The sequence below is a fragment of the Hoplias malabaricus genome, chromosome 17 (assembly GCF_029633855.1).
Source record: "Hoplias malabaricus isolate fHopMal1 chromosome 17, fHopMal1.hap1, whole genome shotgun sequence".
NCBI classification, from domain to species: Eukaryota; Metazoa; Chordata; class Actinopteri; order Characiformes; family Erythrinidae; genus Hoplias; species Hoplias malabaricus.
The window spans coordinates 6,657,767-6,729,855 of NC_089816.1; the positions used below are offsets into that span (position 1 = coordinate 6,657,767).

The 72,089-nt window shown below is 40.4% G+C and overlaps 1 protein-coding gene across 1 annotated transcript; it reads left to right on the plus strand.

The window, feature by feature from the left end:
* Nucleotides 1–9,700: 9,700 nt before the first annotated feature.
* mtnr1ab (melatonin receptor 1A b) lies at nucleotides 9,701–30,106 on the plus strand. Its single transcript, XM_066648809.1, has 2 exons — nucleotides 9,701–10,251; nucleotides 27,329–30,106. Exons 1-2 carry the CDS (start codon nucleotides 10,062–10,064, stop codon nucleotides 28,195–28,197), a joined length of 1,059 nt encoding a protein of 352 aa, XP_066504906.1. The 5' UTR covers nucleotides 9,701–10,061; the 3' UTR covers nucleotides 28,198–30,106.
* Nucleotides 30,107–72,089: the final 41,983 nt, after the last annotated feature.

Genomic DNA, 72,089 nt, shown 5'->3' on the forward strand with positions numbered 1-72,089 from the left:
TTCATCCACCATTTGGAAAGTGTCACCTTGAACGCCTCATAATCAAAAGTCTGTCAGAGCTGACATGGTGGCGCTGCACTGCAACTCATATGGACATATCCAACACAGAGTACAATTAAACATGTTAATGAAGAGACCAGGTGGTAACGGCACTGTTTAGCACGACTAATTGTCCAGAGCAGTCTCCTCACACCTGTCCTCTGCAGAGGGTGATAAAGCAATAAAATGCAGCTCAAGTCCTCGCTTGAACTCTGCCGGAAGTTCTTCAGCAGCCTCCAGTTACTTAAATAATTCCGGAGAGGCAAAATAATACTCTTCTGTGTGATCACATGCCATAGAGAGAAATTTAACTGAATAAATAAATAAATAAATAAGTCTCCAGCTGTGAATGGCCATTGTGTGCTCACCATTCAACTGTGTCCAATGTTATTTACCACCCAGAATAAATACGGCAAACAAGGCATTCACACTTCACGTCAGCACTGCAATTTGGCACTGTTTACAACAGGAAGGGCACAATGGCCCTGCCAACACGTGTGTCCCTCTCTCAACGTCACTCAAAAATGATTATTTATGGGCAACAGTGCAGAGACTGCAAAATAATGATCAAGTCTAATCAGTAATCATGTTAAAGTAAATAGAAAACATCACAGGGCTTCACAATGGAACATTTTCAACATTGTGCATAAACATAGGCCAGGATGGGTCTGTGTTCTTAAAACCATTTTGGTTTTCATGATGACATAGTGGAAGCCTTGCAATGGAAGTGTGATTTTCTCATCTAATCCATTGAGCAGGCGGAATATAAGCATAGAGTATAGAAGCAGGTTGTGCCTTCGTGGCATTGGTTTTAGAAGAAGCCGGATGTTGTATATTACTTGTATACAACTCATTGTATATGCACACAGCCTTTCTTAATCATAAGTGAGTTGTGGAGTAACAGTGAGACCCAGGGACTATGCAGGCCCAGTAAAATCCCACAGACAGACAGTGACTAAATGCATCTACACATGGTGGATGGTCACTTCATTAAAATGACTAATTAGGATAAATGGGGCAATATAGATTTTAGCATAACTGTGGCTAACCTGCTTCTACTCCCTCCATCCTCTCTCTCTCTCTCCTCCTGCTAGACCAGCCCCATCTATCTTTCCAAATGACTCCCTCCTCTTTCATTAGCTGTCCCCACATTCCGTGACGACCCTCACTCTCCTCTGCTCCTCCAGTCTAGTGTCCAGGGACCAAAAAAGCACATCTGGTCCACTCTACTTGCTTTTTACCATCTACTTTCTCTTTTACTCTCTGTCTTACTCTCTCTTTCACCCTCTCTCTCTGTATGCAGCTGACCTCTGTCTGGCTCCACCATGTCCTCAAATCCAGGCCACTCTCCACAACTGATGCAGATCAGCTAGGATAGCAGTGTCATTGTGACTTTAGCCACAACTCAACAGTCTTCTTGGTGGCTTCTGGGGCAATATAGTTCTGTGGCTCTGTGCAGGACATGGCATTCCCATTTCTATGCTCTCTTTCAGGACACACTGGCAAAGAATGACAGTTCACAGCACCATTATGACCCAGAGCAGCACACACTCCCAAATAACCACCACACACTCCGCTCCATGTCATAATGAATCAGGAGGGTAATTAAGTTGAATTGGCCGTCTGCTCCTATATGGATTTATTATTGCCCCTTCTTCCTCCCGAAATTGATTTCATGGCTGAAAGTGGGTAGCTCATATATACTCACATTCATCCAGCACTGAGACTGAATTAAGTTTTTGTTCCTGTCATTTTGGCTTCACCTCAGTGTGTGTGTGTGTGTGTGTGTGTGTGTGTGTGTGTGTGTGTTTCAATCTACTAAAAAATACTATTCAATGAATTCTTGTTATATTGCTATAACAAAATCTCTTTTGCACGACTGCTCTAAAAACTGGGAAATTTAACGAGGACCAGAGCAAAAAACTGTCTAAATTTAGTAGGCAAATTAATAATAATAAAAAAAATAATATTAATAATAATATATGTGGGCGGCACAGTGGTGCAGCAGGTAGTGTCGCAGTCACACAGCTCTAGGGACCTGGAGGTTGTGGGTTAGATTCCCGCTCCGGGTGACTGTCTGTGAGGAGTTGGTGTGTTCTCCCCGTGTCCGCGTGGGTTTCCTCCGGGTGCTCTGGTTTCCTCCCACAGTCCAAAAACACACGTTGGTAGGTGGATTGGCGACTCAAATGTGTCCGTAAGTGTGTGTGTGTGTTGCCCTGTGAAGGACTGGCGCCCCCTCCAGGGTGTATTCCCGTCTTGTGCCCAGTGATTCCAGGTAGGCTCTGGACCCACCGCGACCCTGAATTTGATAAGCACTTACAGCTAATGAATGAATATATATATATTAAACAACTATTCCCTATTACTCACTCAAATATAATGATATAAATATGTATAGACCACACTCTTACACATGGTAAATTTTTCAAATATTTTCAAATATGAAGCATATAAATTAAAAAGATCTTTATTTTCAGTTTTCAACATTAGGCCTCCAGACTCCCTAGTTTATTTGTTTTTATATACAGTTTAGCTTTCATCAAATCCCCCAAAAATCTCTGCCAATCACACAAAATGCTGCCAACCAGAGAGAGAGAGCGCATGCTTCCTCTGAGACCTGGGAGTCCAGCTACTGCTGCTAACACAATGCCACTGGAGAGCTAAAAGCACTTGGAGGACTGCCTAGATCTTCTGTGCCACCTAACAGGCATCTGGCCAAAATGTGGAACATCTGATACACTGAGATGGGATTTGAGAACCAAAAATGCTTTCTCTGTGGAACAGCACAACATTAATTTTTGGCTAATTTATTTTTAGTCTAAGAATTCACAACTGAGAAACCCCATAGTTCAATTTTCAATATTTCCTGATGGGTTTTCCACTGAAATAGCTCTGCTATAGTATGCCTGAGTCTCCAGCGCTCCTTCTAAATAACAAAGAGTCTATTTGAGAATGAACTAGCAGCACTGGAGCTGGGACGCTGTAATGATTTATTGATGACTGTGGTCTACTACCCACTTTCTCACACTCTCTGTGAAAAAAAGAGCAAGGATTTCTCTCAGCTGGAGGCCGACTAAGGATTACAAGCCTTTCCAGTTCACAGTATCTCTATCTGTATCCCACACTAAACAGCTCAACCTGTGATCTCCAATTCCTTTGAGGAGGAGCAAAGTGAGCCCAGAGAGATAGCACTATTGCGCCCTGCCATTACGCCACACACTGTGGCATGGGTGAACTTCTCAGCAGCTGTTATTGTCTTGTTTTGGATCTTGTTTATCTGAAAATACTTTGGCTTTGTCAAGGTCAAATAAGTGCACATGGACAGGATTTTTGTCTTATCTCACAAAGCAGTGCATCAAGCAAACATGACTTTAGTTGAGTGAGAATGCCAGGCTGTTGAAAACCGAAACCACGAGATGATAAAACACAGCCCAGTGTGTGAGCCGATGCTGTTTATGATCAGAAATATACCAAATGGATTGTTGTGTGTCTTGTCGATCAAACAGACAGGCACCAGATAAGGAAAGGTTGTGATGACAAGAATGATAGGAATGCCCTTTACGTTTGCTCTGAGTGGAGATAGTAGGTAGAGTCTCAGCCTGCGTTTAAACATAGGAATGTGTGTGTGTGTGAGTTTAGGTACATGAGCGTTTTTATAAAATGTTGCCTGTAAGCCTAACCCAGATTTTCAGCATTACCAAATAGGTTCTACTGCCACGGATTCCACATTTATACCCTAAAAGGGTGAAGCCATTTCTTTGTGTTTACTCAGGATAAGAGTTGGTATAAATTTAGTGTTGAGCTTTGGTAATTAGTTTTAATTGTACATAATGACATGTAAATTTGCCCGAGCCAAAGAACACTCTTTATTATTTAATTAGCTTTGTGTTGTTTTTGAGTAACATTCTTGACAGCTCCAAATCCTGTCAGTCAGTCCTGGCATTATATCAAAACAATTTGATTGTGAGGATGTCTTGCTATTGGCAGATGGGTTTATAAAAATTAATGCCTGTATCTTAGAGCAGCAGTGTGCAGTTGCTCATATTTGTACTCTTTGCTGAAAAGATCAAGCCTGTCCTTGTTTCAGACTTATATAACCACTCAGATGAAAAAAAAAAAAAAAGATACAGTATGTGTTTGTGCTTATGGTGTACATGCTGTTTTTGTCACATCCTACTATTAATTGGATGTAATAACTCTCAGTGATAATGAGACACTTTCCTCTCCGCTCTGTCCTTTTGAAGTCAGTACAGGAATATTTAAGGTGGAATCAAGCCCAATGTTACAAGCACTGATAGCAGGGTGAGGGCCTGTGTCAATAACTGTTTAAAGCTTCTTTCCTGATGAATGAGCTAATGCAAAAGTGTATTGAATTCTTCTTCATTATATTGTCTCCCTGAACTCTAACTCATTAATCTGATCCAGATAAGATTATTTTTCTAGAACTACTATTCTTTTAGGTGCCCTCAAGAGCTCCTGGGTTCAAGATAGCAACATGTGGGTAATAATGCCAAATGTTAAGTGGTGTGGTCATTTTCACAGATCAAAGAACAACAACAAAACTTAAAACCAGAATTAAAGACAAACACTGTGTCTAAATGGTCAAATTCTACTGCTATTTTTAGTAATTTGTGCTTCATTTTTGGAGCAAACGCTGCATGAACTCCCTGTCTACAATTATAAAACAACCTCAGTGTGTTAAATATACTCTCACCTATGTCAAATGTATTATAATAATAGATACTCATGAGTGCCAAGGCATAAGAAAATAATCACATTTTCTCTCCACACGAAGAAAGGAGCATAAAAACCAGGAGAACATTAAAAGAAAAAAAAAAACATCAATCAGAGGTGGGCTGAAACAAGTGGCAACCAATGCGTTCAATATTCACTCAGACATCAAGTCAGACATGTGATAATAATAGGCACTCATGAATGCCAAGCTAATAAATGTTTCAGCCATTTTGTCATAGAGACACTTCAGAATTCAAAGTGGTGATGTGTTTGAAGTGAAGTTTCAAAAGAAAATCTGTGCTGCCTTTTAAGCTCTCTATTTATTGTATGAAACTGGCAGAGGAAGACGTCCTTAACTTTAAAAAAACGGGCTGAAGCCCGAAGTATCTGGACCATATTACAGTGTGACAAATACATTTGGCATCTTGCGCAAATGGACAGCGCAGCCTAGGGCCTGACTATATTTGGGAAGGGTTGTACACATCCCTGCCTTAAAGACCTAGAAAACACAATGCTGCCTGTCAATGGCACAGTTACTGATGTTTTAGCTCTGAACTCCACCACACTGGATTTTAATTTAAATAATTACAATGAGGTTAAAGCAGAATTCCAGTTTTAATTCCAGTTTGTTTACATCTATACTGGCTAAACCAGAAGAATCACAGCTCTTTTACACGTTCTCTCAGCCTTCCAGGATTAAGTAATTGGATAGTTGGCTGTTGCTTGTTTCTTGGCCAGCTTTCTGTTGTTGCATCATTAATTTATGTAAAAGAGTGCACAAAAAATTTGTAGATTCTCTGTTGATGTTTGTCTGAACATGAACACCAATTAAAGTGTCATAGTAGCTCATTGTAAGATTGGAAAATCAAAACAACCTAGTTACAGATGCATTTAAAACACTAAAAACTTGAACTTCCTTGAACTTTAACATCAATTACAAGCACTAGTTTTATTCCTGCTCTTGATACGTTATCATTTTTTTATTTCCAACAGCAGTGAGACAATTACAGAACAACTTGAACCAGAGACGTAGAGTGGCACAGCAGGTTGAACCCCACCTGTTGTCATTGTCTGTGAGGAGTATGGTGTGTTCTTTCTGTGTCTGTGGGTGTCCACTGGGCGCTCCAGTTTCAGTCCCAAAACACATGCTGTTAGGTAAATTTGCTATTCAGAAGTGTCCATAAATTTGAGTGGCTGGGTGAGTGTGCAGTGCCCTTTAATGAGCTGGTGCCATCTAGGGTGTGTTCCTGCCTTGTGCCAATGATTTCATGAAGGCTCTGGGCCCAGCATGAACATAATAAATTAATTAATTCATTCATTATCTGTAACCCTTATCCAATTCAGGGTCGCGGTGGGTCCAGAGCCTACCTGGAATCATTGGGCGCAAGGCGGGAATACACCCTGGAGGGGGCGCCAGTCCTTCACAGGGCAAGACAGACAGACACACACGGACACTTTTGAGTCACCAATCCACCTACCAACGTGTGTTTTTGGACTGTGGGACGAAACCGGAGCACCCAGAGAAAACCCACGGAGACACAGGGAGAACACACCACACTCCTCACAGTCACCTGGAGCGGGAATCGAACCCACAACCTCCAGGCCCCTGGAGCTGTGTGACTGCGACACTACCTGCTGCGCCACCGTGCCGCCTGAACATAATAAAGTAGTTACAAAATATGAATGAACAACTGAATAAATAATGTGTACCAGAGAATACAGAAATTATGAAGTAAAAAAGAGAAACTGCGAATACCACTGAAACATGGGCATGCATGGTTTCTAACAGAACTGGCGCTTTAATTACTCTCCTACAGGGTAATTTACAGTTACACAATTATATATAAGGAGTTAACAATGGAGGCAGCGTTGGTGTGGTTTTGTTTTTAATAACCGAGGTTCTTTACTGAAGTCCCTGCTCGATCACTCAAAAACTCAGTCATGACTCTACAGACAGGAAGCTTCTTAAATGAGCCTGAATATACAAAGAATACACAACCCTGATGATGTGGCTTGTCAGCAGCAGAATGAATCAACTGCTTGAATCCAACCAAATGCTCTACAAGTCAGTGAAAGTTTCACCTTGCAGACCTAAAACACACAATAAAAGAAACTTCTGAAGTATCTCACGCCATGTGAACCATTCTTAACATGCAGTTTACTCTCTGAATCATAACTGAAGGCAAAACCCCTAAAGCAGGGACTGAGGGCCTGGAAACTATGCTCATGGGAAGATCTGACATCTCAATGTCCGGTGAGAGTCATTGCTTAAGTAAATAGCAATGTGACCAATTGCTTATGGCTTTATAAATCAAAAAACGTTTGCGATACACAGTATAAGAGCTTGTTTACACATAGAAAGATTGGAATTTCAAACCCCATTATTAAACATGTTGAAATGCTGTTGAAAATGTAAATAAAACAAATTCCAATGATATACAAATCATTCAAAAATCATATTTAACTGAAAATACAAAGAACATTTTTGAAATATTGAAACACAGGGAGTTTCCCCCCCTTATACCTTCCAAAAAAGTTAGGACATGGGCAGGTTTACCACTGTGTTGAGTCACCTCTTCTTCAACACCACTCTGTAACTGAAGAAACCAGTTGCTGCAGTTTTGAAGGTGAAATGTTTTCCCATTTCTGCTTGTTATAGGATTTCAGCTGCTCAACAGCTCAGGGTCTCTGCTATTTATAAACTGCTAATTTATAGTTTGCTTGTTTCATAATGCACTTATATTATAGGTGACAAATCTGGAGACAACTCAGCAAGTCAGCCATGCCATGTGCACACATGCATTCCAAGCCATCAGGGATGCTGGGTGTTTAAACTGTATGCTTATAACAAGCTGTTTGGTTCCTCTACTCTTCAGTCCTGAGGATATTGCATCTATAATTTCCATATAAATTTTAAACTTTGATTTACCTGACCACAGGACAGTTTTTCACTTTGCTCAGTCCATACTGAATGAGCTCTGGCCCAGAAAATACAGCAGATGGTTACTGTCTATATATGGTATGGTCTCTTCTTTGCATTTGTGAGTTTAACTTGATAGATATATTTGGTGCCATATTAAGCACACTGTATGACATATGAAAGCACTTTAGTTGCAGTTTAGTTCAGAGATTTCAGTCTGTTTATCATAGATTACTGCTCTAGAGGATCAGACACATCAAACCAGAAGAGCATGATTCAGAGAATTAAGAGGATGTTATTATATTAAAGAGAAGACCTGACTTAAAATGTACAGTTATATCCATACACCCCATGTCATATTTAATCACGTTTAAGAGCACAGATCCCAAACTACAAAAATTAGTTACTGTGCAGTTTCTTAGAGACTGCAGTTCTGTGCCGTTGTAAATTAAGTGTTTATTTAAAAAAAATAAATGTGTAAATGATATCAAAGATCTTTTACATGCTGACATGATGACTTTGCAATATAAAGGTCTTTGGAAAGGCTAAGGCACATGCACATGCTCAGACACACCTTTAGACACACCCCAGACACACACACACACACACACACACACACACAAAGCATTAGGAATGCAAATGCAAAATCAAAAAAGCTATATACTTAAACATGTATAATGGTTTGGTGCTCACAAATTTTCGATTAATGTTATTCACAGAAAGAAAGTAGTATCAAAATAAAAAATGACCGTGGATGGTAGATTATTTTATTGTGTCTTTATCATGTTTGGCCTTCACTTCTCTCTTTTCTTTAGGTGATTTCATTAACACCTCACAAACGCAGCAAATGCACAGGTTGAATGGCCGATATCCCAGATTTTCTTTTACCATTTTGGGTGTTATAGTCACTGTTAATTGCTTCATAACCTCTGAATTACGTTGTTTTTGTTACCATGCCTCTAAAACTGATGTATGTAAATGACCTCCATTAGACACGATGTCTTGTGCTCATTAAAAAAGGAGTCAGCGCTGAAGCACAATTTCAAAAGAACTGTGCAGGGCTAAACGACTGTTGGGTGAAAAAGTGGAAATATGAAAATAAGTGATTTTTGCGACTTTACAGAAACAATGATTTCCAAAATGGCTCCTTTTGCAGTGTAGTTTCTATATATTTAGACTGAGGAGTGAATGGCAAATGTTGAAACTTATGACATCAAACTCCTGTAGTTAAACATTCTTTAGATAATTCAGGAATATGCCCTTTAAAGGAGTTTCTGAAACACCAAATGTTTCAAATTTTTTGCAGGAATAGACCAAACAGTAGGTATTCATGTCACTTGCTGAAAGATTTGTGTAATTTTAATTATTCTCTTGTAAACACACTACAGGCCGCACGGTGGCACAGCAGATAGTATTTCTAGGGACTTGGAAATTGTGTTTTTGATTCCTGCTCCAGGTGACTGTCTGTGAGGAGTGTGGTGTGTTCTCCCTGTGTCTGCGTGGGTTTCCTCCGGGTGACTGTCTGTGAGGAGTGTGGTGTGTTCTCCCTGTGTCTGCGTGGGTTTCCTCCAGGTGCTCCGTTTCCTCCCACAGTCCAAAAACACACGTTGGTAGGTGGATTGGCGACTCAAAAGTGTCAATAGGTGTGAGTGAATGTGTGTGTGTTGCCCTGTGAAGGACTAGCATCTCCTCCAGGGTGTATTCCCGCCTTGCGCCCAATGATTCCAGGAAGGCTCTGGACCAACCGTGACCCTGAACTGGAGAAGCGCTTACAGATAATGAATGAATGAATGAATAAACACACTAATGAATTCCTAACAAACAAGATGAATGTCAATAGCATGGGAAAAAACTTGCTTAATTTCTAATTTTTTGATGACAAACAAATTCTGACAGGAAATCTACAGAAAATCAGGAGAAATATGAACTTTAACTGAAGGAAATGCTGAATGACTCTCCAAAGTGGTGAATGAACGTGCATAAACGCGTGCACGTGAATGTAGGCTATGTGAATGAGCTTCAACACAAAGCAAAAGAAAAAAAAAACACAACCGAACCGGGCTCTGTGTGTAGTTTCTCTGTTATCCGCTGAGGGGCGGTGTTCTCGCAGAGTCAGGAGTCAAGGAGCTCAGAGACTAACTTAAATTGGCCGATATGAATATCACATACCACCGAAACCTGATGTAGGTACTTAGCTATAAAAGTGTGGCCACATATGTCCGCGCTCAGCCCAGCGCGTGCGTTCGGTCTGGAAGTCAGACCATGGAGAAAGCGGAGAAGTTCAGCTCCTCGCAGAAGAAGTGCCAGAGCCGCCGGATGGAGCCCGAAGCTGTGACGGATTCCGAGGACTGAAAAAAGTACGGATAAAATGAAAATAAATGGCAGCCTCTTAACGAACGCTTCTGCTTCACTGGCGCCCTCTGAGCTCGCCCTCGCGCGTCCTCCGTGGGTTTCTACAACTTTGGGGAGCGTCCTGATATTCACCATCATCGTCGACATTCTTGGAAACCTGCTGGTGATTTTCTCCGTCTACAGGAACAAGAAGCTTAGGAACGCAGGTGGGTCACCGCTGGCTGAGTGCACGCGCTCCAGCCGGACAATAGCGTGCGCGCTCGCACTCGCACCTGCTCTGTAGCGCGAAGAGAGGATAAACATTCGACTTAGACATAACTCACAAAACTACTGTAACGTCTAGACATAAAACAGCCGAAATACCTCATATTCCTCATATTACTGGCTTGGTCATAGCCCATAGACCATTTTCAACGAATGAATTTGGTAGTTGCTCATAGTAGCCTAAGTAGAACCAGAGGCGAACCTTTCAAAATAATGACCGTATAAAGCCGTTTTCAAAAAGCCCAGCATAGACTTACAATCTGTACACAACCTAAAAATAACTCGACAACAGCTGGTGTACCCATTTTAGGGGTTTATGTTCAAACTAACAATAACAAATTAATCACATTTTTAAATTGAGAAACAACGCATATATTTTTCATTGATCTGAAAATGTATCAAATATTTGCCAACCACTTTCTTTAGTGTGCTTTTGTGTCGGAGTGAAATACTATCTGAAGAAATACATATCCAAATAGGAAAGTGTAATTATTAGAATGTTTATCTTTGGGAAAGTTTCAGTAGGCAAGTGGACAAAGTACAATCAACATAATATTTATAGATGATCATAGAGTTATATGACAAAACAAGTTGTCTAAATTCACTGGTATTGCTGAAACTGACATTTTTTCATAACAGATCTGTTTAGTAGGTACCCACTAAACAAGGAACGTACCTGGACGTTCAAAATAGGTCTAAAAGTAGTCTGTCCGTCAAGGACATATTTTAAAAGTCGATGGACGTCCAAAATCCATCTTATTTAGTTAGTTAAGTGGTGATCAATCGATAACGTCAGTGGACGTCCAAAACGCGTTTCATACAAGTAATTTATTTCGGGACCAATTAATAACGTCAATGGACGTCCAAAATACGTCTAATAGTCGTCTTTTCAATGTCTGTGTTTGGACGTCTTTTCAACTTTCATTCTCAACCTTAAGAGAACGTTGATTAGACGGCAGTCATTACGTTATTTCATCGTTGAATCAACGGCTAATTGTTTACTGGGTATGCATGATAATATTGGAATCATATCGGTATCACTAGAAATTTGTTCCAACAAAGGAAACGTTTGAAGACATTTATATTTGACAACGTTTATAAGACCTGAACATTAATGTGTCATCTGCCTATATTGAGCTAAATTGTTTGCATTTTATTTATTATACATTTGTAACCTATTTAGTACTAATCCAGGTGGAGTTAGTTCCATGGTCTTAACTTTATTAATACATATTGGTTTTGCCATTAGCAGATATGTACAGAAAAAATATCTGGTGTGAATATTGGTCTATATTTCCTAGACCAGCGCACCTAGTCTTCAGGCCATATTCAGCAAAAATTAAGACTGAATGTGATTAATTACATTTAAGATTTTAAAGGTGATGAGAGTCTAATAAATTCCCAGATGTTTGAAAATCACTGGTTTATTAATGCATGATTATTATGCAAAAATCTACATGATATAATTGGATTTACTCATGTACTTGTTTATTTAAATGTTTTTTTTTTCGTGCATTAGTATATTAAGAGCTCTTACCAACAAACTGGGTAACAAAATGGGAAATAAAATAATGATCTGCCTAAGTCAGAAAACATGGGAAAAATTAGCTGTTCTGACTTTTGCACTGTCCCCTTCTCCCAGTATCTCTATTTACAGCTCTAGACCTGAACTCAGGTGAGAAGTTAAATAGAGAATAAAAAACAGACATAACAAATAGAGAAATGTGAGTAATGTACAAAAAATCTGAAAACAAAACAGAAGAGAACAAAGCAAAATGGCTAAAGTACAGAGCGTCTGTTTCCTTGCTAATGCACCCTGCTTACATTACGTTAAACAGTGGCTTATTATCATTTAAAGGCACACAAACTTTTCTGGCCATTCAGAAAAGGGCTGTTCAAGGGGAGAATGGTTCTGAGATGTTTGATTCTTGTGGAATTTATATGAAAGCTCGTCACTCATGTTTCATGAAGACCCTAGTGAACTGTGTTAACTTGAGGAGAAGGGGTATAATGTGTGCCCTTTAAGGCAAGAGCATATTCTAATTGCAGTGTGAATGTTGTTTGTTTGTGACTACTTCTTGTACCACTGCTATTTTGTTGCATTATTCTAAAGATAGAACTCACAGGGTCAAAAAGGACCAAGAGCAACTATTTTTGGAGGCTTCAGGTAATTGGCTGCATATCAAACAGAAATGAATGAGCCAGTTACTCTCCTACAAGTGGACGAAGTGCTTATCACCGGTGACACACACTCCATCCCATATGTCACTGTTCTCTGCCAATAAAGATGAGACCTTCTGTTAGTGCTGGGTTGTAAAACTTAGTCTTGACACAAATGTAAAAGCCCAGAACCTAAATGAAAGAGATGAGCAACAAAGTAAGGGGAAGTAATCTTCTTTTTCATAATATCATGACACAGAAAAGGTGTGTGCAAGAGATAGGGAAAGAGAAGGAAGTTGTTTTTATTTTTTTTTCAAGCCTTTCTTGAATAGGAGTCATTTTAAGATGATCTCAACAACCACTTAATAATTTATAATTTATGATACTATTAAATATTTATATTAATTTTCAAGTGGTGGTGCCCCCCTTTAAATACAGAGCACTTGTGTGCTGCTGTGTTAGTGTAACCGCACAAAGGAAGCCTGTGTGGAATATATGCTGTGGTGTGACCTCCCACTGAGTACAGTGCAACATGTACCCTGATTAGTGGGTCAGGTTAAGCCAGTAATTGTTCTATTACCCTCCTACAATGTGTGCTTCATTATGTTTCTCTCTAGTGAGTACATGTCCCATGGCCTATTGTAGGGTCCACTGACCCAATGGGAATATTTAATGAGCTACCCAGTCCTAGTAATCATGGCACACATGCAGCATAGACTGTGAAGTGCTCTCATAAACACACAAACAGACAAAAGCGTCTATGCACCCTCACGCCGCGAAAATCCTCACAAGTCATGCATGCGTACACAAATAATTCACTTTGAATTGTTCTTCTGCCGTGGTATGCTGTAGTTTCCCGCTACCCCCCATGCAGATAAACCTATTCAACTTCCAAGACTAGATGTGCCATGACATCACTGTCTGTTTAGATTATTCAAAGCAAGCCCTCCCTGCTGATCATCAGGACTGATTTCAACACACCCAGCATTACCTACAGCACCTCACTGCCAATAAAGCTCCAGTGTAGCTGCATGTGATATTACCGCTACCATAGTAGCAGATCAGGAAAGTACGTTAGCATGTGCGGAAACCCTAACGCTTTTTTTCAAAGGGCTGACAGAGTTAGCGCTTTAATTATTTTCTTGAAGATCTCATATAGAGTCCAACCCTTTGTACTTCTCTTTCTGTTCTCCCCATTCTGCTTTAGTGGCACTGACGTGGCTTAGGAGCCTGAGGCAGTCTTATTAAGTGAAGCTCACTGTTCATTCAAGAGGAACTTTTCTTGGCACATTATGCATAGGGGCTGTGTGACAGAAGGAAGGTTTCTTTTACTGAGGTGGGATGATGGAGAAAATACACCCCGATGATGCCGTGCTGTGGGCCACAGCCTGGAGAGACGGATATTAAAGGAGGGGTCAGAACGAATTTTGTTAACGACAACAATATCCACCACCCCACTCACCGAATATTCATGAATATCCCAGCTGCAGCTCCAAAGCCCTAAAAATGTTATTTTCTGTGTATATATGTATGTTTATATGTATATACACACACACACACACACACACTAGGACTGTCCCGAAAATACAATTATGTAGGGCTTTGGAGCTGCAGCTGGGATATTCAGTGAATATTCGGTGAGTGGGGTGGTGGATATTGTTGTCGTTAACAAAATTCATTCTGACCCCTCCTTTAATATCCCTCTCTCCAGGCTGTGGCCCACAGCACGGCTTCACTCGCTAACCTGCTAACTAGCTCGCTAGCTAAGGGCACAGAGTATACACAATTTAAGCAGTTAGAGGGGATGTGCTCTAATTTCATACGCAAAGCTGACAAAATGAACTGTGGCGTTGCCTTGCTTTGTTGTAAGTGTGTAGTTTTAGCATGTTAGGCTGAGTTACAAAGATGTTTATGTTGATTAGCCTGAATATGGGTAGAATGGGGAGAGCACAGTTTTTACTGCTGATTGTGGGTTGACTGGAGCGTTGCCTTTATCGATAGCCACATTTATACAAAAACGGAAAATCCAAATCTCAAAATTTGAAACCGAGTACCTTCCAACAAACAAAATATCTGAATATCCAAATACTTGGGGCCTATTGTTTAGAAAATCAGCACTCGGCACCCATTTAAAATTAGCACTCTAGCTCCCAGCATGCCTCTGGTCATTCGCTAACTTATGCATACACGGTACCACTAAGGACACAGAGTGTACATGAAAAAATTAGAGCTTCGTGGAGGTGTTCTAATTTGTGGTGAAAAGCTGAAACAATGAACTGTAGCTTTGCGATGATTCATTGTAAGTAGGTTTTTGGCTTTGTTCAAGACTTTTATGTTGACAAGGCTGAATTCATGTAGAGGGTTGCCTTTATAGCTACATTTATCAAAAAAAAAAAAAAAAAAACACAAGGCAAGTATGATTTTTCCTTTATTAAAATTAAGCTAGCATTCAACACCATTTATTAACAATCAACAAATATAATGCTCTCATGAAAAAATATGGAATTAGCTTATATATTAGTATTTCTAGGCTAAAGTATTCTAGGCTTTTTGAAAACTTCACCACAAACATTATTATTTTAGCATTAACATGAACATATTCTTTTTTCTGTATTGAAAACTTTATCATATTGAGAAACGACTGTATTTAAATCTATTCAAATTGTCCTGTTGCATCCCTATTACAACCCTACTACAACCCCACTCTCCTCATTTCTTTTCAGCTTAACACTGGTTTCCTCTAGCCTTTTATTTTAGTGGTAAGGAATGAACTCTTGCTGAAGTCAGTAACCCAAAAGCAGTGGTTGTTTTAGTTTGATTGAACTCTCCGGCACCAAGGCTAATGCTGTGTTGAGGCTGGGCTTGTTAACTTTCAACTCTATTGCGAAGCCTCTAGATTCCTCTAGGGAGGAAACAGCTGGAGACTAAGAGCTCACTTCATCTGGTCTCTGAGTATCCTTTAATTGATTGTGAAATAACACTGCTTTTCCGAGCTCAGCTCAGCACAGGTACTCCCTGGAGCTTACCTGGAACATTCTGCAGCGGCTGGTTTTAGACTCCTTCACACATACTCTGGCAGATGCCTGAGCTAAACACGGGTTCAAATGATGTACCTATTAAATAAGAGGTGATATTAAGAAATTAACAGTGAGAAGCAAGATTCTTTGGTGATTATTCAGGTTTTATTTGGGTGAGATGATGGCTCCAAACCAAATGTCACATCTACTGTCATGATAAAGGTCTCATTATCTGCACAGATTTATTACAAGACACAATGTTCATGAATAAATGTTATTGCTACACCTCTATATTCGTCACTGGGTCCACCATGAGGCTTCATATGATTGCTGGTGTAGCTCTGTGTTTGTCCAGGAGACATAAACACAGCCTCAATGTTCCTACCTAACCCATCAATCTGATTATCCCTTCAGCATCAAACCTGCTCAATTTCACTGTTAAACCTATTACAAACAAAGTGGAATTTATGTGATATACTTTCCTTGAAATTCTCATTTGAAGAAATTAATTTTGTTTGGGTGTGAGGCAGAATAATGAGATGGCGAATGTTTCTAGTAAAAAGATATCATATCCATATATAGTAATATGAATAATTTTCTTCTCTTGATACCCTCATACTGTGCTCTATTTCTTTGAATTGAATACGGAATGGAATAATAATGGACTGAATATGTTAGAGTGGATATCGAAATCATTATAAACACTTGATTTATCATGCTGTGGAAACAGTACAGTTTCCTTAGAAGTCTTTGTTAATCAGCTGCTTTGGAGCACTTCAGCTCTTCATTTTAAACAATAAGCTTGTAAGACTGAAAGACATCCCAGAATACAAATGGAGATAAAGATGGGATTGGCATGCCCTGCTTTAGCCAAAGCCACGTGCTGACATTTTTATACTTTAAACCCAAACTGTCTGTAATATTTGCTCAGCTATTTCGATGTGTAAATTCAGCACAGAGTCATAAAAGCAATATTGAATCAAAGTGAAGTGTGCCCAAGAGAGAAATTAAGGAATCTTAGGAGAGGAAGAATAGGAGCTAATGGCAGAAGTGGGTGCCCTATGTTATATGTAGAAGCACTCCTGCCACCTCTCAACTGAAAACTGTCTTTTGATGAGATGAATAAGAGTATTTCAGCAGTAAGTCAGTGTGTTTGTCTCGAGGATGACACAGTGTTGAATCAAGGACACGAAGGACATGGCTAAATGAATAGAGCTGAAAGAAGTGGTTTATCCTGCATCCTAGTCATGTGGGTTTGATTTATATGAAGTGTGGGTTCTCACTGACAAGTGTTATCTTTTGGCCTAAAGTGCAGCACTAGACGGAGCTGCTGACTGTTAAATCTGTAGAACGTGTAACACATAGTTGACATAGTTGACATGACTGTAAATCCATAGAGCTCACCCACAAGCGCATGCCACCTATCTTCATGATGTTGTGTAGGCCTCTACTCTGTCTTTGCATAGATCACATGCCACAGGAAGAGTTGTGTTTCAGACAGTGTTGATTTGTGAGTGATCTTATCAGCAGAACTGGGAGTGCCTTAATTAAGATTGGGTGTGAATTTGTGTAGGTCACCTTCAACACTGTAATAAAGCCATGCCATATACTGAAAGTATCTATAGTAAACATATAAATCTTTATGTTTTGCGGTAGATTTACTATTGAACATTAAATACTTTCAAAATATTTCTGTGTTCCATTGTTTTTTTCCAAGCTGCCAGCTGATGACAGACTATTAATCAAATCCGGACATTTGATCCAGGTTCCATGCAGATATTGTACAATGGCCAGCTACTATGACCCTATTAGCGTTAGCATTGCAGCAATAGATTCTGTCGGCCATTTTAAAGGTTTGATGACCTCTGTTCTAGCTCATATAAATAAACATTACTCAATGCTGCCCTCTTAAGGTTTTACAACATTTAGACAGAAGTAAGCAATTATAATCATACACAGGATAAAGTTTTATTAGAGATTCACATAGGGTCTTGCCCCACTGTCTTCCTATCTACAGCCACAAAATGTTTGTTATCACCCATTGTTTAAATCCTACACCTAACTACTAAGTTTGCTGATGCTGTTTATGATCTAATCAGCAACCAGCTACATCTAACAACATTTAAATGAGATAGTATCCTACACCAGGAATTTCATTGTTTGTTTTAAGACAAATGAGGTGGTTTATTTTGCATTCTGTTATGCACATGAATTTGCCTCAGTACCATGGATGAAAACCAAGTTCAATTCTGCTTGTGAATGTGATGTGTGGAAAGTGATTACAGTTATAATTATGTAATAAAAATGAGCATAAGAATGACTACCAATTACTTCCACTATACAATCCTCTAGATGCTGTTATTTGTTCTAAATCTGCACTTTTATCATACAGGCAATTTTTACTTGTTGTAGGAGTGCTGCTGATGCTTGGAAAAGTGTAATGTTGCAATACAATTTGCTCATGTTACCCACTATTGCCAAACATGTAGATGCGTGTCGCTTATTAGTTTTTAAGCAGCGATCGTGTGATGTGCCTAGCTGTTATGTTTTCCTTATGTAAGGCCACTCTGAGCTCTTTGGACCGAGTGAATTGTCTGGCTGTACGGGCTGTATGTACATGTGTTAGGCAGGAAGCCGTGAGTAATGATGAGAGCTCGAATCAACGCAGTGAATTCATCATCTTTGGATTAATTGAAACATCATATTTGATTTCCAGCTCCCCACCGAATAAACAAGGCCTGACACCTGAATCTGAACACGCTACAGCAGCCGCTAGCAGGGAGCTGGGAATCTAATAATGAACACAACATTTTGAATCCCATCCGCCGGAGTCAGCACTTCCCTGTGCCCTGCGTGCAGGAGAATCAGAGTTTGTCAACGGGAAAATTGGTTAGTAATTAGATCCCAGTCCTTGCGCTCTTGCATGAAGAACTGAGGTATTCCTCTACATCCAGCCTGAATGCAGCCAGTGAATTTGAGGGCTTCGTTGCTGAGGGAAAAAAAAGGACACACAAGCTAGTCAGATGGAAGCGAAGAAAATGAAGACTACCAGTCTTTTTTATTCAGCTTGACATGATCTTCACTTCTTTTTAACAACATGTTCCTTCTCACCTCTTGCAGCTTTTAGATTTTTTTTTATGCTGAAGAAAAAGCCCCCCTCATTTAGTAGAAGACTGCATTATGTAACCGTTCCTTGCTGAGGATCAAATGTGTCACTCCACAGTTGAACAGAGTTCTAACTGTGAACCCAGAAGAAGTAATGCAAAAATGTAGCTATTGAAGCTGTGTCCTTGGACCCCTTTTGATTCTGCTACACTTTGCCTGCTACACTTAAACCACTGAAACCGCTGGCAAACATTTGCTCATGTTTATGGGAATGGGGTGTGTGAACAAAACATATCAGCTCATATCATGAAAAGACCTCAGCTAAGTTCTTTGAGTGAATGAACGCATGATAGAAGGATAACACTGTAAGAATGTATTTTTGCACTTCTTTGGCTTTGAAAATATCCCATAATTTTGGGTTTGCATCCCTCGTGGCGTGTGAAGTGGTGTAGAAAATTCATAACCAGAAATGCCATTAGTGGCAGGGTAAAACTCACTGAGGAGATGGATGAACTGTAAATGCTCTTCTGGCAGAGCTTCATCACTTCATCTAGAATGACAGTGTTGGGACCCAGTGGGAATTTCCTTGACATTCTGTACAGAAGAACAATACAAAACACTGTGTTTTCACTGACCACACGTAAAGAATGTAATATTATGGGTCAGATTCTTAACAGGAACTGATCTTAGACTTAGAATACACAAATTATTAATTGAGATTCTTCATAGAAAGGAAAATGCAGTTCAGTACTAGGCGTAGCCCCTAACCAGGAAACCAACCCAGACTGACAGAGGATATTATGATAACGCTGAATATGGCCAACACCTTCTGGCCAAATGAAGTGAACCATGTCAACCCAAACATTTCTTTATCTAGACATACTGAGATTTGGTAACTTTTTAAATTCTTAGTTGAGCTATGGGTATGTCCATGTTGGGTGTAGTAAAATGGATCAGCAACTGGGATTGGGAGATTTTCGCTTATTTCCTGAATATAATAGAGCAGAGGTGTAAGGAAATCTATAGTCACCTAAAATAATATTTCTCTGGAATTAAATACAGCATGTGCAAATTTAAACATTAAATTAGTAATCTCTTGTTCTCTTTCTCAGCATGGTGATTTGCCTTTGAAATATCTTTTGATTACTTGTCAGTAACTGCCAATATTTGTTAACATCCCCTGATTGGCCAGGGCTGTTGTATGTAAAGTGCATTTGTTTTTATTGTTTATGCTGTTTGTCCTGCCTTGCTGACCTGGCTGATTATAAACTTGTAATTTTGATTTATTTGTTCTATGGAGTTAATTACTCATTTGCATGATGGCCCCATAGTAGTGAATAAATGTTTTCAGTTACAGTCTATATGAAACACTGTACATTCCATCTCTAAAGACACACACATACACACACTGGCCTCTAAGCTCAGTTAATTCTGGCAATTTCTGAAATGCAGCCGGACCACATGATCAATGAGACAATAGCCTTTGCTACGCCTGTAATATGATACGAGTTTGTCCCAGGGGTACCAGTGGTGTGCTTTCACTGCTACAGTCTCAGCCCACTGGCTTCTCAGGAACCGCTGAACTCAAAACTTCTGCCAAGGGGAAAACTTCAACCCACAGGAAAAAAGTGGCCTTGCCCTTAAGTGAAGGAATGCTTTGCACCCTGCTGATCTTGAACATGAATCCCAAAAAAACAGCCAGTAACTCACTAAAGCCAGGCAATGTCAGGTTTGTTCAGTTGATTCCCAGTGTTCAAAATTTTGAGCAAACTCAGCTGGTATAGAGCTTCTGGCGAGTTGATGGTTGTCTCTTTGGTTTGCATATTCAAGTAACACAGAGTGTGAAGCTTTCTCTCACTTAGGGGAAGCCTGCGGGTTGGTGTTTTCCCTTGCCAGAGATTACCTCTTTCAGTATTTCTCAGTTTCAGGAATACCTGATGGCTGGGTCTGTGGTCATGCAAGCAGACCAGTGGTACCACAAGTGAAAGAGCTATGAAAAAGTTTGTCCTGAGGTGATTCTTTGTGTAAAGTATTGTTAACAATTGTGTTTTTAAGGTTCGTGATGGTTATGGTTTTGTATGTGTAGTTCATTAAACACAGTGGGTCTGGAGCCTACACAGAATTACTGAGTGCAAGGCAAGGACACACCTTGGACAGGGAGCCATTTCGTCACTGTGCATCACACACTCACACATTCACACCTACGGACAGATATGAATAGCCAATCCACCTACCAACATGTGTTATTGGACTGTGGGAGGAAGCTGGAGCACCAGGTGGAAACCTGGCATGGGGCAAACACACCAAACTCCTCATAGACAGTGACCCAAGACAAGGATTGGACCCACAACTGCTCTGGATCTATCATTTTCTAAAGTAAATAAAATGTTGAGACTGTATAAATATAACTGATAAATAGGATTGACATAATTAATTAACAATCATTAATAGCTTGAAAATGCCAGCTGTTTAAGTGGGCTTAGAATGTTAAAACATTGCTTTATATAACTGTCTATTAGTATAATTTATCATTATGCAAATCAACACATGCAAAGTAGAAAAGTACATATTTAAAGGAGACTTTGGATTAGTTTAATGCAATCTTGCTTAGACTAAGTTTATTGTGTAGAATGTAGTGTTATATATATGTTTTATGTTTATATATATATATATGTTTTACAGATGCAATTTTATTGATCCAAAAGCACCTTAAGCCCTATGGTCATAAACACTTTTATTTTATTTTTTAAGGAAAAGCCACAAAAAACAACAACTGTCTGTATCAGTCCAAGACTAAATCAGTGCCAGACTTTCTAATCTTTGGAGATCAGCCACTGTGTCTTTGGTTACATGTGGTGTGGCTCTTGAAATACTTTTTATACCAATTGCAGGTTGTTTTTCATTTATGTTTTTGTGGTTTACCAATGCTCCTTTACCCTTTTCCTCCTTGGGGTTTGTCTAGGGGTGCTGGAGAACACTCATTCTGGGCACTCCATTGTTCTGCTGGGGGACTTCAACGCTCACATGGGCAATGACAGTGAGTCCTGGAGGGGCGTGATTGGGAGGAACGGCCCCGCTGATCTGAACCCGAGTGGTGTTCAGTTATTGGATTTCTGTGCCCGTCACAGCTTATCCATTACAAACACCATGTTCGAGCATGAGGGTGTCCACAAGTACACCTGGCATCAGGATACCCTAGGCCGCATTTCGATGATCGACTTTATAGTCGTATCATTGGACCTGTGGCCATATGTTCTGGACACTCAGGTGAAGAGAGGTGCTGAGCTGTCAACTGGTCACCACCTGGTGGTGAGTTGGATCAGAAGGCGGGGGAGGATGCCGGACAGACCTGGCAGGCCTGGGCAGTACCTCTGGACTGGCAGACTGGGGTGGTGGTTCCTCTTTTTAAAAAGGGGGATCGGAGGGTGTGTTCCAACTATAGGGGGATCATACTCCTCAGCCTCCCCGGTAAGATCTATGCGGGGGTACTGGAGAAGAGAGTCCGACTGATAGTTGAACCTCAGATCCAGGAGGAACAATGCGGATTCCACCCCGGTCGTGGAACACAGGACCAGCTTTATAACCTCGCTAGGATCCTGGAGGGGGCGTGGGAGTTTACTCAACCAGTCTACATGTGTTTTGTGGATCTGGAGAAGGCATTCGACCGTGTCCCTCGGGGTATTCTGTGGGGGGTGCTCGGGGAGTATGGGGTACTTGGCTCTTTGCTACGAGCCATCCAGTCCCTGTATAAACAGAGCAGGAGTCTGGTTCATATGGCTGGCAGTAAGTCAGACTGGTTTCCAGTCGGAGTTGTACTCCGTCAGGGCTGCCTGTTGTCACTGGTTCTGTTCATAATTTTTATGGACAGAATTTCTCAGTGTAGCCAAGTGGCGGAGGGTGTCCGGTTTGGTGGTCTCAGGATTCCATGTCTGCTTTTTGCGCATGATGTGGTCTTGTTGGCTTCATCGAGCCGGGACCTCCATCTCTTGCTGGACTAGTTTGCAGCCGAGTGTGAAGCGGTAGGGATGAGGATCAGCACCTCCAAGTCCGAGTCCATGGTACTCAGTCGGAAAAGGGTGAAGTGCTCTCTCCAGGTTGGAAGTGAGATCCTGCCTCAAGTGGAGGAGTTTAAATGCCTTGGGGTATTGTTCACGAGTGAGGAAAAGATGGAGCGGGAGATTGACAGGTGGATTGGTGCAGCGTCAGCAGTAATGCGGGCTCTGTACCGGTCCGTTGTGGTGAAGAGAGAGCTGAGCAGAAAAGCAAAGCTCTCGATTTTTCATTCGATCTACGTCCCAACCCTCACCTATGGTCACAAGCTTTGGGTAGTGACCGAAAGAACGAGATCGCGGGTACAAGCGGCTGAAATGAGTTTTCTCCGCAGGGTGTCTGGACTCTCCCTTAGAGACAGGGTTAGGAGCTCAGATATCCGTGAGAGACTCGGAGTGAAGCCGCTGCTCCTCCACATCGAGAGGAGCCAGTTGAGGTGGTTCGGGCATCTGGTCCGGATGCCTCCTGGACGCCTTCCTGGTGAGGTGTTCCGGGCATGTCTAATGGGGAGGAGGCCCCGGGGCAGACCAAGAACACGCTGGAGAGACTACATGTCTCGACTGGCCTGGGAATGCCTCAGTATACCCCTGGAGGAGCTGGAGGCGGTGGCTGGGGAGAGGGAGGTCTGGGTTTCTTTGCTCCGACATTGAAAAGAATATACCAAAACAATCCACCTTCTAAAAGGAAAACAAACAAAGTGTCTTGAATGGAGAAACAACACAGTAAATTAGCAAAAGGGTGGAGGGTAGTGGCCATGGAGACACAAGCTACCTGCATGGATTTGGGGGGCAAAACTTGTGAGGGAGGGGTGTGTTCCTTTTGCTGTTGAGTTCAAATATAAACAAGTCACTCTCCAGAGTCACATACATCACCTTTAAGGAAAGACCTCTAGAGTACATTTTTATATTTAAGGAGAGGGCACTCCTTCAGTGGGGCAAATGAAGCTCATTCATCAGCTGTGCTCTCCGGAAGTCACTGCTTCCCTCATGACCTCTAAAGATGGAGATGATGTCCACTGAGAGGACCCAGGGTCAATGTGGAGGGGCCCTGCTGGGCGTTCCAGGCCACTGCTCTAATGCCTGCCGCTCCCGCTCGTCTCTCACATGTCTGTGGCTCAGAGGAGTACACGGCAGCACAGAAAAAGCAGAGGATGTGCAGGGATGTCACAGCAAGAAGAATTTCAAGCCACTGTTCTGGAAAGCCTCTTCTGCTCTGATGATCGCCCGTAGCATCGAGCTAAATCCACTAAATCATGAATGCGTATACTTAGCAAACCCTGCAGCATTCTAGGAATCATGTTGGCAATTCTGTCGCGGTGAGCCGAGTGACAGTGATGTGACACGAGAGAGAGAGAGAGAGAGAGAGAGAGAGAGAGAGAGAGAGACAGAGAGAGGGAAAAGAAAAGCCATGTTCAGGTCAGAGCCATGATCTTTATCTCACAAAACTTCATCCATCCTCAAATTGCTTCAATATATTGTAGCTTCTAAACCACTGCAAACTCCAGACTCCAGAGTAAAGAAAGAACAAATATAGAGCTCTCCTTAGTCTCTCTGTAGAGATTAGGTAGAAAGGCAAAGCACACTTTCTGAGTTCTCCTGATGCTAAGATATGTCTTCTAAGAGAAAAACGCCCAGAGGTCTCATGTCTCCTCTGGAATCTTAGTGGAGATCGCTGGAAAGTCTCATATTAGTGCTGGGCGATATGAGCACAAATCAATATCACGATTAACTGTACATTATACCAGGATTACAATTAATGAACGATTGTTTTGTTTTTGTATTTTTAACCCTCACAGTTCAGTGACGAGGCTTGTGCTGTAAATATACTCCCGTATTAAATATGGGATATTTTTTCTAACGTTGCTGGGAGCTTGTTCCTCTCTTGTTTTTTGAGCACTGTTTATATTCGGTGTGTGATTGTGCTTTGGTCGCTGAAAACATTTTTTCTCAGCATTTACATCTTTTTGTTCAGTGTTGTCTTAATTATAGTCAAAAAACATCACGTCCAAACCATAGATGCTGTGTATTTCTTTGGTACGAGCTGCTCAAGTTGCTTGGTTGGCCTCAGCGTTTAGGTTACTTCCGTATGGCAGATAGGGGCAGAATCATGTGACTACAGCTTGGTAGTGTGGTTTTAAAGGGGCAGTACTTGAACATACAGTGGGGACAAAACAGAATAAAAATGATCAATATAGACAAGATTATGTTGATTAGAAGTTCTGAATGTCGATTTCAATTAATTTTCCATTAATTGCCCAGCCCTCTCACATTGTGTTCAGATTTGCTGAGATAATAACACTTGTGTTTATCTGCAACTAAAAGCACAAATCTTAAAATTTCTCATTCAAGAACAAGAAATATCTCTTTTGATGCTGTAAGTAAAGATTATGATTTTAGTCTTGAACAGAAGTGCCTCATGTCTTCTTATTTGTAGGAAGGGGTTTTGGCAGAATCAGTATTCTAACCTACAAGCCATCAATGAGCAACTTCGTTTTTTCTTATCTTTCTCCCAACAATAAAAGGAAGAGTGTTGCCTTGAACTAATGAGAGCACATGCAGGACATTTCCCAACACTTTCCAGCTTGAGCTTCCCCACAGCGCCACATGGCAACAGAGGACAGAGTCATGAAGCTTAGCTTTAATGAGGGAAGACAGACGAGTGAGAGAGTTCCAGGTCAGCATCGTGCAGGTCACCCTGCATGCTTCTCGCTCCTGGAAGTGTCAGGTCTGAGGTGAAGGACTGAGAAACAATATTTGACCTGGCCTGACTGAACTTGTACCTCAGAAGTTATTGCTCTTGTTTTGCTGCAGTTATAAATGTAGTTATACAGCTACGGTGTAAGATTTGAGATTAATGAATGGTTTTTCTTGTTGGAGAATTCAAAAAAGTATCATAAAAAGTCAGAAATGCAGAATGTAAACTGAGCGTGATTACAATTCGTTGTAAAACTTATACTGTGTAAATGTTATTTACATTTAAATCATAAGCAAGTAATATGCAAATGTTTGAAACGCCCCAAATGATGAAACCTAAGGTATCTTTAAGCATATGTTAGTGCACAGTTTCTGTTCCTATGCTGAGTGCTACACATGTGAAAACGTACATTATATATAACTCTTGTACTGGTCAGATTTTATGTTAAATATTGTATATTGTGCGTAGAGGATGAAATATTTTCCTCTTAGAAAAACAACAGGAGACATCATTAGAGCACACAAAATTCATATGCAGTTATGTAAGTTGAACATAGATTATGCGCTGAATTGGCCTTAGCACTCTACATTCTGTATCAACAGGTGCAAATGTGGCATTTGGCCTTTTCTGTGTGTGTTGATGTCAGCAAATGACACGAACATGGGATAAAGGTAAAGACTGGGTAAAATAGTTTTCATTTGACAAAATTATTCTGTTGGCGTTTCTATGTAGATGTGAGAACGCCCTACTCCACCAATGACTAGTGAGAAGATGTGTCCACACATTTGACTGGTACTGTATATCTCCTTTGCTCATCTGTGGGGTTCAATGTCTATATATTGGTCCATTCATCATGAACGTTTCACACAATGTGAAGAACAGCTGCTGTGCTCAAATGACGTAGTTAAATAATAATCAACAAAATTGCAGATACATGCTTTTCTTTGGATTTTGATAACATTTATGTGTTTAACATTATGTGGAAGTACAATATACACCTTTGAATCCAGTAATTTAAGTGCAATCCCATTGGATTCACATTGAGTGTAGTATAGAATATAAATGTGATATGCAATGTGACAAAAGGAACTATACCTTAACTGAGTGTCTCTTTAGGGACAGAGCCCAGAATCTTTAAAGCTCTCCACACAGAACTAAATGTCGCGTGACAATAGCAGGTGCAACTCCAATCCCTTTAATAGAGAAGGCAGCTGAGTGACTTAGCTATGACTTAATTAGATGCGATAAAGGTCATGCTACTAAAATACAACTGACATCATACATGGAGAAGACAGGACAATAAACAAAAGTAAAGCTTGTGACTGAAAGATGTGAGGCATTTGGAGGGAAAATAATAATAATCATCACTATCTTATACAAAAAATGTAAATAATATTCTCTGCATTGTCTTATATGCGGCATTTATTGTCGTCATATTTCCCCAATTTAGTGTGTGTAAATAACTGATGTATGAAAAAAAAAAAAGTGATTCCACAGTCATATCTCATCAGTCTCATCATCATTTTTGTAGCTTTATAAAGCATGATGCCGTTGTTCTGAGGCAATGTTAAAATGGAATCTATCAGTAATTTGTAGTCTATTGTATTGTTAAAGGGCTCTTGTAATAAAAATCAGATTGTCTTCGTTTTTCTGAAATATGGCTGATATTAACGCTGTTTCCAAATGAATAACATTCACTCCCAATTCACATTCATACATGAACAAAAAACTAGCCAATCAGAATCTAAATAAATATCATGTGTTTAATGGATAGGATAAACCTGTTTACATTAAGGTTTGAGGAAAATAGTTCAAAAGAATTATAATATTTTTGTTACAAAAAAAAGTGTTTTCATGCATGTAATGTTCTTGCATCTGTCTCTGGATATTTTTGCAATGCTGCCTTGTTCATTTTCTGCATTCTCATTTTAGTGCTAACATAAATGTGAAATGTGAAAGCAGGACTGAGACTGTGTTTTGTTTGTTTTTGCAGGGAACATATTTGTGGTGAGCCTAGCAGTAGCTGACCTAGTAGTGGCTGTTTACCCCTACCCCCTGGTGCTGATGTCCATTTTCCACAATGGTTGGAACTTGGGCTTTGTCCACTGCCAAATCAGTGGCTTCCTGATGGGACTGAGCGTCATCGGGTCTATATTTAACATCACTGGCATCGCCATCAACCGCTATTGTTACATTTGTCACAGCCTCAAGTATGACAAGCTGTACAGCGACAAAAACTCTCTGTGCTACGTGCTCTTGATCTGGATGCTGACTGTGGTGGCAATAGTGCCCAACTTCTTTGTGGGGTCACTGCAGTACGACCCCCGGGTTTACTCATGTACATTTGCTCAGTCAGCCAGTTCAGCCTACACTGTGGCGGTGGTCTTCTTCCACTTCATCCTGCCCATCCTCATTGTCACCTACTGCTACCTGAGGATATGGATCCTGGTCATCCAGGTGCGGAGGCGGGTCAAGCCTGAGTTCCGGCCCAAACTGACACCACATGACGTGCGCAACTTCATCACCATGTTCGTGGTGTTTGTGCTCTTTGCCGTGTGCTGGGCACCCCTCAACTTCATTGGCCTGGCTGTCGCCGTGGACCCAGAGAGGGTGGGACCTCTCATCCCTGAGTGGTTTTTCGTCTCTAGCTACTTCATGGCCTACTTTAACAGCTGCCTTAATGCCATTGTCTATGGACTCCTCAATCAGAACTTCAGAAGGGAGTACAAAAAAATCATTGTCTCCTTTTGCACTGCTAAGATGTTCTTCCCGGACAGCTCTAATGAAGCGGTGGACAGGATCAAAAGCAAGCCGTCCCCTTTAATGACGAACAATAACCAAGTGAAAGTTGACTCGGTATAAACATGTGGAAAAGGCTTGGGACACTGTGATGCAGAAATATACCAAATAAAAACAAAACACAGTAAACAATGCTGTACAGTAATAAAAGCATCAACACTATACTCAGACATACAGGGTGTAGGAACTTCTTCTATTTCAAAAAGTGCATTTGCAAAATATAATGTCTCAATGTTTACTACATTTCATAAAGAAGGGAAGATGGTGTATTTATTTGCTATGTGACAGCTGAGAGTTTTCTTGAACAGATTGTGCTCCTAATACCGTCAGCTCATTTTCAGACGATCCCCAGTGTGGCCAATAAGGTGAACAAGCATCTGGCTAAGCATATACCCTTAATATGCATTTGACAAAGTGAATGGATTTTAATGAGTTAGAATTCGACCCACTGCACCTTCCTTTTTCTGCTCACAGTCTTAAAAAGGTTCTTAAAAAAAGCACAGACTGAAACATTTTTAATAAGCTACGTAAGCTGTAATTCCGCAGAGAGACGTTTTTCAGAGACAAAGCCTCCAAGCGTGCCAACAAAACTTCGGTCAAACAGCCATTGTGCCAACACACAGCAGTCAACAAGAAAACGTCGCTTTGTTGAATGCAAATATCTCCAGTGACAGACTGTTGGCTCCATTACACAAATGTATTCTATTTTGTTTGTTTTTAAAAGAACACTTCTAAATTTGTATAACCTTGTCATATGTGCCATATTATATATTAATTATCTGATGTTTTTTTCTACCACATCAGAAGTCTATGATGCTGGGAATATTCATGTTGCAAGTGTGAAATATAAAGCGGATAAAGGGTAGATAGAGGTTGTTCTGCTAAAATAAACACTTAGAAAATGTTGGAAATGTTCTGAATGGATTGATTGTGTGCAGCTCTTTTTGTTTACAACGTTCAGTACTGTACAAAAGACACAGACCACCCAACAATCATAAATTTGTATTGTAAGGGAATCATGCATATAATCGGCTTGAATTAGGAAGGCAAAACTAAAAAAAAACTAATTGGGAACAATTATTAAAATCATATTGTTGAGAGATGAGGAATTTAATGTCAAGAAGTGTGAGATATTTTCAGAAATGAACAAATCTGTATTAGATTAAGTAGCAGAGCAAATACCTGATACAACATACAGTGGTCAGGGCCTTAGAGCAAAGTTGCAGAAGTTTTGCAAGCTACAGGAAAAGGTCGCTTTTGCTTCGTATGCTTGTTCAGACACTCAGTTTCTCAAAAGCACTAAATGTGCCACAGTTTCACCTTTCGTTAATTGGGAAAATCAAGCTCCAATTCATTTAATAAATAAATAAACAAAATCTGCAGGTGACAATGTTTATGTCCATCCTAAAATGTGAGAAGACAGCTCAACACTGTGGGTCTGAAGGAAGACTTTAAGGAGGGAAGGAAATAGATGGGAAGGAAATGGACAGGCCCCAGGACCCAGATTCCAGACCTAAACATCACTGTATATGCTTGGGATTGCTTCAGTATTGTGAATCAGAATATACAACCACCTTCTGAAAAATATCAATCCTTGCCGAGCCTTTTTTTTTAATAAAAATTGAATAAAAATGTGAATAATTTGATGGTCTACTGGCAAAAAAATGGAAGCTTAAGACAGTCACTGAGGCTTCTGTGTACTTTTTGTTATTCATGAACAACGAATGACTTTAACAACAGGAAATGAATGCAGAGTGGTCTCTGTGTTTTGCACAGTACCTGTATAAATCAAGGTGATTGGAACAACTTCCAAAAGTTGGAATGAAGAGTGAGATGGAATCTCTGCGCACAAACGCCTTTAAACTAAACTGCGAGGATGTGTTCACTTCATCAGAGACTCCAGAATTCAGTAAAACACAGCTGTGAATGTATCATGTTAATTATATCCTAATTATACATTGTTCATAATGAGTGCTTCATTATTATAATTGCCATATTTTGTAATAAATATTATGTCATGAACGGCACCCTTTCCTTGCTGTTTTGCATAGTGTCTGGTATTTGGCAGAAAACCAAAACCCCTTCAAAAGGCTAGGACCGCCTGTGCAGAAACAGATTTCTGGGACAAATGGACATGTTCTACAGATGCTCTGACTGCACAGTGATGAAGCCTCCTGTTGGCTGCTTTGAAAGTGTTCCAAATTCCAGGATATCCCACGGTGACTGAATTAAATGTGTTTTGGCAGTGGGTTTTTTTTTTTTTTTTGGATCCCAAAAGACTTATTGTGGACATTGGCATGGATAATTCTTCCATATCATGATTCATCTCGTGCATTCTAGCCAAAGCATGCTGTAGTATTGTGGTGAGTTTAAGTGGAATTTACAGGCTCTTTACACTGACCTGTTTCCATGCCCACGGACAGTTATTTCTGGACACAGAGACATACAGTGTCTGTAAATCTAAAGAAGTGGAAATAATTACATTTGTCTCTGAACTGCTTTGACAAAGGATCAGGCTTCCTTTGAACCCCTCCTCCACCCCTCACACACACATTTTTTCTCTTGGCCAACGCAAATCCAAGCCCTCGCTCTCCCTCTCCCCCACCGCTTTCTTCTTAATGAACTTGAAATGATTAAATAAGTGCTTAAAGGATGAGCAGTGGTGAAGTCACCCCCTCCCTCATCCCCAGAGAGTTTTTTGCTGTGATTTCATCATGATGACATGTTTTCAGCCTGATTCTCAAGACAGGTTTAGAGAGTTCCAAATGTTTTGTTTGTCTTTTGAAATGACGGGTATCAATAGGTGGTCTGTGCCCCTTGACAGCAGTAACAGCATCTCCTCTCCTACAATGTGGTAGTATTTTGTGCCATTCAGCCATCAGGTACTGTGTTTGGATGATTAATTCTTTATCACAGTCTCCACTTCCGCTCATCTCAGAGGAACTGGATTATGCTTCATTGCTTTAAGAACACTGTCCTGCAGCCATAGTCTATTGCTAGGGAACTGTATACCCCTTAAGATGACACTTGGCATTGGGTTGTTATGCTAAAAGGATCAATGGGATTAAATCAAATGCAGAGAAACATAGATAATCATTTAATGTTAAAAGACAGATCACAGAGAAAATCAGAGATCATGCCAGGTCAAACAACGAGAAATCATCCACGCATCAGATCCGAAGGGCAAAGCAAATACAAAATCCAAGAAAACAGAGAATACAAATGAATGCCTAGTATGCTCAGAAAAGCGTTGGCACTATTCAAAGAGAAGTAACAAACTAAACTAATGTGCCCTAAAACACAGGTGAAGCACACCAGTATTCAGGTGACAGTGATCACTCCCTGAATCTCTTACTGGATGCAGCATAGTAACATCCAGTGTCATGTGACTCCCAGAGGGTAATTGGAGTCCACAGTCTCAGCAGCTGTAGATGCAGAGACAGAACTGACATAGGTATGGTGACGTAAAACTTAGCAGCCGCTCCTAAGTATCCAAACCAAAGAGGTTGTGTGTTCAAGTCCTGCTCCGGATGACTGACTGTGAGGAGTTTGGTGTGTTCTCCCTGTGTGTGCATGGGTTTCCCCCGGGTGCTCTGGTGTCCTACGGTCCAAAAACCAGTGGTAGGTGGATTGGCGACTCAAAAGTGTAGGTGTGAATGAATGTGTCGCCCTATGAAGGACTGGTGTGATCCTGTCTTGTGCCCAGTGATTCCGGATAGGCTCCGGACCCACCGCGACCCTGAACTGGATAAGCGCTTACAGACAATGAATGAATGAGTATATCTTTCTTAATGATAGTTTCTTGACAGATCCATATTCTTCAGAATTACTGTTAAGTTGTCTTCTTAAGCCTGGCCCTGGTTAATTGGGTCAATTTTGAGCCCGTCTTGCTCCTCCCGACAATCGCGAAAGGGTGTAAAAATATCCTGTGAGCTTTTGAGGACTGGAGCTAACTGTCAGGTGTGACCAATCTAAAAGTGTGTGGAGTTTCATTCAGGGTGGATGGTGCAGGTCTAACAATGATCAAGCACAGAAAAATGTGTGAAAAATGTTATTATGTCAGGTCTCTCACATTTCCAATATTTAGGATTTTTTAAAAATCATTACAGTGGAAGAGTGAACACAAACACTTGTGGATGTTTTTAGATCTGAAGCAGTTTTCAGATCTCCTGAAACTATATGACCTGTGTAATATATAACGCTTAACTGGGACTGAAATAAACAGAAGAGTGACCTCTAGTTTGTACTGTCAGTTGAGAAACTGAAACCCAACCCCATTTTAGTGCCCCCTGATTGGACTTTTGACTGTGGTGAGGCCTTGCGTGCTGGAGATTCTGGGAGTTTGTATCTGCTCATGCACTCCAAAATCCTATGTCAACTTGGTGTGGTGATGACACGCAAGTTTTGTGTCTGTGTGTGTGTGTGTGTGTGTGTGTGTGTGTGTGTGTGTGTGTGTGTGGACAATGTGGCCTTGTGATGCATGACCAGCCCAGAAAGAGAAAGAGAGCGAGAGAGAGAGAGAGAGAAAGAAAGAGAGAAAGAAAGAAAGCAACAGAGCCACCACTGAGGGAAACTGGCCATCGTTTCTCTATGAAGCTCCTCAGCAGATTGGTATAAGGTCTATTGTTTATGTGTGCTTGGCTGAAGGAAATGAGGCCAGCCTATGTGTGTGTGTGTGTGTGTGTGTGTGTTTGAAGTCTGCAGAGGCAAGATTTCAGCTATCAGCAACATTCACTCCAAACCTGGAGCCATGAAAAGGCACAAAGAACAATGGCTTAGCCGTTTAAGGAACTGAAAACATTATTGTTCCATAATTGAGTTACCACCATCTACATTTTGTGTTTGGATAAGAAGCAGGGGGTTTCATACAGAAGTGTGTTTGGCTTTTTTAAGGCTTTTCTAACCTGCACTCCGTCTTAAATCTCTGACTGTGGAAAGACTATCTTTCTGGATCTGTGTATACAACAAATACTTAAACGGTTTGACCTACATATTTTCACTTTATTGCCTACATTTATAATTTCTCCCTGCAACACCCTATATTTAACATGTTCAGCGTGTTCATTCACCCATTCGTGTGAATGGAAATACATGGATATGATGTGCAGTCAGTCATAAAGTGAATAACTCCGCTGTTTTTTAGCTGTTAATTGAAATGGAGCAGAAGTATCTGAGAAGATTTCCCTCAGCTTTCGTCTATAAACCTAATTCTAATACAATACTGATATTGTGTCAGAAACCATGCAAAATAATTCTAGCAGATATAACATGCTTATAATCTTACTTTCAAATTCTTTCTAAGAATGTATAAAGAACAATGCAACAATCCTCTTAAAATGTTATGTAAAGTTGTAAAGCCATTTCATTCATTCATTTATTGTCTGTAACCGCTTATTCAGTTCAGGGTCGCAGTGGGTCCGGAGCCTACCCGGAATCACAGGGAACAAGGCGGGATCACACCCTGGGTGTGCCAGTCCCTCACAGGGCAAAACACATTCACTCACACCTACGGAAACATTTGAGTCACTAGTCCACCTACTAATGTGTGTTTGGACCATGAGAGGAAACCCACGCAGACACAGAGAGAACACCCCACTCTCCTCACAGACAGTCACCCAGAGGAAACCCACGCAGACACAGGGAGAACACACCACACTCCTCACAGACAGTCACCCGGAGGAAACCTACGCAGACACAGGGAGAACACACCAAACTCCTCACAGACTGTCACCCTGAGCGGGACTTGATCCCACAACCCTTGAACCATTTTCTATGAAACTGGTGTGAAAGCATTCATTCATTGATTCATTCATTATCTGTAAGCGCTTATCCAATTCAGGGTTGCGGTGGGTCCAGAGCCTACCTGGAATCATTGGGCGCAAGGCGGGAACACACCCTGGAGGGAGCACCAGTCCTTCACAGGGCAACACAGACACATACACATTCACTCAAACACTCACACCTACGGACACTTTGGAGTCACCAATCAACCTACCAACGTGTGTTTTTGGACCGTGGGAGGAAACCAGAGCACCCGGAGGGAGCCCACGCAGACACAGGGAGATCACACCACACTCCTCACAGACAGTCACCTGGAGGAAACCTACGCAGACACAGGGAGAACACACCAAACTCCTCACAGACAGTCACCCAGAGGAAACCCACGCAGACACAGGGAGAACACACCACACTCCTCACAGACAGTCACCCAGAGGAAACCTACGCAGACACAGGGAGATCACACCACACTCCTCACAGACAGTCACCTGGAGGAAACCTACGCAGACACAGGGAGAACACACCAAACTCCTCACAGACAGTCACCCAGAGGAAACCCACGCAGACACAGGGAGAACACACCACACTCCTCACAGACAGTCACCCGGAGGAAACCTACGCAGACACAGGGAGAACACACCAAACTCCTCACAGACAGTCACCTGGAGGAAACCCACGCAGACACAGGGAGAACACACCACACTCCTCACAGACAGTCACCCGGAGGAAACCCACGCAGACACAGGGAGAACACACCACACTCCTCACAGACAGTCACCCAGAGGAAACCCACGCAGACACAGGGAGAACACACCACACTCCTCACAGACAGTCACCCGGAGGAAACCCACGCAGACACAGGGAGAACACACCACACTCTCCTCACAGACAGTCACCCAGAGGAAACCCACGCAGACACAGGGAGAACACACCACACTCCTCACAGACAGTCATCCGGAGGAAACCTACGCAGACACAGGGAGAACACACCAAACTCCTCACAGACTGTCACCCTGAGCGGGACTTGATCCCACAACCCTTGAACCATTTTCTATGAAACTGGTGTGAAAGCATTCATTCATTGATTCATTCATTATCTGTAAGCGCTTATCCAATTCTGGGTTGCGGTGGGTCCAGAGCCTACCTGGAATCATTGGGCGCAAGGCGGGAACACACCCTGGAGGGAGCACCAGTCCTTCACAGGGCAACACAGACACACACACATTTACTCACACCTACGGACACTTTGGAGTCACCAATCAACCTACCAACGTGTGTTTTTGGACCGTGGGAGGAATCCAGAACACCCGGAGGAAGCCCACGCAGACACAGGGAGAACACACCACACTCCTCACAGACAGTCACCCGGAGCGGGACTTGAACCCACAACCCTAGGACCCTGGAGCTGTGAGACACTAACTGCTGAACCAACATGCCACCGTATAAAGCCCTTTACCTAGGCAAAATATTTATCAGTTTTAAAAAACACTATATTTAGTGCAACTATAAATTAGGTCAAACAAAACATGCAACAATTGCTACATAACAAGTGTATGTTTATTGCACTTATACTATATGTAACTGACCAGCCCAAGGCAGGCTTAGGGCTTTTTTGGTGTATCCCAAGAGGGGTTAATAAAGGATTTTATAGTTTATGGTAGATACTAGAAAGAGAGAGAGAGAGAGAGAGAGAGAGAGAGAGAGAGAAATGCAATCTTTAATAGAACTTTCTAATTCTACTGTAGATTGAAAAGCCAATATTTCCATAGTTCTGGAAACATTGTGCAGGAAGAAGAGTTCAGCAGGTGTAGCTGAGTTCAGCTCTGCTGCAAACATTGTTTACTGTTTCCATCCAAACTGCAAACATGGTATCATTAATTTAATCCTGTATTAACAGACAACATACGAGTTACTGTTTAATCTTTGTGATCAAAATAAATTATTCAGAAGCTGTGCGTGAAGTCACAACACAGAAAGACCTCGATATTCAAAAGATCCAGCGACACTCAGAAGAAAAAAATCTTAGCAGTGAACATATCAGTTTTGGAACCATTTTCTATGAAACTGGTGTGAAAGCAAAAAAATGTTTTGAAAATGTCATTAATTTCTAACACCAGCTAATGATGTCAGGTAATAATTGAGGAGGAATATTATGACTCGTTAAAATCATAATCAAAATTATCATTTGACCCGGAGCCTACCTGGAATCACTGGGCGCAAGGCGGGAACACACCCTGAAGGGGGCGTCAGTCTTTTTCAGGCAGTATACACTCACACCTATGGACAATTTTAAGTTCTTTTTAACACAAGTGTTCTGATTTACAAATGCACATTCTGCTTTTTGGTTCCCAGAACACTTGGCCTGGTTCTGACAGCTTAGTCAGACTTCATTTTCTCCACATTAAATGCAATAATAATAAAAAAAAACCCTTCAGTTTGTAGAAGCAACAACCAGGTCAGGTTTGGGAAAAACAATAAACTTTGCTCATACCTCATGGACCACAAGGTTTCTCCCAACAATTGGACTCACATCTGAACTAAAGTGTGGTTTGAATGGATGCTTCTTTAAAGCAGAAAGTGCATTATTTAGAGAGAGCAGCAGTCATACTTCATTTATTAGACTGTATTTTTAGTCCAGTGTAAAGTGCTGCATGACAGGTTAATTGGGCTGAACTGGAGGAAAATGTGCTCAACCTGGAGGCTTCATCTATTTATGCTTTACCTCCTTTTTATATGCTGTAGCATCACATTTACATCTCTCTCACACACAAACACGATTTAATGGCACACAGATGTTGAAGTGTGGAGCCACTTGGATATAAAAAAGGCTCTCAGTTTCAATGCAGAGATATAAAAGGAAACTTGACTAATATGGATGAATGTGCTCCCCTGTTCCACTCATTATTTCCTTTTTATTACCAATTTTCAAAGTGGACTTGTGTTACAGAGGCAAAACCCACAAGCTTTAAATTAAATTGGCAAAACTTATTAACCAGTCTACACCCACACCAAATCCTACACAGAATAATGTAGCTGCTGCTCAGGAAAACCCATGCAGCACTGGCTCGAGGCATTGACTCGGTTCAAAGCTTTATTGCATCTCATATTCCACTCTATAAACTAGGCAGGGATCATTTTTTTTATTCTTAACAATAATGACACAGGACTGAATTTTTGCCTCTCTGTTTCACCCTTCATTAAACTGAAAATGTACATTGCTCTCCGAGGTGAAAGTACATTTCTGTGAATTGCTCTTAAGCCTGCCTGCCTGTATGAAACCAACAAACTGTTAAGAAATCTTGGGCTTCATTATTTTATGCTCTGAAATTACTGGAGCTCTGGCAAAATACATAAAAAAATAACAAGATTTACAAATCTGTCAAGCATGATTTCTCACAGATCCAAATTTAAAGGAATAGCTTTCCTTTACACAAATGCTTTACACATGTCAAGACACGGGGCAAATGTAATTATTCATTCATCGTCTAGTCATTCCTCGCAACCGTTTATCCAGTTCAGGATCGTGTTTGGTCCGGAGCATACCCGTAATCATAGTGCGCAAGGCAGGAAAACACCTTGGGGGTGCCAGTCCTTGGCAGGGCGACACACACTCTCACATTCACTCGCACACATGGACACTTTTGAGTGGTTAATCCACCTACCAATGTGTGTTTTTGACTGTGGGAGCACCTGGAGGAAAACCACGTGGACACAGGGAAAACACACCAGACTTCTCACAGACAATCACCCAGACTGGGCCTTGAACCCAAAATCTCCAGGTCCCTGGACCTGTGTGACTAGGGAGACCAGATCTGAGATGGTGAAAAAGAGGACACACATCTTGGGGGGAGGGTGGGGTCCTTTACACCTTTATTTGCTACAGGTCAGTTGAGGCTATTCTCATCTCTGGTACCACACTGGTGGAACGAGCTTCCAAGCACCATCAGAGCAACAGAAACCCTCTCCGCATTCAAGAAATCCTTGAAAACCCAGCTCTTCCGAGAGTATCTTTTGCACTGAATGTCTTTCTTTAATGTACTTATTACTTCCTGCATATTGCACTCAATGTAAGGTATTTTGTATAATTTGTGCTGTAGTTCGAATGTTAGATCCTCTTTTGTAAGTCGCTTTGGATAAAAGCGTCTGCCAAATGCATAAATGTAAATGTAAATGTACACATGGGAAAACATGGGAATTTCTTGTTTTAATTTAAACTTACATTTACATTTCGGCATAGCTGCTCGAGGTGAGGGTAGGTACATGAGCTTTGCCTGACGTAAACAAGGACTACTGACGTGCAGACTGACCAATTAAATGTTTACAGAGAAGGTTATCGACCAATAACGGTAGCTCTACAGTCAGACCGTCCAATCAGAAGATTTTAGGCTACTTCACAACGCCCCCTTCTCACTCAAGCGAACCAATCGGAGTAGGGGAGGGCGGGACTAGCTGACTAAAGAAAGAAACATCAAAACTATCTGCCATTTTCATGCTGCTGATGGCCTTACTGCTTCAGATTTGGGCTGCTTCGCGATCTGGACTGCACATGTGCAGAATATCATGCTTGTGTACACTTTGCTGATAGCTCTGATATTTCATTAATTTCTTCTTTGAAGATAATTGTAAATAGACACAGCCATTTTTGATTGAAAGGCATGCCCCACATCGTTATTTGTCGTGTTTTGTTTAAACAGAAGACTACACAATATTTTCAGCTGTAAATAAACAAACTTTTCCAGTGCTCCAGTTGTTTAAAACAGTAAAGAACAGTTAGGAGAAATTAGCTCATGTTTAAGTGTGTTTAAAGTTATTCTAGAGTGACCAGATCTGAGATGGTGAAAAAGAGGACACGTCTTTTTCACGTTTGTGAAATTCTGCCCGGACATTTTTTTAAGTCTAAAAAAGAGGACATGTCCGGGTAAAAGAGGACGTCTGGTCACCCTAGTTATTCGCTCTTCAAGATAAATCTCCTCTCTGCTTTGGAAGACTCTGTTATAAGCTACGTGCATGAGGTCACACACATCAGGTAGCCACAGGTCTGCACTGCACTGTAGTTAACAGCAAGTGTATCTCTAAGTGTATCTCTAGCATAAGACTAGCTAGACTAGCCTAGATGGTCTAAGCTGGTCTTTGATGGTTGTTAGCATCCTGAAATTCAAGAGGAAGTTGAAAATTAAGTTGGTAAGGTATCTAAACAAATATTTGTTTTTCAAATTGATCTGCAGACATATTTTTTCTACATCATAATATTTCTTCTTCCCATGACCCAAGCAATCTTAAACACAATCAGTGTATCTTCTATTTGACCTAATTTCTCAGTAATTGCTTTTTGAAAGCTGTCTCGGTCTGCCACTGATTTGATCTTCTCTGTGACCTTGTGTCTATTTATCCATGTACACTTGTTGTGAGTTCTGTCTCCTTGTGTTCCTTTAGTCATGCCCTGCACCTGTAAGAGCTCACTGTCATGTGTCCAAGGCTACACCATTGTTCTCTGTTCTGCTCATGTTTAAAATCCCCGTGTCTTTTTCTTTGAGTTGTCAGTCATAGTCTTTTTAACAGATATGTCAGATGTGTCAGTGTATACCGTGTTGCAGTCCAAGGACTGTAAAAGCCACAATCATGTTTACATCCACCCTCATCCACAAAGTTAAAGTTTCCACGTCCATACAGACCCCTATTTTGAGTTTTACTTAATGATTTACAGAAATATTTGTGGGTTCCTTCAGGTGTGAGGTTTGATTTTCTCCTGTATCTCTTAATCTTTTAAATGTTGTTTATCTGATGGGGAGGTTTTTGGTGGTTTACAAGGCTTGTGTGATTGTTAGAAGTCCTATTAATTTTTTTCAATCAAATAAATGAAATAGATTTCCTTTAGGATTTCAGTGGAAATTTAAAAGCATAGACCACGGCCAGAGAGGGGGGTTAACTCAAGGTTTGGGCTGGAGTTCGAAGGTGGCTTGGAGGTGTGCGCATAGAGCAGTGCCCCCCCACCCCCCAGGGCTTGAATGGTCGTAGAAAAAAAGGGGAGGAGATCTGGTGGTGGTGGGTGCAATGTTGTTCGACACGGGGATGGATTGAGAGTGAAGGGGTATAAATGAAGCTGTGGAGAGGTAATTGGGGCATGGTCTAGTTCCCAAAATTTCATCACATTGTGACTTCACTGAAAGCTGGAAAATGTAGAGTTCATACTCATATTACAATTTCAATTACTATATGTTACTTATTAATTAGCAGAATGCCTGTCCTTTTTATTGCATTGTATCAGATATGATGAGGAATATGCTGGATCTCAATTGTTCATTTCTGGAAACTAAAAAAAAAACCTTTTGTACAGTTTCTAAAACTCTAATGGTAAAAGCACCATTACCTGTAATTACATGTATCCACACCAGTCACATTTATAAGAGGAAAGATACAAAAGGAGTATATCGTATACAATTCTCCACACTCAATTCCTTTATGTCCATTAATATAGAAAGGAGATGGCAGTAGAAATGTAGGTGAGCCATATCAGGTTTTGGAGGAACCTGAGCACAGGCCTTTTTAGTAGTATAAAGTTTTTGGAATCTAGTGCCTCAGGAGATAACAGCTTGTTGACAGTGAGCAAGAAGAATGAATGTGTCTGACAGGAAAAGGTAAAAAAGCATTCAGGTAAAGCAGACAGAAAATATATATAGTGTGTTCTTCCACATCTTCCTGTTCTGCAAGGCTTTAGGAATAGATCCCATCGGTTGAGCAAGGTTTTTTTTTTTTTCCACAAGATGGAGTCTACAAGGTTAATCTCATTCAGAGGAAGTAAGTTCAGTCAAGCATCAGATACATGTGAATCATCAAGGGAGCAAGGAGGAGAGAAGGAAGAAGCAGAGAACTTCTTCCTTCCAAGCAGAGGGAAGGTGGGAGTGGGAGAGAGAAGAAGAAAGTGGGAGAGGAGGAGAGAAAGATACCAGAGGCAAGCGGCTAAGAATAAAACGTGATGTTGGCTTGGCTGACATATTCCCTGCTGGAAGAAGAGACATTTATGTGAAGTCAGCAAGCATTAACCTCACTAAACACCAGGACCACCGTGCCAGAGTGTGGGCATCTGGAAAACTGGCATCTCCCACTCGCTACACTCATCACTTTGCATCAACGAGCGCTGCAAACTGACACATCCCAAACACTCAGTAATACAGAAACCTAATAAACCGCATCTAACATGGTTTCTTTGGAGTAATGCCACTTAGAAGAGCGGTTATGTTTGTTTTCCTTAAAGGAACACTTCTTAATATTTATACCTTAAAAAACAGCTCCAAAACTATTGTGTAATTGGGAGTATATAGCCTCTGCTGTTGCTGCTTCAGGCTCAGCACCGCAGAAATTGCACTATGTATAGTAAACCACTATTACATTTTATTAATAATAATAATAATAATAATAATAATAATAATAATAATAATACATTTTATATCATAGGTGCCTTTCTGTCACTCAAGGACACCTTACAAAGAGTACGAAATAAATAATACAGATAAACACAAAAGTATACAGCATTGAAAACAAAATAAACAATGCAACTGAGTCATTCAAATAAAAAGGGCAATCTTGAACAGGTGGGTTTTGAGTGAGTGAATTGTGAGAGTGAGTTTATGCTCCGTATGTCGAGGGGTAAAGCGTTCCAAACCTGGGGAGCAGAGCGGCTGAAAGCTCTACTCCCCATGGAAGTGAGAGAGGCAGGGGGAACAGTCAAATGAATGGAGGAGGAGGATCTGAGGGTGCGAGAGGGGGTTACAGCATGAAGGAGATTGGAAAGATACGATGGAGAAATATTGTGGATGGCCTTGAATGTTAGCAGAAGTATCTTGTAATCAATGCGAAACTTGATCAGAAGCCAGTGGAGCTGTTGCAAAACAGGAGTGATGTGGTGGATGGAGGGGGTTCTAGTGATGATACGGGCAGCTGAGTTTTTTCTGGAGAGATTTGTGGTTAATACCAAAAAGGAGGGAGTTGCAATAATCAAGGCGGCGGTTACAAGACTGTGGATAAGGATGGCAGTGGTCTGGGGAGTAAGGGAGGGGCGGAGACGGTTGATGTTACGGAGATGGAAGTAGGCAGACCGGGTGTTGTTACTGATAAGAGGTTGAAATGAAAGAATACTGTCGAGGATGAAACACAAACTCTTTACCTGTGGGGAGGGGTGAACAGAACACTTGTCAATGTTAAGAGAAAAGCTGTCAGTTTTGGATAATGTTGATTTAGTACCAATGAGCAGAACCTCAGTTTTATCACTGTTTAGTAAATTTGAGGAAAACCAAGATTTTATTTCTGCCAAGCAGTCAGTAATGGAGGTGGGAGGTTGGAAGTGGGTTTACAGGGAAGGTAGAGCTGGGTGTCATCCGTGTAACAGTGGAAAGGAATGTTGAACTTACGAAAGATATGGCCAAGGGGAAGGAAATATTCATTCAGTCACTGTCATTCACTCACGTAGTCACATACTGACTCAAACATACTTATACATTCATTCATTCACATGTTCCCAGACGTACACATGTACACACTTTCAATCACACATTCACTCGCTTACATTTGACAAAAGGCTATTAAAGGGTGCTGTTTTGTGCTTTGAATTAATGACAATGTGTGCCCTTGTTTTTTTAAATGTACGATGGGAGGTCACTAAGTCTTAACTATATAATATGAACTAAAAACATTTGAAATGTTTAAGACATCATTCATTCATTCATTATCTGTAACCCTTATCCAATTCAGGGTTGCGGTGGGTCCAGAGCCTACCTGGAATCATTAGGCGCAAGGTGGGAATACACCCTAGAGGGGGCGCCAGTCCTTCACAGGGCAACACACACTCACACCTACGGTCACCTTTGAGTCACCAATCAACCTACCAACGTGTGTTTTTGGACTGTGGGAGGAAACCGGAGCATCCAGAGGAAACCCATGCGGACACGGGGAGAACACACCAACTCCTCACAGACAGTCACTCGGAGCGGGAAACGACCCCATAACCTCCAGGCCCCTGGAGCTGTGTGATTGCGTCACTACCTGCTGTGCCACCGTGTTTAAGACTTTTATTTCTCTATTAAAGCAGGTAGTGTCACAGTCACACAGCTCCAGGTACCTGAAGGTTGTGGGTTCAAGTCCTGCTCCTGGTGGCTGTCTGTGAGGTAGTCTCCAGACCCACCATGTCCCTGAACTGGATGAATGAATTTGATTGGAATTCCCCCATAAAATACTTTGCTCAAAAATGATAATTTATTGCTATCATCAGAACAATGCTTTCCGCTGAGATCAATTGTCAGATTTGGGAACAGGGAAATATTATTATATCAAGACAGAAGGGTTGAGGACTAATTTCTTGGAATCCACAGCAGAATACTCATGTTACTCATAAAGGTTTAATTTTCATAGTAATTGCAACTTTACTAACACTCAAAATGAGCTGATGTTTTCTTTATATATAGTCAGAGCTTCACTTCTTAGAACCATTATATAATTACCAGCAGGATTAGTGTATTAAATAAATACTAAAACACCCTTCATATTTTTTTTCCATGGTATGCATATTATATGTATAATACATATAAATTATTAATATATTTTTCTTGTATTTTAAGCCTTTTCGATGTATATAACTACATATTTTAATGGACACAAGGGGACTTTTACAAATGAGGCCCTTTGGGCAGGAAGCATGCAGAGATATTCTGTTAAATACATGTGCTCTGCTATTTTTTTTTCTGACCCTGAAATGTGAATTGAATATGAATGAAAGTTTACGTAAAGGCCCCTTTGATTGTAAATGAAATAAATGTAAGTGGTCTTTTACTTTTGTGTAATACAATGCATCATTGTATTACACAAATTTGACCCTGACCCTGAAATATGAATTAAATACGAATGAAAGTTTACGTAAAGGCCCCTTTGATTGTAAATGAAATGAATGTAAGCCGTCTTTTACTTTGTGTAATACAATGCATCTTCTTCAACAACTTATTTTCCGCTAAATCCATTTCAGGGTCGTGGTGGCAACAGGGCGAGCCTAGAAGCACAGGTATCTCTGTCCCCCCGCGACTTCCACCAGCTCCTCTTGGGGGATCCCCCAGGCGTTCCCAGGCCAGCCGGGAGATATAATCCCTCCATCTTGTCCTGGGTCTAGCCCGGGGCCTCCATCCAGTTGGACATGTCTGATATACCTCCAGTGGGAGGCGCAAAGACTCTGATCGCAAAGGAGCAGTGACTCCGAGCTCCTCACTAATCACTAATCAATCCTCACTAAGAGTACACCCAGCAAAAAAATCTCGGAATAATTCTGAGAATATATAATGGAGCAGACACACGGTGTAACTGTGTAATGTGGTGTGTTGCTTAAGTTGTACTAGCTATAGATTTCAGGAATAAACATTCAGTTCTCTTCCACATCAGGACCTGATCGTGATTAGTATTTAAACCCTGAATCGGTGCACCAACCCATGGCATGTAGTTTCACGATACAGTTAATGATCATGAAAATGGACTCGTACAATAAACTTAAGCCTGCACAGCAGTCAGACGGAGTCGCCATGTGGTGTGGATGCATTTAAAAATAATTCTGTTCATTTCACTGACGTCTTCTTCACAACTCACTCATGGCGCACAGATTGTTAGTCTGTCTGTCTACATATTGTGGACAATAATAACCCAACCAGTGTTTCTGTTTTGGATCACTTAATGTGGAAATGTCTCATAACTTGGGAGATGGCTGCATTACTGAAAGTGCTACAAAACTAAACCAAAGACAGACTGGTGATTGGTTAATTTGACTTGTCATTTAAATTTGTTTAACTGAAGTAGTAGTATTCTCTAGGTCAGGTTAAAGGGCACATCTACGATTGTGGGTAAACGCAGTTTTCTCTCGTTGTTTATATTCAGAATCTCCATGTCTTTTAAGGTGTGTTTGAGGAGCAAAAAAGCGACTGTTTGTACGTGGCTGAAGCTTGACTTCTCTTTTTATTCACAGTTTGAATAACTATAGAAACTCATTTGCAATTCAAACTGTTTTGTTTTGTAGCATTTTCGTTAGCCACCTCCCGAGGGATATTTTGAGCTAATGGTGAGGCAATATCTTCTGAATTTTATAAAAAGTGGTTTTTTTTCAATTACAATTGTGAACATCGAAAGGTACCAGACTCTTCCTAGATTGTCTGACAACTTGTGATTAGATGAGACAGAGTTCCCCAAAACACACTAAAGCATTACAATTAATGCTAAGAGCTACCACCATAAGTGGCACGTTAGCACAACTGATAGTGTTGCTTTCACACAACTGCAGAGTTCTGGGGTTGTGAATTTGAACGCTGCCTCAGGTCACTTCTTTGAGGAGTTTCTATTTTCTCCCTGTGTCTGCATGGGATTCATCCAGGAGCTCTGGTTTCCTCCCGCAATAAAAGTAAAAAAAAAACAATACACACATCTTGGTTGATTGGCTATGTGAATTTATTCATGTGTGTGATGTCCTGTGATGCTACTGCCTTGTGCCCAATGGTTCCATGACCCTAAAGCAGTTGAACTATCATAGTGTTCCATTCAGTTATGATACAGTGGTTTTAATAATGCTGAAATATAAAGCATAGATGGGGTTGCGTGCATTCATAACACATGCTACTGTACCCAACAATTGCTAAATATAATGGCTTTGTAGCCCCAAAAATGATGAAAAGAAACATATTTTTTAAATAATTGCTTTGTACTTTTGTCAGCTTCCTGTAATTCAGTTAATCAATTGAGCAAATGTTCCAGGCTCTGTAAATAAAAGCATTTCATTTGATATGGAGTACCAGAGGGTCTATAAATATTCAGTAAGACATATTTAACATATTTCCAGTCCTCCAAATGGTACAACACACAGGGCTATTTATAGGCGCAGGATGTGGTATGCTGCCATGCTGCACGTGAGGCTTAAATATTTTTTTTGTACAAGGCTTGCTGGATAATCAGCTTGAGAGAATAAAATGTCAACATTGATGAACTGCTCTCGGAATTAATAAGAACTTTAAATAACCACCACTTAGCGCCATTCAAGAAATTATTTAACAAATCACTCTTTAATACAGAGGGTGGTTAAAGGAGGAAATAATTACTCCTCCAACTTGTGAGTGGATATTGATCAATGACACTATGGACTTTTTGAAGTTTTAGGATATTTAATACAAAATTTCAGTGATTCATTCACTATTGTTAAAACAAAATTAGAACAGAAAATATGAAAATGTGGGGGCGGGGAAATCTCAAAAAGAGAGGTGGTCTGTTTACTAACCCTTTTCTTGGAACATAATGATAGCCTGCTTACTTTTTTGCACTGAAATAATGACCCTTCATTTCCAGGCAGAGCAGCTGCCAGCTGCTAATTAACGGACAGTAGTGTGTTCTCTTCTTCAACTCGGTCAAATCTAATGATCATTTGCTTTAGCGTTGTGCATAATAAAAATTTGCTTGTCAAAGTACATATTGTGATTACCCGTTTAGGTAAAAAAGACTTTCAATTGGTAAATAGCTTCAAGTCTTTGCCTAAATTTGATTTGAGCTCTCTGGAGTGACAAATTAGATTTTTGTTCATCAGTGTAAATAGAGATAAACAAGCTTTTTTGCCACTCAAAGACGGCAACATTCACTTGGCTGGGTCTGTGCATTTGGATTCCACGGATTTCTTCAAGAAATAATTTATACATATGATATACAAGATGACTACATAAACCAGCTAGGGAGTCATGTGTACTCACATTTGGCCTGCTTTCCTTGTACTATGCCCAAGCACAATTGCATTGCGTAAAACCACTTGGCACAAGGAAAAAAACTGATTGTAAGTGGGAAAAAAAAATCATTTCTCAAGAGGAAGAAAACACCTTCCGCAAGGAGATGTACAATCACTAATGTTTTAAACCACCTTGCGTGGTGAAAATGACGCTTGCCCACAAGGAAGACCTTACAACAGGGGTGTTCTTTACATTCTGGGGACGGGCTCACGACAGTTTCTGTCAGTGAATGCCATTGGCTGATGTTTATGCTTACTGCCAGGACTGAGGTCTGAGATATTGGCTTTGAATCATGATAAATGTGCCAAGTGTACTAGTGTACCATGTTTCTACGTCTAAATTTTGTAGACACTGCCTCATCAAAGTGTTGTTCTTTTGCTTTTTTACTAAAAGGCAAGGTATTATAGGTAGTTTGTTCCTCTTTGTAAGTGTCTATCCATCCATCCATTATCTGTAACCGCTTATCCAATTCAGGATCACGGTGGGTCCAGAGGGCGCAAGGCGGGAACACACCCTGGAGGGGATGCCAGTCCTTCACAGGGCAACACAGACTCACACATTCACACCTACGGTCACTTTTGAGTCGCCAATCCACCTACCAACGTGTGTTTTTGGACTGTGGGAGGAAACCGGAGCACCCGGAGGAAACCCACGCGGACACGGGGAGAACACTCTTTGTAAGTGTAACATATTTATTTCATTTGGGAAGATTTTACAGTAGATGTTGTGAGGATATTTCACAATGCTGTGAGCGCAGTATTGTCAGGTACTCATGATGGATGCCACACCAACACATCTGTCACTCCAGGCTTTATAACCTTTCATACGCTTCACACTGGGCATGTTGACCTTATTTGAGCATCTTATTTTTGACTAAGATACATTCAATGTTCAGTAGATTTTACTATCTCATGTACATCACATGTTCTCTTCACTTTATTAGAAAACAGCCATGCAAATAAAGAAATAATTCCATCATCACACTTGTGGCCTGTCCACATATTCAGGTGTGCAGCTTTAGTCACATTAACCTTTTAATCTCTTGGAAATAACATATGTATTCATATCTCCCACTTCACCATGTTTAAAGTGGTGTATTCATACTGTGTTATCTGCCTTCTATTCTTTCTCACTGTGTGGGCCTTCCAAGCATGCTGATATCTAGAGCTGATAAATTCTTCTTTTTTATTTTTTTTATACTTTTCTGAAAGCGGCCCTCCTCTGCTGCATTCCGTCCATATGTTCATGTCAACATTGTTGGAATGTGTGTAATGCCATTATACATCAGAATGAGAGATGAGCACTGAGCAGAGTACATGTCAATATTTCTCAAAATGGCAGGATGCTCTGGGGCCTAAAGAGGTTTCTGTATGCTTTAGTATCCATCCACATAATGGATAGCGGTGGAGAAGAAAAAAAAAGAAACAATGAATCAGATAACAAAGAGCAAAAATAAATAAATAAATAAATAAATAAATAAATAAATAAATAAATAAAAATGTACAAAAAAAAAATTCTCAAACTTGAAAAGCAGAAGAAAATGTTCCCAGGAAAAATAATGCACATATCCAGTTTTCCACATATGGCCAAGAAACATTAGGGTTCTCTTTGGAATGAAGGCTAAAAGCACATCAAATGTGGCTTTGCAATTTTTCGCTTCAAAGGGAATGATGAGAGCTTGTGCTATAGTGTCAACTCCCTGCAGTTCTATGTTAGAGCTCAGCACCTTACACTCATTATATTGTCAATATCATGGTAAATCTGATATTACTACACGATCATTTTGATCCAAGGTAATCATCACCAGTGGAGATGAGAACACAATGTGTAATGAGGGCTTGGTTCCATAAAGCAAACTGAATTATTGCAACCCTGAAGCAACAAGCTCATCATATGAATATGTAAATCACATTCTACAAGCCATAGCTTAATAAGACTTACATTTTATTAAACCTCTTCATTGTCAAACAAAACAGACTTCCTGGCCTTGAAACCTATTGAAAGGTATTTTGGAGATACAAGGTTTACCTGTCTGTGTGTGCGTGTTAGCATATGGTGCTAAATTGTTTTAGCCCCAATATTTTTTCCGTATCAGTTGTACTTCACATTGTTCAGTGAAAAGAAGTTGTGTCCAGATTAATGGAGTCTCCTGAGGTGATATTTTGCAGATGTTGCTTTTGAAAAACTGCTTGGCATGTGCAAATCCTAAATGCACAGTGTGACAAAGTATTGGAAGAATTTTAATTATGGTTTAATAACGTGTCTGAGTGATATTAAAGATGAAAAATCTGTAAGGCTAAATGGACACACCTTCTCTTTCATCAATCACTGGACTGTGTATGTCGTGAGGTTGACCCTGAGCCATCGCTCTCTGCCTGGCCATAATGAGGTGAACTAGAGCTGCACTGTGCTAACTAGGCCAAACAAAGTTCATAAAGAGAGAGTCAAGCAGCGTATCCTAGACCTGCCTCCATCAAATAAAACACAGTTTGTAACATAAAGCTGTATGTAGACAACACAGTTGTAGTGTAGTGATATGTCCAAAAGGAAATCTGTGCTTAAAGCCATTTTAGCCTATGGGACACGGTGTATTCCCACAATGCACAATGTGATAAATAAAAAACAAAAAACTCCAAAACCAATACACGTTGTACTACATTGAGGTACCTCTCAATCACAAAGTTGTTCAAAATAAGAATATTGGAACATGCATAATAAATCTTATTCTTCCACAATAATAATTTAATTAAATCAAGTAACTGTTTTTAAACATGATATTAGGTGCGGCTGACATGTGACTGCAGCTCACAGGTGAATCCCCTTAGGTCTTGTTATATAAGCCCTGTCTTTGTAGTCTCTTGTTGCAGGTCATTGTATTTGTTTTTGTCTTGGTTTTTGTATCCACTAAATCTGTGTATTGACTTCAGAATATGCTTACATCATCCTAGCGTGACATCTATTTAGAATATGAAGCATTTATATATGGATACTTATTATCAGTGTCTAAGGGAAAAAAAACATGTATATTAACAATAATGTTAGCTTATGGAAAAGCTTTTTTGACTTTTAAACCTGGAGGTTGTGAGTTCCGGGTGACTGTCTGTGAGGAGTGTGGTGTTTTCTCCATGTGTCTGCATGGGTTTCCTCCAGGTGACTGTCTGTAAGGAGTGTGGTGTGTTCTCCCTGTGTCTGCGTGGGTTTCCTCCGGGTGACTGTCTGTGAGGAGTGTGGTGTGTTCTCCCTGTGTCTGCGTGGGTTTCCTCCGGGTGACTGTCTGTGAGGAGTGTGGTGTGTTCTCCATGTGTCTGCGTGGGTTTCCTCCGGGTGCTCCGGTTTCCTCCCACAGTCCAAAAACACATGTTTGTAGGTGGATTGGCGACTCGAAAGTGTCCATGAGTGTGTCAATGAATGTGTGTGTGTGTGTGTAGACCTGTGAAGGACTGGCGCCCCCTCCAGGGTGTATTCCTGCCTGAACTGAACTGAACTGGATAAGCGGTTACAGATGATGGATGGATGGATTTTAAAGCAAGTGAATGTAAATAAATTATCATGTGAGATTGTATTCCATGTTTTTGAAGTTATTGATTGGTTTCTTTATGATGAAATGCTGTCACAATGTAGAGAAAAATTACTTCCAACAAAACCAAAAAACGGATGCAGTGATATAGAAATAAAGAGCTGCATTCAGTGCGCAACTGATGAAACATTGGCTATAAGAGTAAACTGATGGGCAGTTTGATTGTAGCTGTTCAGAATGTTTCCTATGTATGCACACATGCTTTAAAACCAATCTGTTAAACTCCAATGAACCATGGAGTGCATTTACTTTACATATTTTATTGATGTGAAAACAAACCAGTATTTTTCATGACATAGATGTAGAAAATACTTATTAGAATTATTAGGAATACTAGTAGAATTACTTCCTTCACCACAAGCAAACGAACAATATTTGTCATGTACAGTTTGCTAGCTGTAGTAGTGTCTAGTAGCTACACTATCTTGACAAACCTATTCACCCACCCATCCAAATAATTGACTTCTTGTGTTCCAGTCACAGGTCACAGGTGTGTAAAACCAAGCACCTAGACATGCAGACTGCTTCCATAAACATTTGTAAAAGAGTGGTTCACTCCCAGGAGTGCAGTGAATTCCAGCATGGCACTGTGATAGGATGACACCTGTGCCGGTCATGAAATTTACTTGCTACTAAATATCCCACAGTCAACTGTCAGTTATATTATAAAAAAGTGGAAACGACTGGGAATGACAGCAATACTACCACTAAGTGGTAGGCCACGTCAACTGACTAAGACTGTTCAGCAGATGCTGAGGTGCATAGTGCACAGATGTTGCCAGACAGTCACCCAGAGCAGGACTTGAACCCACATCCTCCAGGTCCCTGGGGCTGATTTTGGACAATTTCAGGCTCCCAAATTTGACAGAACAGTTTGGGGATGGCTCCTGCTTGTTTCAAAATGACTGCACACCGGTGCATAAAGCAAGGCCTGTAAAGACATGGATGAGTGAGTTAGGTACAGTAGAACTTGACTGGCCAACCTCAACCTGACAGAAAACCTTTGGCATGAATTAGAGCGAAGAGTGTGAGCCTGGCTTTCTCGTCCAACATCAGTGTCTGACCTCACAAATACACATCTGGGAGAATGGTCAAATATTCCCATAAACACACTCCTAAACCTTCGAAAGCCTTCCCAGAAGAGTTGAAGCTGTTATAGCTGCAAAGGGTAGGCAGACATAATATTAAACCCTTGTTCCACATTGGTGAGTGCTCACTGCTCACTGCTGCTTTAAGTGAAAAATGCAAAAGTAAATAAGTACCACTTTCATGTGGGAGTTACGTTCTATACCTTTATGGTGTTATTTTATTTAAAAAAAATAGAATAGGATAAAGTGGTTTGTGACCTCAGAGTAAATTAATAGTAAAATGTTCTGGCTTTCTGGCTTTAAGTTGTACATTACACGCATCTGCTGTCCTCCTAATGTGCTCCCAAAATTTAACACGGCCATTTATCTTCAAGATTCTGTCATAACTGGTTATTCACATGAAGTTCCAGGTAAACCTTGGGCCTGTATTTAGCCTTTCACAGAAATTGGATTTGATTATTGTTACAGAACTACTGAGAATGCATGTTGCTTGATACGCAAATACCTCATGCAATACAATAATTCTACCTGTTAGTAGCACTCAGTGTGTCCCTGTTAACTGTTCATACCATGCTGAGAACTCCTGGGGAGAGGAGGGAACAGAACTGTGTGTGTGTATTTGAAATACAGAAAGTAAAAAAAATAGAGTGAGAGAGATGCAGGTTCAGACTGAGTGCAGTGAATCATAGCTTAAAGCCTGCTCTGTTCACCCATGCAGGCTGATTGAGCAGCTTACAGGCCTCCCACTGCCCTCCGGCCTCTAGGGGCTGCAACAAAATGAGAAAAGACATGGTGTTTCCTTTTGGATCATTTGGCGTGAAAGCCTGTAATTTCTTCATTTTCTTATGAGAAAAGCTCCCTTATAGAGGTCTTGTTAATTTGAGGCTGCCATTTACAAGTCAAGGGAAATGATATGATGAGGGATATTTTTTTAACATCTCAGAGATTGCAGATATGTTGTAGACGTCAAGACAGCAGGGATCTCCAACATGCAGCATATGAACTGGTGCTGAATCAATTATGGAGCTTCAAATCAATTTATGAACCATGTTACTAAATTAAGATCACTCAGACAAAAATGAAATCTACATAATATATCTCTGTAGCTACTCCTAGACAACAATAAGATTAGGTAGAAATACAAAGAATACTTTAACTCATGCCCTGAGGAAAAGAGCCTGGGAACATCCTGTATGTTCTGCTGAACGAGACTTCAGTAAAGTCTGCTTTACCTCTCCTGTGTCAATCTACATTTCTACTTATATATTCATCTTCTGTAACTGTTTTATCCTGAGCAGGGGTCAAAGTGTGTCCAGGGCCTATTCAAAATCATCAGGCAGAAGGCAGAAATACAACCTGCACAGGGCATCAGCCCATTACAGGGCATCACATATTCACAAAGTCAGTCACACTCGCATCTGGGAAATTTTGTACAACCAATCCACCAGCCAACACAAGGCTTTGGATTGTGGGGGATACTGGAGCACACAGAAGAAAATGTACACAGACAAAGGGTGAACACCCAGAATTTCTCACAGAAATCATAACTGTTAAAGCATTACATAAAAATCAGTCAGTATACAGCAACAATAAATTTTACTTACAAGAGTTACAGTGCTATTTATCTTTCTTTTTTTTCTGTAAGCACATAACAGACGTTTGGATTTAGAGAAGCCGCATAACACGTCTTATCATACAAGGTTTAAGTATATCTGCAGGGCTGCTTTGCATAATATATGTATTTAATTTCTAAGATCTAGTTGCCTAGCTCTTAGCATCCCTATCCCAAATTTGTAGGGTAGATCACACCTTGTGTTCTCAGCTTTATAACTCAGAAATGACACTGCTTCCAAGTTTTGGCGAAATTAATGCACATATTTATATAAACAAAATACTCAGCGATGAATATGAAAGAAATAAAGTCTGTGTGATGCTGTTCGGTATAAACATATTGTGTTAGCGTAATAAGCCAAATAATAATCTATCGTCAAAATTTTTGTATTTTCTACTCTCGGACATTCAAGTCTAACGTTTTTGGAAAATATATCAAATGTGAAAACAGTTTATGAAAGTCCATTACAAAATGATAAAATAATAAATTATTTATATATGGAATTTGAAATCTAGTGTTAGCTGCATGTTTACATTGGAGCTGTATAATTTCCACCATAGACAGACTGCATTTTAAAGGCTAAGAACCAGTGATATGAAAGTGTCAAACAAATAAATACAGTGGAATTTGAGTTCCTAACATGTGTTTATTGATAGTCAGAAAACATGTTATTTCTTACTAATTCAAGGAATAAGGTTTAAAAGACTGTTTAAAAGACCCAACGGTGTTCGGAAACTCTAATAGGTGTCTTGCCTGTGACGTGGATGGTGGACAACAACTCTAGAAGTCACAGCAAAATGATGAAAAGGTGTTGTTTTTGGCTGCAATAATTCAATGTACAGTGGGACAGCTGTGCACAAATGTCCCAAAGATCCAAAATATCCAGAAAATGGACCAACGAAAGGTGTTCAAGAGCCTCTGTAACATGGAGGTAAACAGGGTAAGGACACTCACTTCGCCTGTTTTAGTTGGTGTTAGTTAACGTTAGCTTGACTCGCTAAACTCGGTGGCTCAGATTATACTCGGCTACGTAGCTGCATTACGGAGGTTTATAGTGTCGGATGAATTCGAGTTCGACTTCGATCACATTTACAAGAATAACGGTAAATTTGAGTTTAGCTTATTGCTAGGCTATTGTCATGAATAATGTTGGTTATTTAGCTAGCTAGATACTGTCATAACAGTCAGTCATAACGGTGTTTTACCGCGGCGTTTTTCAGCTGTTGTCCACCAGTGACGTCACGGTCGCGTTCAAGAATTTCCGTAGCGAGCTCGGGTTTTTCTGTCAATTTAATAAAATCGTCAGTTTTAAAGCAAATTAAGCTGCTATTTTCATTTTAATTCATACTTATATATGTCAGTAACTAAAATAATGTGAAATATTCATGGAGGTCCATTAAGTGGTGCTTAGCCTTTAAGCAAAAACACAATGCCACTGACATTGGCATTTTCAGAAATCTTCACCTTGAAGAGCATTCTAGAAAACCAATGTTTTCGTGTGGATGGAAGGCAAAAAACAGACAAAACCTAAAAACCCTCCAAAATATCTGGATCCATGTGGGCGTTGCCTAAGTTTTAAGTGGGGGGCGTATCAATAATAAAAGATTATGGCAAATGCCATATATAATTAAGCCAATTATAATCACTTCAAGGCCATTTTCTTCAGTACATGCATGTTTTTGATCATACAAAGACAAATGTATAAACAGAAACAGGTTTTTCATGGCACCCATTGTTCTCCAACTACAAGCCACTTGTAAGTAGGAACTTTGAAGGAGGAACTGAAGGCAGCCTAAGACCAGCAGCTGAAGGAAACTCTTCAGAATCTGCAGTGAGGAGGACAGCAGTAGTTAATCAGTCACATCCTTGAGTCTAAACATAATATTAACCTTCTATCAGATAAATGGGCAAAACTATTAAAACTACTGTTAACTATGTTCGTGTATGCATGATGGCTGCCTTGTGTCCTACATCTGTCTGGTGTGTTGGTTGCGTGCATGCTGTACATGTACATGCTGTAAAAGGTAGTGACAGTGCAGGTGATCGGCAGCTTCACAATGGCGGGACATTTTGAAGAAAGGCTGTCAGAGTCAAGTCAGTAATTACCTGCATCTTTCTCTGGTCTGCCCTCTTGTGGAAGTCTCCAATTAGAAGTGGAACACATTGGCAAGTATTTCAACAATTACATTCACAACGTGGATGGTTGACTATGCGAATGCATGCTTAAGCAGTTATGTCTCTAGCATTAGTACTACAGAAAAATCAGGATGATATACACAAAGATATCATGAACATTTGGAAATGTAGTTTGTTTGTTTTGTTGCACAATTGCATAATTGATCAGCTAAGGATGCAACACATTATAGATGATAAAACAATGTCCCCACTGTTTCCCCTCCCCATCTCTCTTAACCGATGCCTTGCTTATTATGCAGCAATATTCTCACTGAACACTATTTTCCCCACCCTCAATGACTCTTATTCAAGCACCAATGTCCACTGCCTGGTCACGTTGTTGTATTTTTTTTCCTCCCCGATCTCTCTGAAAGGCCCTGGAGCCTTGAGTCATCTCAGTCTGCTTCCCCTTGCTTCACGTGTGTGTCCCTAACCTGCCACAACCGATCGGCTTTCATCCTGAGAAGCACGTATCACCGTGCAGTCAGTCCTTTGTGCTGAGACAAGGAAGTGCACACTTGCTAAAGGCGAAAGAAAAAATGATTCACATAAAAACGTATAAATATATGAATGCTAGGAGCCTAAAAATAGACTTGTTTTTTCCCCTGCAAAAGCCATTCATCTGAGACATGCTCCTTTCAATGGGGAATGCTATTTTTAGAGGAGACTCCTCACAGGGGAATGCTTCATATGTGCAACAAATTATTTAATGCACATTTACTGCATGCCACAGTGTGCAGCCTAATTAGGTTTAACTGTCTATAAAATGTAGGTTATGCATATGGTAAAATTCCTTTAGATGAAGCTTCTCTAAGCTTATATCTCCATACAGCTAATTAGGTCATTTTAAGGGGATTTGTGTGTGTGTGTGTGTGTGTGTGTGTGTGTGCACGTGTTCTGAATATTTATATAAACATTACTTCTAGCAGCTTTTTACCTTCTTCACCAATGATCAGGACACCCCTTGGACCACAAGAGAACAGGTAATATTTGAATGGTGGATCATTCTCAGCACTGCTGTGACATTGATGTGTTAATGGTGTGTTAGTTGCCCTGGTACGAGTGGATCAAACAGCAATTGCTTTGGCCTGAATCGACTAAAATCCAGATGACACACTGGCCCTTCGCGGATAAGATTGCCCACCCCTGAGCTAATCTGTTACAGCACTGTTTTTGTTCATCAGCCTGGAGCCCTCCATCAAAGGACACAGGACACTGCTGGTTGCATATTTTTGGTTGGTGGACTATTCTCAGTCCTGCAGTGACACTGAGGGGCGTCTGTGTCTGATCCCGTAGTGCTGTGCCTGAGCCACGTACTAACGAAGCACACTCACTCGTCACCACCATGTCAGTGTCACTGCAGATTTCCATTTCTCATTTTATATAAACATGACAGTCAAACTCTGATGCATGTTCCAGTATGAATCATCCACAGAAACTATCACTATCAACTAGTGAGAAAACATTCTGCATCAGCCTAAGATCCATAGCAAAGCCACCGTTTCACAGAAACACCTGAATATTGCCTGGAGACCTGCACAAAACTTGAATTTAGCACCTACCATTTTTCAAAAGCAACATTGCCTGCCTTATGCTTTCCATGTTTTGCAGCCATTAAAAAATCCCATTGTTCAAAAGGATCTTTAGGCAGTTTGAGAAAGATTTTGGCTCTCTAGAGATCGGCAGTGCCTCTTGGGCCTGCGGTCCTACTGCCAGATATAAACTGATCTGAGGCCAGCTCACCATTCAGAGAGCACTCCACACAACCCACTTGCAAAGGAATCAGGAAAATGAGCACAAATATTCCTGTCATGGAGACGGATGAGGTCCATCTGCTGAAAAAGGAGGATCCAGGTCCTTCACATCTCATGAAACATGCAGCTGCCCTGAGAATGTGGGATTGGCCATCTGTGGAAAGATGAAAATTCCAGGAGGTCATTCTTTCATTTTCTTTCATTTTTATAATGATAAAATAATTTATATGTATGAATTGCCTATATCCTATGACTTTTCAATATGATAGTACCCAGTGTGTCTCGATTAATTTCACACTTTCTCTGTTATGAATCACTCCCTTTTTACTGACATACCTATAATCTAGCATGTAGCCTTGCAATGTCAATAGACAAACACTGGTGGTAGAATCAGATGTACTAAATAGCTCAGTTACAATAATAATAGCATTGTCAAAAGGTCAGCTTATCATGTTTCTGCTCTGGTCAGTTCTAAGCAATGTTACTATGAAATGGAAATAGTGACAGGAGCTCAGCCACTAAGCTGTTAACCACACAAACTCAAAGAATAGGGCTGCCAATTACTGAAGCACAAATGAGCAACCCTCATTATCAAGTTCTAAACTGCCACTGGATGGAGATCTGTTCATCAACGCTTCATTGACTGGGTGTCAATGACATCAGACACATGCCAAGCATTGGTTAAAGTGGCAAAGTATGCCAACACCGGAATACGGAAAAATAAATCACTCTATCCAAAGCCATAATGTAAACTGTAAAGTCTGATTGTGGAGCAAACAAAAAGGTTTGAAATCTGTTTATGAACATTATATAAATTATATATGAAAAATGCAACAGTTGGGAAAAAGCCATTTGTTGTTTCAGCATGATGCAGCTGCAGTAACTATAGTGAGGTTCATGAAGAAATGGATTGCCAAATCTGATAAAGAAGAACTTAACTGACCTGCACTGTCACAGATTCCATACTTCAACCCCAAAATCTTTGGGAGGAACCAGAATGAATTTGTCCTTTTAGACCAACATCTGCAGTTGACCTTCATAGCGTTTTAAAATTGAATAGAAACATATGCTTGCAGCCATGTTCCAAAACATATTCAAAAGCATTTCATGAGAAGTGGAGGTATTTGGAATGAAGTGCACTTCCTTTCAGCGTAACGCTGTAATTCAGCTACAGATAGATTACACTAACAACCGTTAATGGTGTTTTGTATCTTTTAACTGTGTTTACAACTTAAACTGTTTTCACAGGCAAAACAAATCAAAGATAAATCCAGACCTTAATCATCCCAGTTGGATGCTCAGGATGGTATGTGTTTGCTTGTTCATGCTTTTCAAAAGTGTTGGGAATTAGCCGTAATCCTGGGTGCTCCACCTGCCATCTGTGCTGGGTTTTGCACCTCCAATTTCAGTCAAAGCAGCTTGAAGCACTTTGCTAATATTGCTCCAGTGTTTATACGGTGTGTATTTTTTTACAAAAAACATGGTCAAGACTGCTCATTCACTATACACATCACTCTTTAATCTGAGTAATTGCAGCTACTTAAGGCCTGTGGCAGTGTGACATCTTTGAATGGAAAGTAAAAAGCCTGAAATCACACCATGGAGCAAAATTACTCTATTACTTTTCTATTAAATGAGCTGCAGTGACACATCAACTCATTAAGAGATGCCAGGCTCATAATCTAACTGAGTTGGACAAAAAAACGACTTCTTGTTGGTATTATCAGAGTTGAAGAAAGTCATAGTCATAAAGCTATAGAGTAACGTATCTAACATTCTTCAAAAAACCCTCTTAGAAATATAAAAGTAAAAACTGAAAAACGTTAAAGTTAAAACATTTATGAGCAAAGAAGTACAAAAATTCATTTCATTTTTCAAAAACTAAATATTTAATCTGATTGCTTTTGAACTGGATTTTTTCCTACATGAGGTTAAATCATAAACTGATGCAATATACATAAGCATTTCAGAGTTTAGAAAAAAAGTATCTGTTCAGAAAGGACTTTGTGTTATTGTCAAGAGTGTTTACTTCCCGTAATCTTCACAAGTATCATGTTAAATTATAAATAATTCATTCATTCATTATCTGTAAGCGCTTATCAAGTTCAGGGTCACGATGGGTCCAGAGCCTACCTGGAATCATTGGGCACAAGACAGGAATACACCCTGGAGGGGGCACCAGTCCTTCACAGGGTAACACACTCACATATATGGACACTGTTGAGTCTACCTACCAATTTTTGGATCAGGGCAGAAATCAGAGCACCTGAAAAAAACCCACGCAGACACAGGGAGAACACACCAAACTCCTCACAGACAGTCATTCAGAGGAAACCCACGCAGACACAGGGAGAACACACCACACTCCTCACAGACAGTCACCCAGAGGAAACCCACGCAGACACAGGGAGAACACACCACACTCCTCACAGACAGTCACCCGGAGGAAACCCACGCAGACACAGGGAGAACACACCACACTCCTCACAGACAGTCACCTGGAGCAGGACTTGAATCAACAATCTCCAGGTCCCTGGAGCTGTGTGACTGCGACACTGCCTGCTGCGCCACCATGCCACCCCCACAAGGAACTTGTTTCCTATTGGAGTTAAAGATCTACTTGGTCCCTGATTGGATATTAAATTATCAACTATTGACCTGTTATAAAATTTCTGAATTAATTTTGTTCTGTCTGTTGTAACATAACAGGTATTGAGGCAAAATCTAAATGCTAGCTGGTTCGTAAAAATAATAAATATGAACAGAATGAAAGTAACAAAACAAAATGCAATACCTAGAACCCGTTCTGAAGAAAAAAAAAACGTAACACACTTATGAATAAAGCAAGAGAAGAAACACAATTCATGAAAAGGAGAAATGCAAACAAACAAGTGTATAAGCAACAATGAAACATCTTGGAGATATGGGAGAGGCAGGGCTACACATGGTCATGAAGAAGGGGCAGAACTAGGGGGAGACAAGAATCAAACCAATAAAAGCATGTTACTTATTTTCTTCCTTTGCTGCTTCTGTTTCTTGACTTCGGTTCTTTCCTAGATACATTTTATTAAAGAAACTTCATTTTCCAGTGTTTGTGACTTCACTGCATCAACACTAACAAAAACAGCTGCAGTTTAAAATAAGTGCGTATTCTAATCACTATGTTTGTGCAAATAGTCTCTGTTGATATAATACTGACAAGTCATTTTTGAGAAAATAATACATTTATATTGCTGGCGTGCAGACACTTTGAAAATAATGTTGCGAGGGACTCAGTTAAATGAAGCACAAAAAATGCTATTGGATTATTCCTGGAGATCAAAGCAGAAAGAAATGTTTTTACACCTGCCTAGACCATTTCTGTGCACATGATTCTAATCATGTGCACTCAAACTCTCCTCTGGCAAATTAGGTCAAGTCCTGTGTGGATGTATTTGTGTAAAGAAAACAAAACGCTGGAGTACAAATACTCAGTTAAGAGTAATGTTGTATTATAATTGGATATAATGGGTTTTTTTTCACATTATGTTTTATTCTGTAGTGTAGCATTATGACCCTTGTCCTTATTTGCAGAATTATTTTGTATAATTTTGTTTTAGCCCATCAGTGTTCTTTCAGCACATTAAATATATCATGCAAAAACATCTTGTGTACATTGGGAGGTGCATCACTGTAATAAACAAATCTTGTCTGCTAGCTTAGCCTCAGACTCTTGTCCATTTAGAGAATGCACGTGTGCAAAATCACTGCTTAGAATTGTTCTGAATACAGTGCTGCCCTCAAGGCAGAATGAATGTAAGAGATATTCGAATCCCAACCCATACGCCAGTAAAGGTCTGCCTACTGCCTAGACCCTCACGTTTGGCAAGATCTGACTGCCAGAAGTGTCTTTGGAAGTGGTAGGTATCCAGTATAATTCTTGTTTTTGTTATAACTTTTGTTTCACAATTTGCTTGAAGCATCGCAAAATCACGGTATTTCGTTTTGTTTGAATGAAGGATATTGTATCTTGATGCCTCTGAGGTAACTGCAGAATGTTGCTTGCTCTGCTGCTTCTAAAGGCAGATTCTAAAGAAGTACATTCCTTCACACTTGAGTTATGACTGCTGCCTCACAGGAGGCTTCAGAATATTATACAATAAAGTTCTGCTGCCTCTGAGGCAGGTACTAAAGAAGTACGTTTTACACACTTCATTTATGATTGCTGCCTCTGAAGAAGCTGCAGAATGATATATGCTAATGTTCTGCTTTATTTGAAAATCTGCACCCAATGAGTGCTAAACAATCACGTACATCTCTGCCTGTTGGCTAGTAACCAATATATTCCTTCATTCTCGAAGGCAGTGCTGCCTTCAGAACTATTCTGAAAAATGATTTGGCACACAAGCATGGAGCACACAACAAAACAAAGAGCAACATAGATGATAATAATATTGTGCTAGGAGATATTAGGATAAAATAAAATATCAGTTCCAATGTTAAAATAAAAAAAATTAAATCAACCAAAAATGAAGCTGGCTGTAATCTTTTTTAAATATTCCATCCTTTTTCACCAGCTTTTAACATTTCTTTTCTAATACCCATTAAAATATAGGGGGGAAACAAACATTTAAATCCATACGTGCAAATGACAGTGCCAAAGCCATGTAAGGTGAAACTGAAATGTGTACAAGAGTTATTAGGGTTGATTCCACTACAAGCATCAGGAAAATCCTCATTCCTGAACAAAATTAATGTGGAACTGGAATTTCGGATAAAGGCACCACAATGTAGCTTTGTTTTGGTCTTACTTTGGCATTGACCTTTGGATGATCCTTTGTTCTGAGTGAAGAGGCACATATCAATGATACTGAAAATTGGGATCATCTGAATGAAGCAGGTCAAGCAGAGCCCCTCTAAAGGGATGCTGGGTTCATGTCCAAAGGAAAGAAAACGTACCTAATATTTGATACACCTCAGATCCTGCTCAGTATATGATTGGAAAAGGCTGGTTAGTTTCATTTTTAAAGACTGTTTGAAAACATGTTCCAGTGCAGTTTGGTGGCTTCCCTATTCTTCCCTATAACTTTTAATTGCCAGGTTTGTGGGTGTCTTCGAGTAGAGTAACTGCCGTTCTGTGCTAAACTCTGGCCCTTTATGAGTGGAATTATGTTCTCCTGTTTTAAAATTGCTTATGTATTCTTAGTGTAATGGTCACTTAAACTAATGTGCTTCCACTTGGAAAGTGATCTGAAGATGACTGCAGCATATAGTCATTCTTTCTTGTTTCACATGCTTTCATGTTTCCTTTGTCTGCTATGGTCCACATGGCTCTGTTTTTGTTTTGTTTCAGTCTCCGCCCTTGTCTCCACCTTAACTCCGCCCTCTCATTAGTGTGCCCACCTGTTGGATTGAGGTGTTCGTTGAGGTTGTTGAGAATGAATTAGACAGAGTCACGCATGTGTGAAGAGAGTAAGTGTGGGTCTTGTGGGTAGATGTTTGTCTTGTGTGTGTGCGCATGTCTACTTCAGTTCAAGGTTGTTTCTTTTGTTCTATTCAGTTTAGTCCATGTTTACCTTCATTGGTTGTTGTTTATTACTGTTTGTATTAAATAAATCTATTCCTTGTGTTTACGTCCGCCTCTTCGTCTCCCTCCAGTTGTGACACATGCAAGCTTGATCTTGTCCAGCAATTTTTTTTTTTTTCAGAATAATACCATTCATTAGCAGAGACCAAACCACAATTCTGATCTTCTGGTCCTTGCCTTAAAACCCCTCTTAATTCAACAGATTTTGAAAGTGATATGATCCCAGCGTGTCCCCTTTTTCATCCTTTTCCTTGTCTTGTATTTTGCCGAGATTTACTTGAATTCATATATTTAATGTGTCAGCCCTTATTCCCTTTTCATACAAGATACCTGCTCTTAAGATGCAACCTTTTATCCCTCCAATGCCCCTGAAATCCGCCCCTAGGCCGCATCCTTTAACTAGAGCCCGCTTCATGCTGACTTTGGCAGACGCAGCACATTTCTGCAGCAAGAGAGGAAATGAAGCCAAAGAAGCTACTTTACCTCTCATTTTGGCTGAAGCTTAAAGGATATTTGAGCTGCATTAAAGAGTCTCTTACACCCACCATATTCTGAGATTTAAAGTAAGTATTGCATCATGCTGCTTCGCTAACTATCTTTTCACAGTGAAAGTGGGAAAGCTAGAAAACTGAAACAAAGGACTGGCTATCATTGTAAGGATAATGGCTTCATGTTAAATGAATGCTTACCGCTTATTCCTGTGAAGGGAATGTCAAGGTTTGTCATTGTTATTTTGCTCTCTTCATGATAATTGCCCTTTTCCCTTTGGCAGATTAACATGACTAGCTAAACGATAATGTCTTTAATCCATTTGGAGCCAGATATAATGTCAGCGGGCATTTTATGCATCATGATAATCTAGAAACACATATTTGATATGTGAACCAGTGGTGCAGATTTGTTCTGACAAGTTGGGAAAGGGTCAACTTCAGGAGGCTTAATCCCACATCACACAGCAATTCAAATGTAAATCAGTGTAACCGTTTTCTTCTTATTTTTCTTTCTGTATTCCTTCTGTATTAAGTATATTAGTTTCATTCATTACTTTATTCTGTGGTGCTGAAATTCACTGAACCTGTATCTTTGTCTCATCTACATGTGATATTCTACAAAAATACTTGCGTTATTTATAGAGGTCACCAGATTTATGAGAATGGACTATAGATTTAAAGCAATCTGTGATTACAGTTGCATTAAATTGAATTTATAAAGTCAGAGTGTATCCGCACTTTATTTAATGTTATACTGTTGCTGTGCGAAGAAAAGCTTCTCACTTCTTGGGAATTTTAGTTTACTACATTATATGAACACAGCAGCTGTTCTTCACATTGTGTTAAACTTCATGATGAACAAAACAGAAATGCTTCAAAATTACTTTTATACAAATATTCATTGACTTCCATTGAAAGTTAAGAAGTGTTTTTCCTTCTCCTATAAAGTTACTATGATAAGTAACTTTAAATTTGATGTGCAAGAATCAAACATCTAAATCTTTAGAGAAAACAGTAGACACTAATGCCGATTTTGATAAACCCACATAACTGATTTTAATTTAATAAATGACCTCCGCAGTTTTACTACAAATATTTGAAAACATCTGTCAGCAGTGTATATATATATATATATATAAGGCAACAAAATGGTTCAAGGACACACTTCTATTTTACCCAACATGGCTGCCAGCATGGGACAAGTTTGGAGGAATTCCCAACTAAAATGCATTTGAGTTGAAAGCAGAATAAACTTTACTACCTCACTGGTATCTTTCACCAGTAATAGATTTATTTTTAGACCATGGCATGGGAGATGTCAAATAATGCGTGCAGGCAGATGGTCTTACTGAAGATGATTGCAACTCATATTCTGAGTTCAAATGCAGGTTTTCTAGTGCTGTAGATATGCTGAATATGTTTTCTGTCAGACAAACACTCTGCATGCATTAGCATAATGATAATAAGAGAAAGGCACATTCCTAATACAACACACCAATACCACATTTATTATAAGATGGACAAACTGGAATGTGGTAGTCAGGTTTTAGTTTTCTGTTAGCAGTATCCCCTATGTCACACAAGTTCAGAATTAATTAGAAACCATCCACTGTAAGAATTGAAGCACCAACTGTAAGAATTGCAGTCCCAGACAACTCTGTGGTAAAAAGGTGATGGTATCACTGAGGCTGAATATAACACCACGTGGCTGGCTTTAATACGTTTAAGTAAATATTGCCGTATGCGTCTTGATGTCAGTCTAATTTAACATCCTATAAGGAGTGCAGTTATTTCTAGACAACGTGACCTGGATTCTACATTTTTAATACAATTTGATAGTGGATTACTAAAATTACTTCATCCTTACCCACGTAACTTGGCCCCTAATACACTGGAGGTCTCGTGGAATAATTGTTCCCATTGGGTGTGACCAAGTTCATGCAGAGACAGCCTAAAGGACAGAGTGAACAGAGTGCTGCAACACCTGTGAGAAACTGATTCGTTGGCCAGGATCGAGTCATAGAGAATTGACAGAATGATGGAACTTCATTTTAGCAGTTTCAGCTAAACTGATAAGTTCAATAACAGCAAGGTGGTTAAACCCTCACAAGAGATTAGCAAGGGTGCTGGGTATCCAGTGCTGTAAGATATAGTGCATTGCTTTGCAGAATGTTGGCGTTCCATTTAACTGTGGGATTTCTAGTCATAAGACCTGTACTTTTAATCACTAAAGTCACATAATCTGCTCCGACACTTTGAGGCTGATGCATGCTGGAGCGCAGTGGTCAGGGCTGAAGTGAGCTGCCAGGTTCCCATCGAGTAATTTTCAAATGAAATATAGAGTAATGGAATAATGCAAGCTGAGATAACGCACACAGAATGTGAAATGTCACATCACCTTAGCTGTGATAACCGGCATTTGTCCTTTGAGGATCACTAATGGTCCAGCAGATGTACTTCAAAGCCCCGCCACATTTCAGATGGGATTAGGAGACAGGGTCACGAGAGCCACGTCTGCATCGGACACATTCATATGGGTGTGAATCCATGATCACGGCTGCTTTCAAAGTCTCTAACAGGAGCATGGAGTCACATAATTTTAGTTTAAATGTGCTCAGCCTTTAATTTAGTTAAAACACCTGGCATGTTATAAGATTCACAGTATGCTTTTACAAGCTTAATCCACTTTCTGATGGCAATTTTCTTATGAAATGGCAATGATCAGGTGTGGGTTTAAAGCAATAATCCAAAATACACCATGTATCACAGTGTTTTCATTACAGGTAAGAGACGCTGTGTGACAAAGTAGAACAAAGAGCCTCAACATACAACATGATAAAATACAAAAATGTTTAAAATAGTAGCAAGCCTTCAGTGAAAATGAGATGAACATGCCAAGCCATATTTTGTAGCAAACCAACAATGTATGCTGTGTACACGGAAGGAAAAGAAAAGTATGAATAAAATTTTCCAACAAATCATAGAGCATTGTTCCTAAGAGGGCCATTAGACTGTGTCTGCTGTTTTTATAGCTTGCCTCTCCTTCTCCCAATAGGTTTCTTACTGTATTTAGTATTCTCCTGGTGTTAGTGAGTAGTCTCTGTCCTAAGACTTGACTGAAACCAAATAACCAATGTATAATCATAAATCATTTACCAGCAAACATGGCATATGCAAGCAGAGCATTTTGGAAGATGCAGAAGCCCCACAATGTGTTCAGATCCAGATGAATTTTATTTAAATGTGGTTATACAAGTAAGTCGATCCTCATTATAGGATAAGACACTTGCACAGATGTAAAGGTGAGAATTCGTAAATGAGAAACATACCTGTCATCGCCTTAGAATGGCAATAAAGCATTGTAATATGCAATAATGAGCACAGACGTTGAGAAATATCTCAGGGTGTTTATATAAGCATCTTTAGATGTTTCAACACTTGCTGTGAATATGGCTTGCAGGTATGTGCAAAATAGCACTGTCTTTAAGTCTGTATTAATGATATATTACAGAACATTTTAATGGCAGGTTTGCATCCCCAAAAAAGTGAATGGCTTCAGTTAAAGCTTAAGATTCCTTTGTATCTGTTCAGCTACTTCTGAAACTTTTAGAGCCCTAAGCAATCAATTATCATCCATTATTTTGTACAAAAAAATATTAAAATGTCTTAAAAGCATTAAGTAAACAGAATATATTTTTTGTTGTTGTTTATAAGGATCATTTAACAGAAGTAGTAAAAAAATTCCACTTGCAGAAATTGTAAGGGGTAATATTTACATGTTTTTTGTAAAGCAATTTCAATACTTATCCACATAACGGATCTATTGTAAAGACACAGCAGGTGATTTGTCTAAAATTATTGACAAACCCCCTCACTCTTTATAAGCTAGAGAAATGTACAATGTTTTCACTGCTAAACAAATAAAGAAAAGGTAGACAGAGTTAGAAAACATTTTCAACATAAAGAGGCTGAATTTAGCCATAGGGCAAAACAAAGTAATTATCAATGTACCTCCAAAAATGGACTGTTTTCCTACTAGACAGGTACTTAACTGATTGGTGTATGGGGGAGGTGTTATTTTCTGAATTATGTAGTTTTTATGTGTTTAGGAAGATTGTTTTAGGAGCAGGGTTGAAGGTAGGTGTGGGGCTATTTAATTTTATTGATTAATTTTTCAAAAACTAGCTTATTCGCTCTTTCCAATAAGTATTCCAGCTTTTTTGTGTTTTGCTGTGTTTTGGGTGCATTGGATTTGTATTGTGTGCCCTGATTTCTGAAATTACTGAAAAACCATATATATTTATTGGCTATTTAAAAAAATAATAATCTCTTGACTGAATTAACATTTCAGCATCAGTTCTTCTTCCTTGAGTTTATCAATATTCATTCATTCACAGTCTGTAACCACTTATCCAGTTCAGCCTGGGTCTGGAGCCTACACAGAATCACTGGGCACAAAGCAGGAACACACCCTGAACGAGGCCCAAATCTATCACAAGGCAACTCATACACGTTCACTCACACTCAAAATACAACCTATTATAAATGAGTGGGTAAGGTGAGTGTAATTACAACACTGACTTTCAACTTGTGAGACACTTCATGGTTCAGGGCCCTTAAATAGCTGTTAATTCCGCTTATGCAGCAGCAGGATGAGGGAGCATTTACTTTTGCTGCCCTGCAGTTACAGGGACATAGGGTCCTGGGTTCAGTAACTGTGAGGTGGTGGGTTCTCCCTATGTCTGCATGGGTTTTCTCCCACACACCAAAAACATGTGTTGTTATTTGGATTCGCTATGCAAAATTGTCGAGTTTGTGAGTATTTGATACCTTGCAATAGACTGGCACCCAGTCCAGGGTGTTTTCCTGCCTTGTGCCCAGTAGATCCAAGAAGGCTCTTGACCCACTGCGAAGACAATTCACCATAAACCACATTTTTTCGTCTCACTTGCTAACACTCTTTTCCTCTCTCTCCTGAGCTTTCAAGCAAGTCCTACTGTTTTATCTCTAGACACATTGTTAGTGAGTGCAAACACTTCTGTGCACTCAGGCGTCTTTGATACAGTTGTGTGTGTGTGTGTGTGCGCACACCAGATTAATCAGGGTAGAGATGCATCATTCACAAGCCTGGGTGTAATTCAGCCAGCAATTTATCAGCTCAGATCAATTCTGAAATCTTATCTCTTAAAAGAGGAAGAGATAGCATTTGAGTTATAACCTAATTAAAAGGCTGATGGTATTTGTCATCGTACGCAGTCAGCAGAGTGTGGAGGGGAGAAATGTCATTGAGACGGACAAAGCAGGGGCTGGTGGAGGTTCTGTCACATGTCTGGGTGGCATCATCAATGGAGAAACCAAGCTCCACGTTAAACCATATTCACAGCGTCTGTAATTGGAAAATATTTTGATGTGCATATGTACAGAAGCAGGCAGATATGATCTGAGCCTCCATACAGCAACATTCAATTTCATTTAAAAGGTTATAAGTATTATGTCAAAGAAACTTTCCATTGCATATCATCAGCGTAAACTCTGAAGATCTGCATGGTCTATTTAAAACTCAGAAAGACTAGTGCCTGCTAAGTGCTTACAATCCTGTAATTAAAGAATATAGAAAACGGTTTTTCTTAAAACTTTATTTTATGGTAACTTTAACTTCAAAATGTATTTTATTTTTTAAACCAAAATGTCTGTTTCTTTCAAATGGCCCCAGCATGGCCATTGCTTGCACTCTTACAATAATCTCAGTGTAAAAGTTTGGCGGTTAACCCTTGTGTAGTTGGATGTATATAATATAATGGTTTTTGAGATTTCAGGAAGATTTTCAGGAAGTTTAGAATAGGTTCTTTTTTAACTTATTTTCTTTGGAACCTTTTAGCTTTACAACAAGAAATGGAAAACAGCAGCAATTGCGCACACACACACACACACACACACACACACACACACACACATTATATATATATATATATATATGTGTGTGTGTGTCATGTATAGCCCTGTCTAGTGTGTTCCTGCTGTCTGTCCCATTGTTTCCTCTGGTTGTCATGTGTGTGTATAAGCACATGGCTCTTTGTTTTGTTTCTATCTTCCTTGTCTCCACATATGCTCCTCCCTCTTGTGCCTCCTTTGTGTTCCTGCCCCCTTGTTATCTGTCCCAGGTGTTTCTTGTTTGCATTGTCTTTTTATAGTCCAGGTCAGCGGTCCATGTTTGTGGGTCATTGTGGTTTTGCTAAGTTCTGGTTCTATGTTTATGTATTGTGTTTAGCCTCTCTGTTTTGTTTATCCTCTCTGTTAAGTGTTTAGCCAGCTCTGTTTAGTTCTTGTTTCTCTAGTTTCTTTGTGTTCTGCTCTGTTTAAACATCTTGTTTAGCCATTAGCCCCTTTGTCTAGTTCGCTAGCCCCATTGTTTAGTTCCCTTGTTGTGTTCATTAAAGTCTCTCGCAATTACCTCTGTTCCCATTTATACCCTGACACTCCCCTACACCCCACTATGTGGCAGTATGTCTGGTTAAATCTCAGAAATGAAGGCTCAGTTTTAATAATAACATATTAAGATTAACATTGCACAAGTCTCGTCCCATAGTGAATATGACAGACAGCGCATTATCACCAATTAAAATTCAGGTCTCTGGTTAACTTAGTGTTTTTCAATTCTTCTGCCCCCAATGCGTTAAAATTTTAGCAGGGTGTCTTTTTTTTTTTTTACGGAGGGACTTTGTCATGTTGAGTGACTTGGAGCAGACATTTTCCCTCCAGGCCTACAGACTGATTCCACCCTCTGTGTCACTCTCATATCAGCTTTGGGTTGCTCTGACAGCAGGCCTACTTCGTCAGCCTAATCTCTCTCTTCCATCTGCACCAGGTTGTCTCTAAAAACGTCTCGGTGAAAGAAAAGCTGGGGGAGTCCTCAGAGCTGAATTTCTTCCAGCAAATCAAATTCTGTAGCATTGAAAATAAAATTCACAGTTTGCAGGCCATTCAGTCATAAACATATTCTGGAGGAAAACATACAAGGCATCATTTACATTTTACAAAACCGGTATTACTCCATTCCAAAAGTCACATACTACACTGGCTGTGAAACTGGCGCTTTAAGCTGAATTACAGCGAATAATTGGTAGTAGGCCCTGTCCACCATGTGCAGATCAGTACCAAGAAAATCTCATATTTTCTAGTATGGAAAAGTTTGTTTGAACTGCCAGACAACATGGCTTTGATCGATACAAAACACAAGAGCATCCCTAACAAAACCCAGTTAATTCAGCACTTGCCATGCCTGTGCGAGGTCTACCAGTGAGCAGTGAAAAAAGTCCTATTAAGATGCCAGTGTTTGTTTTCGGCAAGGAAGCATGACCAGTAACTCTCATGCTTCCATGAACCTCTGTGTGCTGCAGGCTTGGATTATTGGCTCTAACAAAGTGCAGTTAGGCTTCAGTTCAATTGCTAGAATTTGTAATGCACAGTAGGACTCTTATTTGTTCCTTTGGCCTTTATGTTTGCTTATAAATTGCCATTGTCATGAATGGGCTGCAATCACCAGACTAACTCCAAGAGGAAATTGACCTTTGTTTTTCTCTTTTCCTTCAGCTTGTTTATGTTTCCTTCATAATATACATATGATGGGGCCCAAACCATCTGTGATTTTGAAATGTCTTTGGACATAAATATTATGAAGAATAAACCAAAACAAAAGCTGGATCACCACCTTAACATGGTGGAGGGGTTTGCGTGCCTGTGTGAGCCTAGGAGCTATGTTGTCTGGGGCAATAGCCCCTGGTAGGGTCTCCCAAGGCAAATTCGTCCTAGGTGATGGGCCAGAAAAAGAGCGATCCATAAAGACCCAGATGAAGAGAGTAACAAAAGAGACATGGATTCCCTTGCCCGCAGTAGGGTCACTGGGGCCCCACCCTGGAGCCAGGCCTGGCAAGGGGCTCAGCCTGAAGGATTAACATGGGTCCACTCTCCCATGGGCCCACCACCTGTGGGAGAGGTAGTAATGCGGGTCTGGTGCATCGTGGATTGGATAGCAGCCGAGGGTGGGGGCCTTGACATTCTGATCTTCGGTTACTGAAACCGGCTCTTGGAACATGGAACGTAACCTCTCTGGGGGGAAAAGAGCCTGAGCTGGTGCGCGAAGTTGGGTTCACCTCGACACACAGTATGGGCTCTGGAATGTCCTTGAGAGGGGCTGGATGCTCTTTCACTCTGGAGAGGCATAATGCAGGAGTGGGCTTGCTCATAGCCCCCTGGTTTAGTGCCTGTATGTTGGGGTTTACCCCACTGGAGGAGAGGGTAATTTCCCAGAGCCTTCGGGTTGGGGAAAGGGCTCTGATGGTTGTTTGTGCTTATGCACCGAACAGCAGTTTAGAGTACCAGGCCTTCTTGGGGACCCTAGAGGGTGTGCTGGAGAGTACGTAGGTAATGACAGTGAGACCTGGAGGGGTGTGACTGGGAGGAACGGCCCCCCTGATCTGAACCCGAGTGGTGTTCAGTTATTGGATTTCTGTGCCCGTCACAGTTTATCCATTACGAACACCATGTTCGAGCATAAGGGTGTCCACAAGTACACCTGGCATCAGGATACCCTAGGCCGCATTTCGATGATCAACTTTATAGTCTTATTATCGGACCTGCGGCCATATGTTCTGGACCCTCAGGTGAAGAGAGGTGCTGAGCTGTTACCTGATCACCACCTTGTGGTAAGTTCGATCAGATGACGGGGAGGATGCCGGACAGACCTGGCAGGCCTAAACACGTGTTGAGGGTTTGCTGGGAACATTTGGCAGAGGAACCTGTCAGAAAGATCTTCAACTCCCACATCCGGCAGAACTTCGACTGCATCCCGGGGGTGGCCGGTGACATTGAGTCCGAATGGGCCATGTTCTGGACCTCCATTGTTGAGGCGGCTGAACGGAGCTGTGGCTGCAAGGTTGTTGGTGTCTGTCAGGGTGGCAATCCCCACACTCAGTGGTGGATACCCCAGGTGGGGGAGGCTGTCATGCTGAAGAAAGAGTCCTATTGAGCCTGGTTGGCCTGGGGGACACCGGAGGCAGCTGACAGGTACCGAAGAGTCAAGCGACTCACGGATTCAGCTATCGCTGAGGTAAAAACTCGGGTGTGGGAGGAGTT

What these genes read in the sequence shown, in the direction of transcription:
- mtnr1ab (XM_066648809.1), top strand. Translation starts at nt 10,062, where the DNA reads ATGAAAATAAATGGCAGCCTCTTAACGAACGCTTCTGCTTCACTGGCG. An exon ending in CAAGAAGCTTAGGAACGCAG is followed by an intron (nt 10,252 to 27,328) that starts GTGGGTCACCGC and finishes TTGTTTTTGCAG; the next exon opens with GGAACATATTTGTGGTGAGC.